A 72,089-nucleotide genomic window follows, 5' to 3' on the forward strand; every position below is an offset into this window, starting at 1 on the left:
CGATTTGCACACCGATATTGCTATCAACTCACTTACACTTAAAAACACACACAATGAATTTAACATAATTAAACTCCCAAATTTCTTCAATGACTCCAAAGTAAGGCATAGACGCGAGACGAAGGTTGTCATCATTTACAATAGCAAAGTGTTGGGATTCTTCTTTTAGACTAACCCCACTATTTTGCACTGTACTTTTGCAATCCTTTGATTTGGTGTAGAACAAATATTTTTTGATATTGTATCTTTTCCAAGTTCTAACATTTCGTATAGGCCCATCTACCAAATTCCTTAACATTTCAGAAGCATTGTCATCACCAAAGATTATATCTTTAAACCAATTTAGGAAAGTCTTGTTATGTTCTTTCAACACCCTATTCTTAGTCATTTTTGGGTTAGTTTTCTTGACTAAGGCTTTGTGACGAACTATGTATAGCATAACTTCATTAGTGTTATTCAATATATACAAATGCACTTGATTCAATTCCTCTAAACCTAAGTTACAACATTCAGTCCTCGTGAACCCTTACCTCCCACTCTCTAGTTATGAAAAGACTCAGGAAGCCCAACAAGTTTCCCTTTTCAATGTACTCTGAACAAAACTCTAGCTTTTTCTGCAATTTACCTTTCAATAATGGGTGCTTTAGGACAATGTAGACTCTTGGTATACCCATTTAAGATCTTCATGAATTTCTCAATTGGGTGCATCCACCATAAATAAACAGGGCCACACAGTTTAATTTCCCTCACTAGATAAAAAATTAAGTGAACCATGATGTTAAAAAATAAAAGAGGAAAATACATCTTCAATTGACATAAGATAATAGCAACCTCATTTTCGAAGTCATCTAACTTTATAGGTTCAATGAATTTGCTACATATAACATTGATGAATAAGCACATGCGAGTTATGACATGCTTGACTTTGTTAGGCAAGATGTCTTGTATCGCCACGACCAAGAGTTGTTACATCAAGACATGACAATCATGAGATTTTAAACCAACTAATTTTATATCTTTCACCTGCATAAGGCTCTTAATATTTGAAGAGTATTCCTATGACACTTTCACATGCTGCAAACATTGACAAAAACTTCTTCTCATTTCTTGACAATGTATGACATGTTGGAGGCAAATATATTTTCTTAACCTTTAGATCTTGGATATAACTGGTCACGTATACCCATCGCACCTAGATCATGACGAGTATTCAAATCATCCTTTGTCTTGACTTTAATGTTAAGAAGTGTGTTAATTACACTATCACACACATTTTTCTCCACATACATAACATCAATACAATGTCTAACATCTAGATCGGACCAATATGGAAGATAAAAGAATATTGACCTCTTCTTCCATATGTTTTTCTCACTAGCCAACTTCTTTTGGGTCTTTCCAAATATAGTATTGATGTTCTCAATCCACTCAAAAACTTTCTTACCAGTTAAGGGTATCGGTAAAATTTCATTTTCCTGATTTCCATTAAAAGCTTTTTTCAATCGTCAATAAGGGTGATAAGGTTTGAGAAAACTTCGATGTCGAGTGTGCTCTATTTTTCTTTCATGTTTGTTTCAGTTGTATGTAGCTTGTGTCTTCTTCATAGATAGGGCATGCATGATACCCCTTAACACTATATTCACTCAAATTTTCATATGTTGGAAAGTCATTAATGGTACAAAATACCATTGCACACAACTTGAAGGTCTCATTTTGATTCCCATTAAACATGTCAACCCCTTCCTCCCACAACTCTTCTTAAGACTTCAACCAAAGGACTTAAATAAACATTGATGTCATTTCCTGACTGTCTTGGCCTTGAAATCATCATTAGACAACATCATGTATTTTTGCTTCATGCACAACCAAGGAGGCAGGTTGTAAATTACTAGCAAAACTGGCCATGACTTATGGTTAGTGCAAGGTCTTTTGCATCATCTTTATTAGCAAACAATCGCTTAAACCTTGAAATAGTAGGAAGATACCATAACACCTTTACTAGAGGGGACCTTTCTTTGTGCTTTCATTACTACTATACTCGTCATCCTTCACTTTGTACTGTACTACCCCACACTTGGGGCATTTATGCATTGCTTCAAACTCATCTCTGTACTATATGCAATCATTAGGGCATGCATGAATTTTTTCATACTCCATACCTATCCGACACAATATCTTCTTCACCTCATAGTAACTTTTTGGCAACGTTTTTTCTTCTGCAAGCATACCCTACACTACCTTAAGTAATGATGTGAAGCTTTTATCACTCTACCTATATATGGCCTACACATTAACCAAACTTAATACTGTTGACAACAATGTTAATGACTTCTTGCACCCCAGATACAAAGGTTTCTTCAAATAACTTCTCAATGTATCATACAAAGGGGCATGTGCTTACTAAAAAGACTTTTGTGCAAGATCCCAAATCATGTTCTCTAATCGATCACCCATTTCTACATCAGCCTGCTCATTTTGGGACCCCCTTTGCATGTCTATCAATTCACCTTGCCATATCCATGTTGTATAATTCTTTTTAATCCCATCATAAAGAAAATGTTTCCATATGTTGTCTACTACTTGTCGTCTCCCATTCAAACACTTAATACAAGGACATAAACATTTCTCATCCTCATCCAGTCGAGTTCTTTCCAAGGCAAATTCCAAGAACTGTTGAATCTCATTATCATACGAAGGGTTCATGCAACTTGTATTCATCTAACTTCGATTCATTTTTCCTCTTCTGTGATACTCACAAAGTTATTCCATGCATGAAGATCTCACTTTCTTTTTATTAAAGGTATGACTCTATTCCATTCAGGAAGACATTTTTTATACTTTATTCATACACATAGGTTAAGTATCTTTTCTTAGATTTGATGAAATTTTAACAGCATTTCGCATTGATCCCCAAGTAAATGACATGAAAGCGGTGACATCAATTCCACCACAGTCAAGTATGCACCCAGAGAACAAAGCAAAATGCACTATACCAAAATTTTATCAAATTTATGAAAATAGACTTAACCTATACGTATGAATCTAGTAAAAAAAATGACTCTTCCCAAACTGTCCAAACAGAAAATTCAAGATTCAATACAATGATTAATCCAAATTGTTTTTACTAATCATTGTATTGAATCTCAAATGGGAACTAAGGTTCACTCATAATGAACATAACTTGTATATAAAATAGCAGTTATTAATAGAATGAATATAAGTTTTGCAATAAAATCAATTTCCAAGATTCATTAAAGAAATTGCTACTATGGCTACCAAGGATATATACATTAAATAGGAACATCTACATTTCCATCTATTAAGTAGCACTAATGAGGAAAGAAAGTTCTCATACAGGAAGTTCATAAATCAAGCATAGTAAGGTCGTGGCAATGGTTGAATAACAACTAGCCATATGCACCCAGTTTTCTTCTTATCTCATGTGTTAGTATTACACCTCCCCTTTCTCCTTCATTCTTTTTTCTTATTTTCTTTAATTTCAGTTTACCAACATATAAAATTCCAATACTTTCTGAGATGCTTTTTAAGACTTTCATTTAAAAAAAACAATCAGTTTAAATAGGGTATAATACTAGTGTGACATAATAACATGGCCTAACAGGAACATCAATTCAAACCAGCATGGAAATTTTGGTTCCATAATGACAACCATATTATCAACTCAATCACACAAAAATGATACTTTTCCCATGATAGATCTAGACAGAGACAGCTGACGAGCCAAAACACCTCAAGATCATGTAAAATCTTTGCTAGGTTACTCTTACCACCACATGTAAAAGACTCAAACATGCAACAAACATCTCAATAGATGGAAATATCAAATGACACAACGATCACGACCCAAACAACAACATCAAGTAATATGAAACAATCAAGTGATAGAGGGTGTGTGTACATGTTAATTTTTTTAAAAGCAACTTTAGTCCACAAAACATGCTCAATCTATATTAGTAAACCAAATCTTCAGCAAGTTGTTAATTTTAAATTAATTTCTACATATACCAAAAGCTACCAAACATGCTATGATTACCATTCACTACTATTAAATCACCTTTGAAAGATGGTTTTATTACCTTTTCGGCAACAATTTTGAACCGTCTTTGAATCCGCCATTGTGGAAAGTATACACTTTCCACGATGGTTTTTAAACCGTCTTAAAATGTTGGTTTTTACATCAGTTGTTTCTAAACCATCTTAGAATGCATTTTTTTCATAAAAAAAAGAAGTTAAAAAGGGACAAATTCAATTTAAAGATGGATTTCTAAAAATCGTCTTTGAAAGTGTACTTTACACACACACACACTTATGCTCAAATAATTATCAATAAATTATTAAGTGATTATAATGTTTACAATAAAAAGGAAATTTAACATTCCTTCTCCATAGAAGGAAAAAGGAAATTTGAAATGACATCTTGGATGATTAGTTTATGTTGTTCATTCTGAAGTGTAGTAGATATTCCTTCACTATCTTTTAGATAAGCATTAATACAATTGTCAATTCATTTACAATATGATCAGACAACTCTATTTTAACTTGAAGAAACTTCTCTTCTTCAACCCTCTGAATGAATAACCATTGGGAATCCAAAAACTTTGAGAGAGGTTTGTCCTACAGCCACTTAACATCAGTAAATTCATGAAAGGAATCTATTGTTGTATTTCCTTTTATTGTAGAGCTAGTTGAAACTAATGCCTTATCCATAAATATGGTACACACATATGTTCTTAAAGGAATCTAACAGCTTAACATCACTACAACTTGAAAAATAAAATTATAGATTTGTAAGCTAAGATTACCAATACACTTTAAAGTGAAAGCAACATATATCAGAGAAAACTACATATCCAGTGTAGTTAATTACCTTTCAAATGACAATTTTTTGGTCTTATTGAGCTTTAGCAAGTGTTCCCTTAAAATTGTTTGAAGAAATTTGAACTTGTCTCTCTCTAACAAAAACTATCCACAAAATCATAGAAAACATAATTGCAACTAAGACTAACACCAAGTCAATGAAGATCTGATTGTTGTATCGCCTAAACATTGAACAATCATCCTTACTGATTTGATCAAAGGTATCTACAACAAAGGAACAGTCTAGTAAATGAGCCAGCAGTGGACCATGTCGACACAGTGTGCCACTCATGTGTTTAAAGATTTGTATAGGAAACAATGAAAAAAAATATTTTTTTCTCCTTTTCTTGTATAAATCTTTGAAAACAAGAATAATACGAAAAGAACATGACGATTTTGTAAGTTAAAAGTCAAATAGAAGTAAACAAGCCCTACAAGGCCCATTTACTTGTGTTTTTATTTTTTTTATACTTTTTAATTACAAAATTATCATATTATTTTTAGTATATTTTTCCTTTTTGAAAATTTGTACAAAAAAAACTTGTTTGTCTTTTTTTTAAGAGAGTCTTCTTTTTTCTTGCACAAATTTTTCAAAATAAAAAATAAATTAAAAATAAGATCATAATTTTATAATTAAAAAATAAAAAACACAATTGAAAAGTAGGCCTAAGATTCCCATGTAGACACACTGTAACCAAAATCCAAAACCAAAAGCCTACAAATTGAAATAAAGCATGGTTGATTTGTGAGTTAAATTAATTGATGGAACTTACTTGTGAACAACTAAAGATATAATATAAAAATGCATGTGATGAGGATCCACCCAAAGAAAAGTAAGCTGCAATGATTTATTTGGAAAAGACTTAAAATAAATCACAAAAGAAAAAGAGAAAATTAAGGAGGAAATTGAGAACTTGGAAAATTAGACAATTAATTTAAGAACAAAATTAAACAATCATTTTCCACCCCAAAATTGAGGTTACTACAACAAATTTTAACAGAATATTGTAAGCCAACCCCATTCTTTGTTCAGAGGAAATAATCATGCATGTGGGACCTTATACACTTACCGAAGCCAACTGCAGTCAAGATAAGTATCATAATTCCAAACTACAAGATGATTATCAGATCACACTGCAAGCTATCGTAGGAAATTTTGAAAACTAATAGAAAGAGGAAATGAAGATGATAAAACCACAAGCAGATACAGATCACCTCTGTCATCGGGAGAGTATTCCATCAGCTCAGAGTCTACACGAGCCTTTCTAAGCCTCTTGAAGATAAAAGAAAGAAGCATGGTAAATGAAGTAATTTTTCACCAGCCATGTGGAAATTTGTCAAATGTTTTATGTTTCCTTGGTGCCTGTGTAATTATACTATGTCACTGTTCGAGAGTGAAGCAGATTTTCAACTGTATGTTATATTACCACATTTAGTTTAGTTATTATCATGATTCTTATTACAATCTATGGACATTGTAGACATCAACAATACTGAGATACATAATTATCAAATAAACTTGGAAGGAAGCGGTTCCTCTATAATAACTCGACTATCTCCAAACACAATTTTTTTTATCGTTATAAAATATTTTAAGCATGAACCAAGATCGAAACTCTAGGCCATATTTTTTGGTTGGAACTAGAAAGTAAACTGAGGAAGTTAAATGTTATTGAATAAAACAATTTAAATTTATTGCTTTAAAATAATATTGGCCTGTGGTATAACAAATGTTTCAATTATTAGAAAGAAATGACAGTTGTAGACAGTTACTAAGGCTATATACATTAGAAATTTGTGTGATCACTACTACAAAAAACACAAACAAAGACGGTGGAAAATAACATACAAAGACGGTGGAGCACCGTCTTTGAATCTAACGTCGTCGAAAGTTTACGACGGGCCTATAAAACGCGTCTTAAAAAAACGTTGCCTTCTAAGACGGTCGTTAGCTAATGACCGTCTTAGAAAGGTAAATTTCTAAGACGGTAGTTAGCTAAGAAATGTCTTAGAAAGGTACTTTCTAAGACGTTTCTTTGCTAACCACCGTCTTAGAAAGTTACATTTCTAAGACATTGCTTAGCTAACCACCGTCTTAGAAAGGTAACTTTCTAAGACGTTTCTTTGCTAACGACCGTCTTAGAATGTTATTTTGACAAAAAAATATTAAATTTAAAAATAATAAAAGCATTATTTGCTATCAGTAGTTTTCATGTTTTGGGACTTAGTAACATAAGAATTTATTTTTTACAACTATCTCAAACAAACTCTAAATTTATTTCTATTAGACCTTTAAGACAAATAACAATAGGAATGATCCAAAAACATAATACTGGGAGCTATGATTAAATAAAGAGAGAGAACTCTCATGATCAAGAAAAATTACTAAAGTACAATAAGGATCCTTCTAGTTTAATTAATTAGTGCTAATAACTTATACGTGTAAGGACTACATAATTATATGTACATACATGAATAAACAATGTTTCTTATGCTGTTTCAACTACGTGAATAAGGATCTTTCAAGATAGTATATCTATAATCAACAATATGTACATACGTGAATAAACAATCAGCATCTTATTTTTAAGAGGTGTATCCACACTATGTAGAATGTCAGAATTTTAATCTATGGTATGTGAATAAAGCAACACGTGGGAGAAGAGAAAATACCTTTTAAAAAAATCTGATGCACGTAGTATAGTCCACACTGCAACCAAGTTAATCTCAAAGAAGATATTTCAGGAGAGCAATTTTGCAAGAAATTAAAACTTTAAAGTACATGGAATTGACAATACAAGTATAATCTTAAAGTTCGGCACAGAATGATGCATAAAAAATTCTCATGATGTCCATAATGCATAATTTTATTAATGGAATTGACAAAGTTGCAAGTAAAAATATTTAACATATTAGAAACATAAAAAATTCTATATTTAACAACTAGAAAAATTAATGATATTATAAAAAAAATAGAATTACCCATTCATTATTTGTTAAGGTAGTATTTGATGGCAGAGTATCATTTAAATAGTAGCATGCTTTTTATTGGTAGAGAACACAGTATCATCCATTATATTAAGCTATATATATCTTTTTACTCTATCTTAGTAACCTCATAAAGAATTCAACTAATTCTCAAAATACAAACTAATGTACCGTGTACAGAGGAGTATAAGAAGGTGTCCTTGTTCCAGTCTATTTATTTATTGAAAAAAAAAACTCACTTATTTTAGTAAATCCTTTTTCTTAAAATAATTAACTATATTTTGTTAATAATATAACTAACATAGATTGCCACTCTCAAAAGAATATATATTCTGTGCAAAGCTCAGGCTAAAATATAACTTTCAAAAGCAATTGAAACCTTTAATTAGATAGGGAAAAAAAGAAATTATACGTAATAAATCAGAGCAATCTAGAATTTAATGATTCCTATGAACGGATTTAAACACCATCTTTTGATTTTGATAACAGAAGATAAAATAAAAACAATATAGAATAGAGGGAAAATGAATGGTCCAATCATGTATCAACTGCCAACAAAACCCATCTGAATCAATTTAAAAAATACATGCAGCCTTTAACTAACTATAGGAAAAAAAAAGTTTGCCAATTGCATGAAAGTAATATTTTAGCCTCAGCTTTGCAACCAGGACTAGCATGCAACCAGGACAAGAAACATTCAACAGTTTCTATCTTTCAACAGAATCATAACAGGCCTTGCATGAAAGCTCATTTAAGATTAGAAAAATACCTAGTGTATGCTGAAATTATTTCATATTTTGTGAAACTATCCTCTTGAGAGCCAATCTCATGAAGATATAGACAATCTGGATTGCTGCAAGGCTGGTCATCAAGAGCTATCCCCAATCAAGCTTTAACTAATGAAAGAACAAATTATATAATTAATAAGGAATTAGTAATTTTCAAACCATGTTTCTGAGCCATGCATGACAATATTTAGTGGTTCCAAAACAAGCCCTGCAAATGCATAAATTAAAACCTCTGCCCTTTGCACAAATTAAAAAAATCCAAAAATTACAATTGAATAAAACCAAGACACACATTGACATAACAATACAGTGAAACACACATTTCAGTTTCAGCATGTGCATCAAGGTCATTAACTAATAAGAACTGCAATCAAATAAGAGAGAAAATTATACCTTGATCTTGGCCAACATTATCTTGAACCTATCAAAATCATTGAGGGATGCCCTTCTCTTTCTGACAATGAGTTTCCTGCCCCATAAACTCTTCTCTCACTTGGTCTTAACATCTGTTCATTAACAAGTAACAGAAACAAATATTTTCAATTATAACCTATTGATAAAAATTAACAATAACAATAATCGATAGAAAAGCAACGAAACAACATCCTCCATGGCTTTGACAAGAGCCTAATATTATTAGGATTATCAACAAAGCAAGAACTAATTCTAAGAAAGCATGCAAATGGATGTGTGTAAATGTGAATAAAGGTAAGAACTTGGGTGGTGGTGGGGGAGTTACTTTGTTCTGGTCAATGACGTCGACAATGACGATGAGCCTGCCATATTCCTTGCCGTAGTTGATTTGGGCAACCCTCCCGATCTTAACATACCTCTTGAAAGGCTGAACAAGAAGCAGAGAAAACGTAGTTAAAATACGACAATATGAAAGAGAAGAAGTAGCATAGAGTGAAAAAGAGAGGGAGAAGAATCCCCATTTTGGCTCTAGATTGCAGAGAGGTAGACACGGTACATGCATCTAGGTGAAGCCACCTTCTCTGAGCTGGCGCACGATGCGGAAGCAGTTCTCGTTGATCCAAACATCACCTCCGCCGTTCACGGAGTCGTAAAGTGCGTTCAACCCAAACTCCGAGCTGACGCGTGAGGGGTGGAGCATCTCAGAGGCGAGGTTGCGGCATAGGGCGTGCGACGTGGTGTCGTAGGGGGCGGATTGGTTGTTGTTGACGATTTTTTTTATTGTTGGTATAGATTTAAGAAGAATGGAGCGTAAATGATTGATTAGGGTGAGTGTTTTAGGGATTTTGAAATTGTGAGTAGTGAAGGAGCGTGTACGAATGAGAAAGCGAAAAGGTTGCACGCTGCCCAATGAAAGAAAGAAAGTGTAAACGTTTAAAGACAGTGTTTTTACAAAACCGCCTTTGTATATAACTCAATTACTATGGTTTTTGAATAACCGTACTTAAACTCATAATATTAATGCGTTTAATTACAATACTGCCATTATCTTATTTTCAAAGACGTTTATGGCCGACCGTAGTTATTAGTGTGTCATAATAAATCATTATTTTAGTAGTGGATTTTGCACTTCTCCACTGGGGTGGTGTCTAAAGCAATTTAGTTTATCAAAATTTTCTATATTGAGAAATCAATAGTGTAAGTGCTCCTAGTTTCTAGATCACCACATCAAGAATAGGAACAATCTACGCTTGACATAAAAAATAAAAGAACATAAACAGAGAAAACATTAACAAGTAAAAATATGAAGGTAGCTTTAATGTGCTTTTTAAATGTGCTAAGTTTGCTACAGTTTTGTTCTTCAATGCATATAAAAATTGAGGCCATATTATTTGAATGATTTTGTTGAAGTTGTACATCAGTCTGTTTATCTACAAAACAATCTTTTGTTTATACTCATGTATCAAAGTTTTTATTCTTTCAATTTAAAACCTTTTTACAAAAAATATTATTTGAATAATACCCAAAGGCAAACATCAATCATTTTATTGCTCAAGTTAGAATACTAAGAACTAAAAACCAATTTATTCAGAAAGCAGAAGCTTATATGGGATGTAATTGCATTTATTTGTAGTTTTATAAGAAAAAATAATATTAAGAGTTAAAGGCTTACCTAGGATCAATATCTCCACAACCATGACCCTAATTAAATCAAATGAGAGTGGGACATAGTATATAATCATGTTTCTGCCCTCCACAAGGATACTGAAAAGCTAGTGAAATGTCATAAAATCATAGTACAAATTTTCAACCATACTAGAAGGATACATGAAAGGGTATCTATCTGCACCAAAATTCTTAACAGTTGAATTCTTGAGTGTAAACACAAAATATCAAGTTTGGATGAAATATATGGCAACGAGTAAACACTAAACAATAAACCAATATGATTAAGCAACAAATAATAGCGTTATTTGCAGGAGCTAGGAGCAACTGTTGGACACAAAAAAGAATGCAACTAACAATGCAAAATTACTTTCCATGGCACTCAATCACTTTCGGGTTAGTGTTTGAGCTCACCAAAGCATCATATAATACGAATTACAAGATTGATTCCATATGCAAAGTTTGGTATTGAGAATATAAGAAATAATGGCTTGAAGTCAAAATCAGCAAGAACCCATAGGTAGCATACAGTAAATTAACAAACCAGGGACTCTTCGCCTTCTCCCTCCATAGGCTATGCTAGAAAAGACACAATGTTAGCCAAGTGCTTTTGCAGATACAACAATTGATGCACCTCTTCATTAGCCTGGGACAACATAAACCATCGACTATTGTTGTGTACGAGCTATAAAACATTCAATATTAGAATCAATGTTTCTAGTTTAGTATCAAATCAACAAAAAAATCACTCAACATGAAATTGTAGTAGTTTAATACGGAAATCAAATAATAATAGAATCATCATGAACAAAAAAGCACCAAACACCAACCAAAAAAATAAAGAATACCAAATCCAAGGGTTCAAATGTGAAAGTAAACACAAGAAATAAATCCAAGATTTAGCAATTAAGCCATGCATTGGTCCAAAACAACACCTCAATGTCTAATAGCGCATGATAACACATCGAATTGCATCACAAAAAAAGCTAGGATGGAAGGAAAATGAAGAATTCACCTAAAGTGATGAGAGAGAGGACAAGTAGCCATCAGAGGTAGAGGTAGAAGGCTAGACATTGGTGACAACTGCGGAGTCCTTATGTGTGCACAAGAGGAGCCACTTGTAGGATCGAATGTAGAGGAACAAAACCAGATCATGGACGTCGACGCTGACATAATTGATTTTGCCAAGCTTGGCGATGACGAGAGCTTTGGAGCCGAAGTGCAAAATTGAGGCGAGGTTGAGGATGAGCCTATCATGATCAATGGAGATCTACAGTGACACGAAGATTGTCGTCGATTGGAGGATAACTCGAGAAGCTTCTGCTTCAACAAAATTAGGGTTTGCGCGGGATTGGCAAGAGGTCATGCTCAAAGGGCTCGTGCCTTGGGTGAACCACAGTGGTTGGGTCCCTCAGGGATGAAGATGACATGGATGGCTCTATTGGTTCGGTCATGGTAATATCAAGGGAAAAATTATGAGAAAATGAGAGAGAGAGAGAGAAAGAAAGAGAAAGAGTTGTAGATATTTGATTCAAGAACAAGTAGATGGAGAAAAAAGAGATGCGGGTGTGTTTTGGTGGAGTTTATTGAGAGAACAATGAGCGAGGTACGACAACAATGAACGAAAGGAGAGAAGAAGCTTAAACGCAAGTGAGAGGAAAGGGTTAGTGTGAGAGAGAGTTGCGTGAGAAACAAGTTCTGTAAGTCATAGGTCTAGTATGACAATTTTTAAAAATCTATCGTTGTAGTTACTCTTCAATGATGGTTTTTCGAATAACCGTCCTTAAACTCACAATTCCATGACGGTTATTTGAATATCGTCTTCGTTGTCAATCCATCTAATTACAAGATTGTCACCACGTTGTCTTTAATGACTGTTTCTGACAACAGTCGTCTATGGCACGTTGTAAGAAACATTTTTTGGAGTAGTGATTCCAATCCCAATAATCATGTAACCAACTCAACTCTTATGCATTCATCTTCCTACCGTCAGTCATATCCCAATTTAACTAGTTTCTTTCTTTAGCATTTTCTCTGAGTACAAATCATCACCCAATTTAACCTGAGACTCTCACTCTAAAATCAAGCTCACACCCTAGAACCCTAACAACGATATAAATAAGAAATAAGAAACTGGAAATAGCAAAAGAAAACAATATTTGAACCTCAAACCAACGATGATGACAATGACAATGAGTGGCGAGGGCCAGCACCGATGACGACTGGCGACATTTCCAGAGTAGTTTCGGCATGAAGAAAGTTAGTAAGTGGTCATGAGAGGCGAGGGCCAGTGAAACTAAGTATGCGATGGCGACATGCACAATGGTGGTGATGACGAGATTTGAGGACTTGACAAAGCTTTGGACACAAAGAGAGGTTTGGGCACGCGTGAAAGCTGAAACGAGAATTAGAACATTTGAGTTTTATTATTAGGCTCAAGCACGACATCCGTTTATATTAAAACCATTGTTAACAAACAAGTCTCAACATTGGTTCTAAATAAAATCGATGTTGAGTTCAATTCTTAACATTAGTTCTCTCAAAACCGATGTTAACCAAGTCCACTTATTAACAAAAATATCACTATATATTTGTTAACATCGATTTTTATATATATCGATGTTAATTAGGTGATGTAATATGTATATTTTCTATTATTATTGCAATGGGTCTCAAACTTTAGTGGATGTATAAAGGAAGGACCAATATAAGGTAGCAGGGACTGCATGTTTTGTCTCCATGCATGTGTAATAATCAATTTTGTGAGAGGCTTGTTTGAGTGGATTTAGTAGGTGTTGATGACCCTAATTGGGTTACTTAATATTTTCATTCATTCTGTAAATATAGTGTAACCTGTGGGTATGGCAGTTTTAATGTTCACCGGTTGATTATAGAAATCTTTAGAATGAGTTGCGGTTGATTTTCTAATTATTTTGAAGATATGTCTTATATCGTTTGTTTATTTAATATAAGTATTTATTTGCTGATAAAAAAAACCATCTCTCTTTGAAATCTAAAAAAAAATTGATGTCTTCGTGAGAAAGAAATCATAGCCAAATATAGCTGGATTTAGCACAACGTACGATTACACGTGCCATGTCCAAACCAATTTGTATTAGTTTTAAAATTGACATCATTTGGGATAAAATGAGTATAATGGTGAATAGGCCAAGAATATGAGGTAGAGGAATGAAGTGTCCGTGAGGCAAACATTTGTCATTACAGGAAGTGTTTCTTATCTTTCAGTCTTGTCCTGATTAGCTTTACAAGTTCAAGTCACGTACAATTTAGAGGCACGTGATTATCTGGTTAACTATGAAAGCATCTTTGACAAAATTGTCCTCACATTTAAGATTCAAGACCCATACCAAGCTTTATGGCCGGCAAACCTGACAAACAATTATCAAATGTAACTAGATAATGATCACAAAATGGTGACAAAGCCTATATTTGAGCTATCTAGTTATATATTTGTTGGATAAGATATTTTTTACAATATTTTGTGCTAATTTAACGCTTTTCCTTTAAATAATTTTTAACCCTCTTTTTAAGAGGGTAATAATTTTATCTTTTCATATAAAATATTTTAGAATAATTATTAAGATGATAAGAGTATAGGATTACTCTTTAATTTAAATAACTAAAATTATTTTGTTGTTTTTAAAATGATGTTATGAAAAAATTATTTTTAAAATATTATATTTCATCTTGGTAATTCCGTAGACAAACTTTATATATATATTAAAAAATATTTTTATGGTAATTACATATTCCCCTAAAATTTAATTTTTTTATTTATATATCTACACATAATTTTCTTAAAATTTAAGTTAAAGTGAAAATGATTGCATTCTGGTAATTCTGACATTTCAAAAGAAAATGAGTAGCCACAGCTAGAAACCAATTCACACATGCTCTTATCATGTAACAAAAAATCAAAATGACAATTCAGTGACAAACATTGCTTTTTTGTCACTGATATATATGGATCACAAAAATTTTAGTGACAATTTTAAGAAACTACTTATATATTATTTTTTCTAATAATATTTAATTTTCGTTGCGTGTTAATATGAATACAGTATTACATATATGATCTTCACTAATTTTTTTTTTAGCTAACGCTTAGGAAAAATATTGTTAAATTTTTTTTACAATATTTAAAAATAACCTTAAATATAAATAAATATTACTAATATTTTTCTGTGATATTTTATCAAAATGTTGTATGTACTTCATGTTGTTAAAATCTGTTGTAACATGAATTATATACAACATTTGATAAAATATTATAAAAATATATTATATTATAAAAAATTTAATAATATTTTTATTAAGTGTTAGATAAAAAATATTATTAAGGATCATAGTACCGGTGCATTCAACTCTAAGGACCATTTCTTCCTTTTTTTCGGGTTCTTTGGTTATTAAGAAAAATCACAGGTTGTGTTTTTAACTATGAAAAATAATAATAATAGAAATCAAATACATCTTCAGAATTTTTATATTGTGTATTAAAGGTAAGAATACTCTTATACTTTCAATTTTGTTTGACTTTGCCTTTCTATGAATGCATCAAAGAATTATATATATATATATATATATATATATATATATATATATATATATATTACTAGTTTTGTATTTTATGTCTTGTATGGATAATAAATTCATATTTTATAATTTATAAGAATAAATTTTTATATACTATTAATTATTTGATTTAAATTTAAATACATGTATATTAGTATATATGTTAATAAATATTTAAATATATTTTTATATGCACACGGGGTGTTATCACAGGTCGGATTATTCCCTTTATTTTGATAATATTTTGCATGTTTTTTTTTATTTTCTAACTTTGTTACCATTAAAAAGTATATAATAACTTTGTTGATGACTAAATTTGGTCAAAAATAACATTTGTTCCTGTGATAAAATATTATTTTATAATAATTTAATTAATTAATTAATTATTTTTAAGTTATCATATATACGAAAATATTATAAATAATAAGATCAATTTATTAGAAATATTGATAAAATTAATAGAATCATTGGGATATATTATAGATATGATCTAGTTTAATTTATTTTTAAAGTATTAATAATATAACATAATTGGTAAATTGGTTAAAATCAATGTTTAATAAAAAAATTTAAATAATAATATATTATTTAGAATACTTAAATTAAAGTTGTTAAAATTTTAAAAATATATTTTTAAAATAAAAAATTATCAAATAAGAAAATTTTGCATATGGGAATAATTATATATCTATGTTAAAAAAATGTATCAGATTAAATTTTTTTGTATATGTACCTGTATTAGAAAAAATGTGGCAACTTTTTTAAATAATAACATAGAACTTTATTACATTAAATACTAATAGAATATTCATATTAAATATTGATAAATAATTATATACTTATGTTAAAAAAATTGATCAAATTTTAAACTTTTGTACACAAGAATAATTATACACCTTTGTTAGAGAAAATATACCAATTTTTTAAAAATAATAATATAGAATTTTATTACATTAAATACTAATAGAATAATTATATAAATAATAAAATGTATACGGAAACCTGTAAAATGTTTGAAAAACATATATAATTGGTAAATTAATTATACATGTAAATTATAGAAAATCATGATAATTAATAAAAAAATTATCATAATTATAATACATTAAATAAATTGAATATCATATAATATAAAAATTTTAGAATCAATTTAAAATATAATGAGTCAATTCAGTCTTGAATTATTTTTAATTATTATTTTTTTAATTTCATACATAATTTAAATTATAATTATTTCCAAATATAAAAAATGTATCACTTAATAGTATCATTAATGAATGAAATAGAAATCATTAAAATGAATTAGTTGAATTGAATAATATTATTTAATAATTTTAGAAAGAATAAATGTAAGATTATCAAGTCAGATCATTCGATAGAATCAATTTTTTTACAGTGAATAGGCAATTTAGTCCCTGAGATTGTAACCAGTTTGCATATTAGTCCTTAACTTAAATTTTAATTCAAAATAGTCCCTATCTTTACATTCGTTATGCAAATAAGTCCTTACCGTTACATTCGAAGTTAACGTCGTTAATGAGATGTATTGTTGGCAATTATAGTGCCACGTAGGCTAACTAACGTGGCACTATTATTGGTAGTATTGCAAAATAGTCCTTCTTCTTCACTGTGCTTCTTCTTCGTCATCCTTCACTCAACCACTGTGCTTCTTCTTCGTCATCCTTCATCTTCTTCTTCTCCCTCTCCCTCTCCCTCTCTCCCCTTCCTAATGTCATCTCTTCATCTTCTTCCCGGTGCCACCACCACCCTCAACTCCGCATTCCTCCTCCACCCCCATTCTCCCCTCTTCCCCTCCAAAACCCTAACCCCCCAAAAACCCAAACCCCCCTCTGCCCTCCTCCAGTGGAATTGCAAACCAAAACCCCAACCCAAACCCTTTTGCAAAACCTATTGGTGTACCTTGGGCATAAAAAAGTCGCAGGAGTTTGCCTTCATAATTTCCCTCAATCTTGAAGCAAGAAATTGTTCCATCCTGTTGTAACCACTTTCAGATTTCTTAATTGACCATCGTCTTGTTTGAGCATCTCTAGATTACAAGCCTCCTAAGTAAAAAATTTCATTGACGTTACAAGCCTCCTGTGTTTCATTCACCGCCGCATTTTGTTCTTGTTGTTGCTCTTTCAACAGGAAACTCCTCCTTCAACAGGTACGCCATAGAACATTAGAATCCATCTTCTTTTTCTTGCTGGTATTAATTTACGGTGGGACCACATTGGAATTCATGCCTAAACTTTTTTCTGAGTGCCCTGTTTAACTTTAAACCGCTTCATTTTTTTTTAATTGGCTTTGACATATTCAATTTTTTTTTAAATATAAGATAGTGCCTAAGTAGTATTGAACAGGTTGATGAAATCCATTATTGACTGATGCAAAATTGATACAGTCCCAGTACATTTGCTTCTCAATAAAAAGATATTTCCCAAGTCAAAACATTTTGGGGGTTTCTCTCACAAATGATAATATCAATTATTTAGTACTTGCTCTTTGCATCTGGTGGGGTGTTTGTTTTCATGAAGTTAGAAACTTCGAATAATATTTGTTCAAATTTCAACATTTCAGATTATGAGTGCGGTTCATTACTCTTGAAGCAAGGTTTGGTGGGGGTAAAAAAGGAATGAGTTTTGTTAATTCAAATCACACCCGTGGTTTCACATTATTCTTAATCGGGAAACTGAATTAAGGGTATTTTTGCATAGGGGAATAAGATCATGCCTGGCATTCTCTCAAGGCTGAATGCAACCATTTACTGTCGCATTCGGGAAGCAATAACAAGGCAACAAGGAGTGCCGACATCCTTGTACAGAAGTTCAGCTTTGCCTCTTTGTTCGCTCACTTCAAGTCACACACTTCACACAAAATCAATGATTACTGCCTCACATTCCAATGCTATGCTGGGAGATGTTTATGCTTATGGCTTAATCTCAGGTCGTGGTAGTGTGCGAGACTTCACAAAGCCTGCTGTAGGTTGCTTGAGGGGTAGTGTGAATCTAAGGAGACTACAACCATTGTATGGTCCTTTGAGTTTTGGGTGTTCTACTTTTGATGCTAATAGGAGGATCCGGGATTCGAGTTTGCTGCATGGATCATGGCTCAAGAATTTCTCAGCCTCTTCTTCTGCTTGCTACTCAGCCGGGGCTGCACATGCTGTCTCATTTGATGGAAGCCCTCCTGATGAACAGCTTGCAAATTCCTCTTTTTCGCCTGACCCGTATGTAATTGTTGTTCTTAATATTTTGAATTCTATTTCTCCATGAATTGCTTCAAATAATATATTTTGGATGCCGATTTTGATGCCATGAAGGAAGCTTACCCTATTTATACCGTGTTTGAAAGAGTGGGGTAATGATTCTGCAGCAATTTGTGTTTCTTTAGATTTTTCAATTTAGTCCTTGCCACATTGGACTCAAACTTGTCACATTGGGTTGCTTACGTGGACTGAGGTGTGCCAAATAGACATTTGACTAACGGAATAAATTAGATTTTAACAGCAAGGACTTATTTGCATAACGGATGTAAATATAGGGACTATTTTGAATTAAAATTTAAGTTAAGGACTAATATGCAAACTGGTTACAATCTCAAGGACTAAATTGCCTATTCACTCATTTTTTTAATCAAAACCTTTTTATATGTATACAATAGATTAAAAATTTCATCATTAGCGAAAGATATTGTGAATCATTACATCACCATCATATCACTCATTTACGCGTTATTTTGACTTTCTAGCTACAACTGCTTCGTCTATTCCTTGATTTTCACATATACAATAAAATAAGGAAATAAAAGAGGAAGCAAAAGGTGACGTAATGCAGAATGTGAATGCACGTGTTATTATTATTATTATTATTATTATTATTATTATTATTATTATTATTATTATTATTATTGTGAGTGAGATGCGATAGACTTTTTGTTTATGCTTTTCTCTTGGGATCGAATTGTGGCCCAAAAATCTCAAAGTTATTTTCTTTTGACAACAGGATTCATGTCTTGTTTAATATTTTACTAATTTGGTTTTTACCTAATCAATATAATAAATTTGTTCTGTCAGAAGTGGATGCATCCGAAGTGAATTACAGCGGTGCATCTAAATTTTTTTATGGCTTGTCTGAATTCCTTAGACACCGGTCACCGGCCAGGATTTGACATGGTCAAGTAGGCAAAAAGTGGAAAATTTATAAAAGGCGGTAATAATTTATCAGAATAACGAGATACTATACATTAAATGTACATTTGTTACAATAACATTAATCGTATATATGGATGTCAAATTTTGATTAAAATTTCTACCTCAGACCTCAAGACTCTTTGTCAGCAATTATACTTTACTCTTACTCTTACTCTTACTCTTATTTGAATGTAAAATAGCTGATTAAGAACTCTGGTATAATCGTGAGCTATAAAGGATTTAAGGTGTAAAAGAGGATGTGGCTGTTCTAATATCAAAATTAACTTTCCATGTAAAGTGCAAAAATGAAAAAATGACTTTAAGAAAGGTATCCTTTCAAAATTAAGATTTTATTTGGGAAATTAGAAATATATTATTTTTATTTCCTTTGTAATTGAATATCATATTTTTAACATATTTATAGCATTAATTATGAATATATTAATTAATGATATTATAAATATATAATCTTTACTTGTTTCCTTTTATTTAGATTATATGGAATTTTATTTCTCGGAAAAACCATAAGTTATAAAAAAAGTGAAAGATTATTATTGAATTAAAAATTAAAATTTTCTTAATTTTCCTATTCTTTGTATTCCTAGGAATCAATGGACTAATTACATCCTTAACTCAACCTCTTAATGTTTGAACAAGTGGTCTCGGAATAATTAAAAAGGAGGGGTTGAATTAATTATTAATGTACATTGACTAATTAAAAACTTATCCTTCTTATTGTTACTAGATTCAATTAGACTTTTACTACAAAATTAAGAAAGTAAAGAACAGAAATAGAAACTTAACCAAAAGTAAAAGCGATAATTAAAGTGCACAGCGGAAATTAAGGAGTGTAGGGAAGAAGAAGACAAACACAAGAATTTTATACTGGTTCGACAACAACCCGTGCTTACATCCAGTCCCCAAGCAACCTGTGATCTTTGAGATTTCTTTCAACCTTGTAAAAACCTTTACAAGCAAAGATCCACAAGGGATGTACCCTCCCTTGTTCTCTTTGAACAACCAAGTGGATGTACCCTCCACTTGAATTGATCCACAAGAGATGAATCCTCTCTTGTTCTCAGTTACAACAACCCAAGTAGATATACCCTCTACTTGTACCACAAAGGATGTACCCTCCAATGTGTTAAGACAAAGTTCTCAGGCGGTTAGTCCTTTGAATCTTTGTAAAGGGGAAACAAAAGATATCTTAGACGGTTAGTTCTTTGAAATCTTTTGTTTAAGGGAAAGGGAAGAATCAAAAGAATTCTCAGACTGTGTCCTTTTGAATTCTTTGAAAAGGGAGAAGAGAGGCATAAAAGAATTCAGGCGGTTAGTCCTTTGTTGTTTTGGAAAAGGGAGAAGAGAGACACAAAAAGAATTCAGATGATTAGTCCTTGTCGAATTCTTTTTGGCAAAGGGAGAAGAGAATGAAAAGATATAGCACACTTTTGTTTTCTGCAGAAGAACAAGGTTTGAAAAACAGAAAACTTAGAAAGCTTTTTGGCAAAAGAAGAAGAAGAAAGATGATAAGCAAAGGTTTCAAGATTTCTCAAAAGATGTTCAAAGAAGTTTAAAAGTTGTAAAAGTTATTTGAATGCAAGTCAAGGTACACAAAGCATTGGAAGAGTTATAACCTTGAGAAAATCTTGAGAAAACCATTGGAAGAGTTACATCTCTTGACTTTTTATTCAAAACTTGTCACAGGTAATCGATTACCAAAACCATGCAATTGATTACACAAAGCATTTTATGAAAAGATGTGACTCTTCACAATTGAATTTGAATTTCAACGTTCAGATACACTGGTAATCGATTACCAATATATTGTAATCGATTACACCATTTAAAAATCATTTGGAACGTTACAAATTCAGTTAAAAGCTTTTGAAATCAAACTTTACCACTGATAATCGATTACCCCTGTAATCGATTACCAGAGAGTAAATACTCTAGTAACTTAGAAAAATTTGAGAAAACTTTTCTTGTAAAACAAAACTGTGCTATGTTTGGTTTTTGAAAAATCTTTTTCAATACTTCCCTTGTGAAGTCTTGACTTGTTACTTCTTGGTTTCTTCTCTTGAATCTTGAATTTATCTTCTCTTGAATCTTGATTCTTCTTGATGTCTTTTCTTTAATCTTGATCTTGAACTTGTTGACTCAATCTTGACATCATTCTTTTGGGCTTTTTGTCATCATCAAAACTACTTGAATCATACTTGATTCATCATCATGAAGCTTACTTCTGCACTTAACATTCTAATCAACTAACAAGTCATTGAAACCCTCCTCACTTCCCATCACATATGTTGCATCAATAACTTTGCTTTCAATGTTGACCTTAATCAAGACCCTTTAGAGTATTTAGGTTTAGTAGACATGGGTTGGGCTTAAGTTGAATTCTTATAAAATTTAAATTGAATTCATAGCTATTTAAATGTTGATAGTGAGCTTGTAGTTTTCTTTGTACAATTTTTTACTTTTTTGGATACAAGAACTTGTAGTTAATTTATTACTACATTAAGAAATGTTCCTTTATATTTAGTGGAGCCTAAATCAAAACAAATGGACAGACACTTAGTGTAGCATGATTTGTTCCCTGATGGGTTAACCAAACAACTAAGTTTCAATAATATAAGCAATTTAAGGAGACAATGTAATACTTGTTGTTATAGGTAGGTGCGAACAAAATCTACAACTTATTCGGACAAAGGAAAAGTTGCAATCAAACACAATATATAACTTCCTTTCCTATGAACATACCATGTTGAAAGTAGTCTCTTGAGGAGTGAAGCAAATGTGGTTCAAGGTTTGTTGAGAACTCCAACCAATTTCATGGTGAATTGCATTTGTAGGTGGCTTCTCATCTGGTTCCAAACCAAAGTAGCACTACTTGAGCCTGTAAAACCTCTTCACGGTGTACCAATCCAGATTAGTGAACTTAGTCTTTTGCTTCAGAGCTTCAAGCTCATGTTTGAAAAAGTTGACAGGACGAGCCTTAACATATCTGGTTGGTAGAGCATCATCATCTTCTTCGATTAGCAATACATTACCTTTGTGCCAATTAGCCTTTGGATATAGAATAGGCTTATCAATTGCTATCTAAAACTAGTTTCTGGAGTAGCTCAGCAAGAAATTACGACCCAAGCATGACAGGCAAATGAGTGTTGAGCCTTTAAATCTGATGAAATGAAGCTTGTCTTAATCTAATCTCCTCTCTAGATGTAGATAGCTTCATTTTGAGCTCAATACCATAGTTTGATAGTTCCTAGTCTTGACTTTCTTTAGTCTGATTTTTAAATCCCAAGGAAGAACAACATTGAGGGCACAAATGAGACCCATTAGTTGTTGAAAATCTGGGGGGGGGAGGGGGTAGAGAAAGGCATTTTAGTAGGATCAACCTCTCTACTTTTCTACACATTGACACCAAGGGGATAAACCTTTGTGTCTATTGGTCGATGCTCAAAAATCAATCTATTTTGATTAGGAGCAACAGTCTTCCTTGAAGGGAACTCCTAGATCATTGGTGATCCCTTTCTCCATATAGGCTAAGTGCATACTCTTCTTCTTCAGGCAAGCTATCCCAAGATAAGTAAGAAAAAGGATTAATACCTACAAAACTTGCCTTCCAGAGCTTTGTGAGATTGAGCTTTTCCAGCTCCACTTTCTGCATCTTTGGGTGAAGAATATGTTTCCCAATGTTGGACTCCTACATTGTATTGTGTTTTGAGTTTTAGAAAGAGTATTTCAAAAGGCAAAGTCCCATATTACCTAGCTCATGTATTTATATATCAACTTGTGATATGGACTATCAAAGTAGCTAGTAAGGGGTGGAATTCTCGCACACATGAGCTTGGGCCTTATGGACTTGACATAGTGCAAATCCACTGATTTGTCCTCCTATGTGTGCATTAATGGGCCGTGAAATCCTTTTATCTTTTATTCAATTAAATTCTTTTGAGAATTATTTTTGAATTCAAAAAGCCTATCGAAAAATCCTTGCTTAAATGTGACAATTTTTTTATTTGATCCAATTACAAAAATCATGGGATTTTCCTTTTTTTGCCTCAATCATTTGACTGTTTGATTAATTACAAGGATTAAGTCCCAATCATCACTAATTCTTTTTATTACCATCTTTGTTATTGAAACAGTCATATGGTTCATTCCTCTCCTATAAATATGAGTCTCTCACATGAGTTTTTCACATTGAGGAAACATCCTTTTTATCTTCTTTAATCATGGGTTCAAATTTGCGCCTTTGCTAGTTTCTATAGCCCAACTTGACCGAGAGGTTCTTATTGTATCCTAGGGGACTTGCATGGGATTCCAAAGATAAGTCCTTTAGGGCAATACTCATACACGCCCCCGAAAGACTTTGTTTACGATCTTTTACATCATTTCCAACAATCTAAAGGGCTTATCCTGGCTGAAAACATGAATGCCAATGTTGTCACTCTATCGTAGACTCCTCTGGTGCCAAATGTTACCTTTGCCAAGCCACTCCCAGACATGTCTAAGATCGAGGTCTTTGTCGGGCAACATTTCCGATGCTAGCAGGAACATGTTGGCACACTGCTTGACATGCATGGGGTAGCTTTTGCCCTTACCACCAAGAAGCCAAAGTCTGTAGCACCTACCAAAGAGCTTGATCATTGGAATCAAGCAAATAAGGTATGTTGTCACACCCTATTGAATACATTGTCTAACGAGTTATTTGATGTCTATTTTTCCTATAAGGAAGCAAAGGAGATATGGGAGTCCCTTGTTTTGAAGTACACTATTGAAAGTGTGTTACGACAATTCTTCATCATCGACAACTATTATCATTGGACAATGATCGAGGACAAGGACATCAAGGTGCTAATCAACAAGTACCACAAGTTGCTAGAAGACCTATAGGCAAAAAACACAACCCTACCTAACAACACCTGAAGGATAGGAACCATTAATGTCCCTGTCAGACTTTATCACTCATATCATCATTAAGGATACCAACATAAAGGAATGTGTTTCTACAAAGGCCAAAGCTTTATCGGTCAAGGCAAATATGGTGCAAGGGAAACCATTTTAGAAAAGGTACAGTCCCAGAACTAATTGCTTCTAACATGGCTGAAAAAGATGAAATAATTGCTGCTTTTATTTCTCAAGTCAATGGTGCGACCAATGTGAGCAAATGGATGGTAAACTCTGGGGCTTCTAGGCATATATGTGCTAATAGAAATGTGTTTACCTCTTACATTGTTGTGGGGTGGAGAATAATAAGTCTATCTTGGTGATTCCAGGACTCCTCCAGTTATAGGAAAAGGAAAGGTTCTTCTTAAGCTCATATATGGGAAGACACTGGCTTTGAGTGATGTGCTACATGTTCCCGCCGTCAGAGTCAACTTGGTCTCTATAGCACTGTTGGGGAAGGTTGGGGGTGAAAGTGTCCTTTGAATTGAATCAAACACAAGTATTATGACTAAGAACATTGTGTTTGTGGGAAAGGGATATTGTGATTCAGGACTTTTTGTATTGAATGTTTATGAAGTTATTAATAAGAATGCATCTACTTCTGTATATATTGTTGATTCTTATGATATATGTTATGCTGAATTAGGTCATGCAAATTTCTCGTATGTTATCAAATTGCAATGACTAGGCTTAATCAACGTGCATGAGAAACAAAGTAGGAAATGTGATACTCAAAATTAACTAAGAAAATATGTCCTATTGTACAATGTGAATCTGAGCCTCTTAGTTTCATTCATTTTGATCTTGGTGATTTGAAACAAACTATGTCTAGATGAGCTAAAAGATTTTTTATTAGTTGTATAGATGTTTTCTCTCAATATACTAAAGTTTCTTTGATTAAATAGAAGAATAAAAAGGATAAGATCTTATAGGGGTGGCGAGTACTCTTTGTTTAACGACTTTTTTTTGAAAAGGAAGGTATAAACCATGAGGTAACCCCAACATATTTACTTGAATCAAATAGAGTAGCTGAAAAAAAATAGAACCCTTAAGGAGATGATGAATGCTTTGTTTATAAGTTCCTCCACATCTAACAAACTTTAGGGAGAAGCTCTTTTGAGGACTTGTTTTTTACAAAATAGGATCCCATATAGAAAAACAAGAAAGACATCTTATGAGCTATGGAAATGATATAGACCCAACCTAAAATATTTGAGAGTGTGGGGTGCTTAGCCAAAGTGATGTTACCTAATCCTAAAAAGAGGAAAATAGGGCCTAAGACCTCTGATAGCATGTTTATTTGTTATGCAGAACATAATGTTGTTATAGATTTCTTATCCTTAAGAGTCACGTGCTTGATTGCAATACCATCATGGAGACTAAGAATGTTGAATTATTTGAGCACATATTCCTTTTAAAATCTAGTGCTAGTTCTAGTGTTAATATTATACTTGAACAACTTGTTGAAACCTATAATGAAACTATGTGTGAGGACTTAAGAAAAAGTAAAAGATAGGATAGAAAAATCTTTTGGAGATGATTTTTATACATATCTTGTTGAGGATGACCGTTTGAGTTTTTCTAAAGCAATTAGTTCTTCTGATGAAAACCTTTGGGAATAACCCATTAAGATTGAAATTAATTATATCAAGAAGAACAATACATAGACTTTAGTTGATTTACCCAAATGAGCAAAGTTTTAAAAGGAAGTATAACCTGATGGATTAATAAACAAGTATAAGGCTAGACTAGTAGCTAAAGGGTTTTCTCAAAAAACCAAACATAGATTACTTTGATACCTTTCCGCCTACTACTAGAATTTCCTCTATCCGAGTTTTGATAGCTTTAAATGCCATCCATAAGTTAGTGATTCATTAGATGGATGTGAAGACAATTTTCCTAAATGGTGATTTAAAGCAAGAGATATATATGACTTAATTTGAAAGGTGTGAGGTTCTCGATCTAGAAAAAAAAAGTGTGCCAACTTTTAAAATCTCTCTATAGTTTAAAGCAAGCACCAACATAATGGCATGAAAATTTTAATAAGCCTTTACTTGTGGTTTTTCCTCTAGTGATGCTGATAGATGTGTGTACACAAAGTCTATGAATGGTGATTATGTCATTATATATTTGTATATGGATGACATACTTATCTTTGGTGCATGCATTGATATACTTTTAAAAACTAAATCTTTCTTGGAATCTAAATTTGATATGAAAGATATAGGTGAAGCAAATGTAATTCTTGGAATTAAAATCATAAGGAAATGGGATGGTATATTGCTATCCCAAGGACATGTTGAGAAACTTCTTAAGAAGTTTGGTTATTATTTCTCTAAGTCAGTGAGTGTCCCGTATGATGTTAATTCTTAATTGAAGAAAAATAAAGCAGAACAAATTGATCAAACTCGATATGCCCAAATCATTGAAAGCTTACTGCATTTAATGAAATTTTCTCGACCTAATATTGCATATGAAGTAGGTACACTGAGTAGATATACTCATAGTCCTAATCAGGACCATTGGGATGCAATTGCAAGACTCTTGAGATATTTGCACTATTAGAAAATGGACTTTCTACATTGGTTATTTATGATTTTCTACATCGATTTTTAATCGATGTTGAAAGTATGAAAAACCGATGTTAACGTAAAATTTACAACATCGGTTACCTAAATAACCGATGTTATATAATAAGAAAATGTATTAATGTTGACAGTTGACATCGGTTTAAATACAAAACCGATGTTAACTTATAGATCAACATCAGTTTTGTATAAAAACCGACGTTAAGTTAAAAACGTTAACATCAGTTTTTATATCTATAAGTTAACATCGGTTTTGCATAAAAACCGATGTTAAATTTTTATAGGTTAACATCGATTTTCAAACAAAAACTGATGTTAATCTATGAGTTAACATCGGTTTTTATAAAAAACCGATGTTAACGTTTTTTGATATTAACATCAGTTTTTTTACAAAAATCAATGTTAATATACACAAACAACATCGGTTTTTTGAGGAACCGATGTTAAGTTGTATGTTAACATCGGTTTTTTTCAAAAATCAATGTTGTTTGTGTATATTAACATCGGTTTTTGTAAAAAATCGATGTTGTTTTTAGGTTTTTTTTTTAAATACACTTTCTGTTTTTACAAAAAAACCCAAAATTTAACCTGTAAAATTGAAATCAAACCATAGATCACAACATATATCATTTGCATTCTGCTATCAAATAATTTTTAGCAGAAAGCTATAGAAAACTATCAATTGATAATTATGAATAAATGATTTATTAATAACTATCAATAAAGAATATTCAATGTTCAAATGACATAGCAATTAACAAAAATGTAAAACAAGGTAGTAACCTAAAATGAAATAGTTCCCTAACATCCTAACTTTGACTTGTAACTTTGAGATAAAATTGTGCCTACTGGATGTGAAGTGCCATCAATCTCTCTACTTCCAATGGTCTAACATCATTAAAATACTGCATGATCAAATAAAACATAAGTTAATAATGTAATACAAATGACAAGAAAATAAATTTTATTTAAAATAAAAAATTACCATTTTCCAATTATTCCTGAAATTTCCTAAGATTATCATGGACATCCAGTGTATGACGTAATAGCCGCACTCAATGCTTACTTTTTGTTTATTACACTAAATACATAATGAAATTTGGATATTAATTAAAACTTAACTACAAGGTAACTCCTCTGGGTCCTCTTCAAGATCCTCTTCAGAGGATGACACCTCTATCAATTGAACAGGCTCAACTAGTCGATATGGAGTAGGCGTAGGTAGTATCCACTCCATAGGCTGCTAAAGTGTGCGTGCGGGTTGCTCCGGATGTACTAGCGAAGTAGCAGTGAGTCGAACTGTGCCATAGAATTGGCACCTCTCATTGTCTTTGAGGGTCTCCCAAACACCCTCTAGGCACTCCATCACGACGCGATCATGGATCAACTGCGCTGTCATCGCGATCTACAAGAGAAAAAAGAAAGGGGGTAGACTCTTTCACAAGAAATCTAACTACACAGGTAACAATACAATGCGTCCCATAACGGCTACATACAGTCAAAATGTCTTTTTCAAGAGATTTCCTCTCTGGTAATCGGTTACCAAAGTATGTAATCGATTACCAGTGCCCAAAAATGAATTACAACAGCCATTGCACATTGGAACTTAAAATTTACACTATGTAATCGATTTCTGCTATTTCATTTATTACTATTAAACCTGTCATTATTTAGGGACGCCACAATTGGTGGTATCAGAGCAAAAGTTGGATTCTAGTGAACCTGTCCATGGTCTTACTGTGTGAATGCTGTGTATCTCTGAAACTTGGAAGTAGGTTTCGGGGAGTGACGTTAAGTCACAAATTGTGTGTAATTCTACCCTCTTGTCTTAAGCAGGAAAGTGCAATTGATTTAGTAGAATTGTTGTGTGTATATATATATAGAGAGAGAGATATTGTTATAACTGTCATAGCCTATATGGTACACTCTCTCAGTAGAATTTCTTGGATACTAATAGCTTCCCTACAGGTTAGGTATGGCAGGACGTGGTAGGGATCATAACCGTGATGTCCTCGACCGCATCACAGCTGTGCTGGAAACTCTAGTGCAGGAATGTGATGTGGAGCCGGCAGAGTATCGGGGACTCATGGCTTTCCGTAAGAACCACCCGCTGAAGTTCAGTGGGGACTATGATCCAAAGGGTGCTAGGTTATGGTTAGCTGAGATTGAGAAGATTTTCGAGGCGATGGGTTGCCTCGAGGGGCATAAGGTCCTTTATGCGACGTTCATGCTCTAGGGAGAAGTTGAAAACTGGTGGAAGTTCGTGAAACCTACATTAGCAACACCTAGAGGCGTTATTCGTTAGAATGCCTTCGAGGACAAATTCCTAGACAACTATTTTCCACGAGATCTCAGAAAGCGAAAGGTGAGGGAATTCCAGGATTTGAAGCAGGGAAACATGTCCATTGGAGAATACACGGCCAAATTTAATGAACTTCTACAGTACTGGCCTCAATACCAAGATGCTCGGAACGAAGAGGACTTATGTGCTCAGTTTGAGAATGGGCTTCGACTGGAGATTCAACAGGCAGTTAGCTACATGCAGATTACAGATTTCAATCAACTGGTGATGAAGTGCCGAATATTTGAGAACAAGATGAAAGAGAGGCAAGCCAGAGGCTTTGGAGGACCACAAAGAAGCCACCCTTTTAGAGAAAACAATAATAAGAGGAGGAAGCCATATTCCAGCAACAAGGGGAAACAACCTATGGCTACGTCCAACATGAGCCAGTCAAAGGGGACTGGGGTACAGTGCTTTCAGTGCGGAGGACCACATCTTAGGAGAAATTGCCCACAACTCCAACAGACACAGGAAGATCGTTGCTATATTTGTGGCAAGGTAGGCCATTATGCTCGGGAGTGTAGAATGGCTGAGAGACCGACGATAACTGCCAATTCTAACACAGTCAACGGTGGATCTACTAATCCCACGAGGAGCAGTAATGTTAGCAACAACAATAACACTAGTGGTGGAAGAAAGAAGGTACCCTCCCGGGTATTTGCTATGAGTGGATCAGAAGCTGCTGCCTCCGACGATTTGATACAGGGTATGTGTTTAATTGCTGATAAACTGCTAGATGTACTCTATGATTTGGGTGCCACGCATTCGTTCATATCTCATGCATGTGTGGATAGGTTGGGGTTATGTACAACGGAGTTACCATATGATATCATGGTGTCTACTCCAACTAACGAGCCTATAACCACCTCTCAGATGTGTTTGAAGTGTCCTATAACTGTTGAGGGTTGATCTTTTATGGCGGATTTGATTTGCCTACCTTTAGCTCATCTAGATGAGATCTTGGGAATGGACTGGTTATCTACTAACCATATCTTTCTAAACTGCAAAGAGAAGATGCTAGTATTTGGTGGAAATGTAATTCCAAATGAACCATTGAAGGAGAATGCTGCCAACGATGGAGTAGGGGACGTTCGAACCTACATGGTGCTGTTCTCCATGAATGTAGAGGAGGTCTCTGAAGTTAACAGTATACTGGTGGTGTCAGAATTCCCAGAGGTCTTTCCTAATGAAATTTGTGAATTACCACCTGAGAGAGAAGTGGAGTTCATTATTGACATGGTGCCTGGGGCGAATCCAGTGTCGATCGCGCCCTATAGGATGTCTCCAGCAGAACTAGCAGAGGTGAAGGCACAAGTGCAGGATCTCTTAAGTAAAAAATTTGTTCACCCAAGCGTATCACCGTGGGGAGCGCCGGTCTTATTGGTTAAAAAGAAGGATGGAAGCATGAGGATGTGTGTAGACTACCGACAGCTGAACAAAGTCACTATCAAGAACAAATATCCCCTACCGAGGATAGATGATTTGATTGATCAATTGAGGGGAGCGACGATATTTTTGAAGATCGATTTGCGATTGGGGTATCATCAAATCCGAGCTAAGAAGGAAGATATTCCAAAGACTGCGTTTCGGACTCGGTATGAACATTATGAGTATTTAGTCATGCCATTTGGAGTGACTAATGCTCCGGCTATCTTCATGGACTATATGAATTGTATATTCCATGATTACTTCGATCAGTTCGTGGTTGTGTTCATTGATGATATCCTAGTGTATTCGAAGAATAAGAAGGAGCATGAAAAGCACTTGAGAATTGTGTTGCATATCCTGAGGGATAGGAAATTGTTCGCCAAACTGTCGAAATGTGAATTTTGGTTAGAGAAAGTGCAGTTCCTGGGGCACGTGATTTCTAAAGATGGGGTTGCGGTGGACCCGGTTAAAGTGGAATCGGTTATGGAGTGGCAACAACCGACAACTCCAACAGAAGTTCAAAGTTTCTTGGGGTTGGCCGACTATTATAGGAAATTCATTGAGGGATTTTCTAAATTAGCACTACCCCTAACTAAACTAACTCGTAAGAATGAGAAGTTTGTTTGGAATGAGAAATGTGAGCAAAGCTTCCAAGAGTTGAAGAGGCGATTGACAACAGCTCCGGTGTTGCGATGCGAGCGGGCAAGGCTTAGGGTGCGTATTGATGCAGGAGGGAAGGGTAGTGGCTTATGCTTCACTCCAATTGCGTCCTCATGAAGTTAACTATCCGACCCATGACTTGGAACTAGCAGCTGTGGTCTTTGCCTTAAAGATTTGGAGGCACTATTTATATGGCACTCGTTTTGAAGTTTTCAACGATCACAAGAGCCTCAAATACTTGTTCGATCAGAAGGAACTCAATATGAGGCAACGAAGATGGATGGAGTTCCTCAAGGATTATGACTTTGGTCTTTCCTACCATCCAGGAAAGGCTAATGTAGTAGCCGACGCGCTGAGCCGGAAGTCCTTATATGTTGCGACCATGATGATTCTAGAATAGAGATTGATAGAGGAATTACGAGATCTAAATCTAGCAATCGAGATGCGACCCAAGAGCTTATTTGTGGGAGCGTTGCAAATCACCAATGAATTCGTAAATCACATACGCAAGGCTCAAAAGGATGACCAGTTTCTGCAAGACAAAGTGTTAGATGCAATGGGAGATAAGGATGTGGAGTTTAAAAAGGATACAAACGGGTTAATTAGATTCAAGGGGAGGATATGTGTACCGCCATTAGATGATTTGAAAGTTAAGATCTTGGAAGGGCACATAAAAGTCGTCTTAGTTTCCATCCAGGGATGACTAAGATGTACTAAGATTTGAAGAAAAGTTTTTGGTGGCATGGCATGAAGAAAGATGTAGCTGAATATGTAGCAAAATGTTTGACATGTCAAAAGGCCAAAGCTGAGCACCAGCGACCATCAGGAGAATTAAAGCCGCTAGAAATTCCGGAATGGAAATGGGAGAGCATATCTATGGATTTTGTATCTAGTTTACCCAAGACGAGTCGTGGACACGATGCTGTGTGGGTCATAGTAGATCGACTCACCAAATCTGCTCATTTTATTCCGGTAAATATGAAATATAAAATGGAGAAGTTAGTAGAGTTGTACATCAAAGAAGTAGTAAGGTTACATGGAATTCCTTCCAGTATCGTATCAGGCAGGGACCCGAGGTTTACCTCGCGATTTTGGACAAGTCTGCATGAAGCATTGGGGACAAAGCTGAAGCTCAGTTCAGCTTATCATCCCCAAACAGATGGTCAGACTGAGCGAACCATTCAGACTCTAGAAGATCTACTTCGGGCGTGTATTATAGAGCAACAAGGCAGTTGGATGGAATGTTTGCCATTGATTGAATTTACTTACAACAACAGCTACCAAGCCAGCATTGGTATGGCTCCTTTTGAAGCTCTATATGGGCGGAAGTGCAAAACTCCTCTTTGTTGGTACGATGATGGGGAAACAGTACTTCTTGGGCCTGAAATGCTACAACAAATTACCGAACAAGTGAAATTGATTCGAGAGAAAATAAAAGCATCCCAGGATAGGCAGAAGAGCTATTATGACAGTAGGAGAAAGCCATTAGATTTTCAAGAAGGAGAACATGTGTTTTTGAAGGTTTCTCCTATAACTGGAGTCGGTAGAGCTCTCAAATCTAGGAAGCTGACGCCCAAGTATCTGGGTCCGTATCAAATTTTAAAGAAGGTTGGGCCTGTAGCCTATCAAATCGCTCTACCTCCGAGCTTATCGAATCTGCACCCTGTGTTTCATGTCTCTCAACTGAGACGATACAACCCGGATCCATCACATGTACTCGCACTGGACGAAGTACAAGTGATGGATAACCTCACCTATAAAGCACAACCTCAGAAGATTACTGATCGAAGAATGAAGTTGCTGAGAGGTAAAGAGATCGCGTTGGTGAAAGTGCAGTGGGGACCCGACGAGGGTGATTCAACCTGGGAGTTAGAGGATAAGGTGAGAGAGTTGTACCCAGGTTTGTTCCTAGAGTAGTTAATTTCAAGGACGAAATTCCTTAAAGGGTGGATGTATTGTGACATCCTGGAATTTCTACCCGGAATTTTGTAAGTATTACATTTAAATATATATATATATATATATATATATATATATATATATATATATATATATATATATTCTTGGTAGAAGTATGTACATTGGGGGATAAATACGCGGGTTAGACTAATTAACGAAGAGTAACCCATAACTGGACAGTTATAGATTAATTCGCAATTAATTAGTCTAAAAATTATTATTTTGCGTGCAACTTATAATTAAACAAAACCAACCTCTGAACCACGCTTAGGGTCTCATTTTGAGCGTTTTGATATATATATTGCCTACCTTTGAAAACGGGCCCCGACGGGTGTAGAGAAACGTGAAGAACTGGAATTAGAGAGGCGACACGCAAACCGAGACAGGATTTCAGCATCCAAAAAGGTCCAGTTTTTTTCTTCTTTTATGGCTGAGTATGTGGTCAAGTCAAAGGTAAAGGTGGGCCCTTTTTGCTCCAATTAAAAAAATGACATGTGGAATTGCTTTTAAAAAGAAAATGAAAAAGAAAAGAAAAACCATTTTAAAAGCCAAATCTTCTCTCTCTTTCTCTAGAAACTTCCAGCACAGCTCTCTCTTTCTTCCTCCATGTTTCTTTTTCATTTTCTTCACCACCATTGTTGTCTCTCTTCAAGCTTCAAATCCCCCTTCATTTCCACACCAAATTGCAAGATAAAGTTGTTTTTGGAGTCTAGGAGCCTACCTCTACCTCATGGGACCTTCAATTTCAGGTAAGGGTGGACTTCTCCTCACTTGAAATCTGTGGGTGTTGGGTTCTTGGGAGCTATAATGGGTAGTTCTACTAGGTTATTGCTTTAGGGTAGTTGTTTGTGAAGGAAATTGTTGTAATTATGCTAAACTTGACATGTTTAATGTAAGCAAAACTGCCTATGTTGATTTAGGGTTCAATAATGATGTTTTGAGATATATGAGTGCTTAAAATGTAGATAGAAAATTGGTAGAGAGGATGGGGAGAGTTAGCTTAGAGTTAAATGTGAGAATGGTAGTGTTGTAGGTGGAAAAGTGTGAGATTTTGAGATTTAGAAAGCCAAATTTGGTGTTAGTGGAAATTTGAGTTTAAAGTGAGTTGATTCTAGTTTAGAATGTCAATTAGGACTTGTAGGAAAGCTTGGTCAGAGCAAATGAGGAAAATTAGTGGCAAATGTGAAAGAAAAGAGCCATTTATAGTGTAAATTGAGTGTTGAGAGGTCAAATTTTGAATAGGTGGAGATTTTACCTTAAAATTAGTTTGAGCAAGTCTAATTCAATATTATAGACTTGATGAAGATGAGAGTTTACCCCCAAAATCACCCAATTTTCATTTTCACCTTTCAAACCTTGAAAATTCACTAAATTTGATGGGTTTTGGATACCTATAATTTCTTTACCTTGGTTTGAAGTTTGTTTTTGGCTTGAACATGATTTATACATTGTTTAGGACTCGTAGGATCCAATTTGAGTGGAATTGGATGCATGTAAGCTAGATTTTGAAAATCTGCAAAATTATGCAAAAAAGCTGCCCAATTATGCAGCAAATCTGCCAATTATGCAGAAAAAAAAAAAACTGGTTGTGCAGTGCTAGTTTCTGCTGTCATGGGAAAGGTAGTATATCTCGTGTTCTAGAAATTCTTTAGCAGATCCCAACGGTTAAAACTTATATTTCTGTATTAGGAATACCCAGTTAAATTTTCAAGGCGATCCAATGGTTAACGAATCAAGGATGAGGACTTTACTGAGGTATGTTGGTTAGAAAAATTCTGTGGAATTCGAATGAATCTTGTGTAAAGATTTTTGCCTCCACTCTGTTTTTTTTCCAAGGTAGTTTCATGTCAAATGGAATTGAATTGATTTGACATTGTGAAAGCTTGGAGGGATTGATGGGGACCCAGTGCTGAGAGGAACGAGGAGAAGGGCTACGTATGTGTACGTGAGCTCAATTTAAAGGTGGGCAACTGGGGATGGTGTGCTTATGCCTGGGCTTGTGGAAATGGGATATTTGTTTTGGGCCATCGCCCGATCGCCACCTAGTACCACATATGACGGGTGCCCCATAACCCAATAAGCCTTGTGTGAGAAAGCGTGGAAGAGTCACCCGTCATATGTGTGAGAAAGCGTGGAAGAGTCACCCAATGGGTAGTTCTGTATTCCACATATGCTGAACTACCCATTGTGAGAAAGCGAGGAAGAGTCACCTAACCTTTGTGATTGGGGATCCCATGAAGAAGGTTCATAAGGGTAAGAGCAAGTCACTTGTTAGTTTTGCTAGCAGTAAAATTGATCTCAATCAATTTTTAGTCCCTTCTTATGGTGCAAGAAAGTGCTAAATATTGCATTAATATGAGGTTAAGTTTTATAGTTAAGCTTTATGTGGTTATGAGAAAGCTTACCAAATTATAAAGCTTTTAATGATTGCCATATCCCTTATGGGTGGTGTATGATTTGCAAAATACAATTGATGAAATCACCTGTATTAGTTTCAAATGGACTCACTTGTATGAGATCCTAGTAAGATCTCTAAAGCACTCATGAATATCACGCAACGTATGGCCTAGTGGCACAACATAGTGACAACAACAAGATTGCGGGGGTGTACTATGATTGGTAGAGCGCTAACATGCATCAATTGTTTTTGGTTCATATATCTTGCTACACCAACTATGTTGTGTGTTAACTCCTATTAGTCTAGGTCTATGCTTTCATTTAACTTTTGAAATATGTGGGGGATTGTTTTGTTTTAAGTTTTTGAAAGATTATTTCAAAAGACAAATTCCAACATTTCCTAGAATATCTTTGGCTCATGTGTTTATATATCAACTTGTGATTTGGACTATCAAAGTGGCTAGTAAGGGGTGGAAGTCTCATGCGCATGAGCTTGGGCCTCGTGGAATTGATGTAATGCAAATCCACCGATTTGCGCCCCTACACGTGCGATAATGGGTTGTGCAATTCTTTTACGAATTACTGCAATTAAATCCTTTTGAGAATTATTTTGAATTCAGAAAGCCTATTCAAAAATCCCTGTTTTAATGTGCCAATTTTTTATTTGATCCAATTACAAAAATCATGGGATTTTCCTTTTTCTGCCTCAATCATTTGATCGCTTGATTAATTACAAAGATAACATTCAAATTATCATTAATTCTTTTTATTATTGTCTTTATTATTCAAACAATCATATGGTCCCTTCCTTTCCTATAAATACGCGTCTCTAACATTAGTTTTTCACACTGAGAAAACATCCCTCTTCTCTTCTTTTTTGCTTCTCTTTTATGTTCTTGGGTTTGAATTTTCTACCATGCTAGTTTCTGTAGCCTTAACTTAACTGAGAAGTTCCTATTGTATCCTGGAAGATTTGCATGGGATACCATTGATAAGTCTTAGGGTAGTGCTTATACACGACTTAGGAAGACATCAGTTGTGATCTTCAACATCGTTTCCAACACATTGACTAAAGATAGTGTCGAGATATACTATATAAGTAAGGAACAATCCTCCCCTTACAAGCCAATTTTCTAAGGTTTTGTTAGGCTTAAAATCCATGTTCTCACATGGTATCAAAGTCTATCATAGACCTATCCTGTGTTTGTCACACTACAAGTGGATAGTCTAGCTAGCTTGAGTGTGAGGGAGGGTGTTGAAAAAGTCACCTAAATTATGGTTACCCCTAGATTGAGGGGTGTGTTGAAAGTCTCACATGTCAAGTAACCATGGACAAAAATGGAGACATGTTGACATTTCACACTGACTAAAGATAGTATCGAGATAGACTATATAAGTGACAAACAATTCTTAATTCACAAGTTGATTTTATAATATTGAGTTAAGTTCAAAAGGTAGGTTCTGATTGATTACATATCCACTAATTGGGTACATCATAGTTGCAATTTTATTGGGTCGGCTCTCATAAACATGAGGTGCATCACATGTTAAATGGGAGAAGGACTTCATTGTTATATTTATGTTTATTTGACAAAGCACCCAACAGAGTTGTGCTTTTTGTTTTTTAAATTAGTTCTAACAATTTTAAAATAATCAAAAGTTATAATTTAAATTTTGAAATAAATAATGGTCTTTTAAAAATCGTCGCAGATTATTGCCTTTTAAAGTTTAAACTGATATGTCATCTTTTAACTTAGAAATTCTAACTTTAGGGACCAAATACAAAATAAAAAAAATATTAGATACCAATTTTTTTAAAAAAATTTTATTAGAGACCAAATTTTTTTGAAAAATATTAGGAAGAAAAAGTAAAATTAAAAAAATCAATCAAAAATAAAAATATATTTAAGTTTATGTTTAAATAAGTTTAAAAAAGAGTTAAATAAAGGAAAAACTTTCAAATGAATTTTCCATTGCACCCACACCATTGGCTACACAAGAGAAACCATCTTGTCAAACACGCTTTCAATTTGAAGGTTGCATTGTGCTCTTTTACCGTTGAATGAAATTCATACGAGGACAAAATAAAAGATTATGTTTTGAATTGTGATAATTTGTGAATTAAAAAAATCATCGTAAATAATTTTCCTACAAATTAAGTAAATTTTTTTATGCTTTATACATCTTAAAAATTGCAAGCATCACATTTGACTATAACAGTCAGAATTACGTACTTTAATTTATTTTGTAAACGAGCGATACAATAATTTATATATCAAAATTAAATATCAGTATTATTCTAAAGAATTACTGCAAATATGTCAATCATACATAATTTTATTATTTAAATTTCTAGTCTCCACATATTTAAAATGATAATTCTTCTATATTTCTCATGTATAGAAGTTACTTTTAAGGTTTAACACTATTTTTTTTTATCGGAGATAATTACACTCAAATCTAATAAGACAACTATATACATTAAAAGTTAAAAGCCTCTAAATATTTATTATAGTTACATATCTGGCATTGAATTCAAGACTAATTTGTTAAACTTGAACAACCTATCAAGTCTCGTAAATAAGTTGAAGATGATGGAAATAGAGATTATGAAAGTAGAAAAAAAAATTAAAGTAAAGTTAATTAAAAGGTGTGTATCTCATATAAAAAACATAAAATTTCTCTCTAATATTATATGCATCTTAAAAAACAAATACAACCTCAGAAAAAACATAATAATTTCTCTTCTGTAACAATTATTTTATTTTATTTGTATTCTTTATTCTCATATTTAATACATTTATGCTAAAAAAATAATACACTGTTTGTCTGTTCTTTTTATATATCGTTAATGGTTATTGTTTAGAAACCAAAAAATAATAAATTCTCTTAATTCTAATAAAATAGTTGAGATTTATTTTTTATTTCTTTTTCTTTTCACTCCATAATAAATATGTAAAATAATTAAATATTAAACTTTGCAAATATCATATAAATAAAAATAATTTAAGAAAAAAATCGGAAAGTTAAATAGAAAGGAAGTATTTATTATTCATTGGGGCCCAGACAAAGACTGTTCACCACACACTAACTGTGAAGCTCTTTCTTCCAAAGGCTTCGGCCTATAATTAAAATCCTAATAAGATTTAGAACCACTTGGTATCATCTATTCCTTGTTTGTGGGTCTGAATCCGGTAACGATGAGTGAAACTCAGGGCCAAAACGGTGAAAGAGAGCCACGATCAGCTGGAGCTTCCAACTCCACTGGGTCTGCAGGTAGGACTGTGATCGTGAGTGGCAACAACAAACCCATGAAGCCTCCAAAAAGGGGTGGTGTGATGAAGCAGATTTGGAATGACATCAGTGACATATGGAAATCTCCCTCCACTGAAACCACCTCGTCATAATTGGGTGCTAATTTCCATTATTGGTTTGGTACTGTGGTTCCAGTGTTGACGAGTACTATCTTTGTCTTTTTGTATGTTTTCTTGGTGTCGGTTAAATCATAGTACACGTACTAGTGGATACTATGTATTGATCCTCTTTTCTTGCCTTTGTTATAGTAAGGAGTAGGGTTAGCTAGTTTAAATGTTGAATCGATGTTCTGGGCTATATGGGGTGTTTGTTGTTTGTATCAAGTTTAATTCTCTGATGGCCAATTGACATGTTTTGTGTAGAATTCCGTGATTAACTGAAGTTGAGATGTTATTATTATGTGTAAACTTGTGTTTCCTTTTGGTTTGTTCTCGTTTTGCTCCTAGAGATTAACTCCTAGGAAGTCATTTTCTAATTGGGAAGCTGGTGATAATAATGGTCTTGTGGAAAAGCTGGATCTTCTCATTGATTCTCTTTCCAAACAAATTATAAATGACTTTTATGTTGTTTTAAGATAGCGAAAACAAGACCATGCATGTAATAATAACTGAATTTTAGCGGAGAGTTGGAGAGGGAGATGGAATAATAATAAAAATAATAAACATAATTTCATTTGATTTATATATTTTACTAGACCATTTTATCCTTTGTCAATTTTTATTATTCCTAGGTTAAATTACTCATTTGGTCCCTATAGTTTCATGATTCTAACTTTTTTAGTCTCTATAGTTTGAAAGTGATATTTTTAGTCCCTATAGTTTACATTTAAATTTTCTTTTAGTCCTTGTAGTTTCGAAAGTGGTATTTTTAGTCCCTATAGTTTCATAATTCTTACTTTTTTAATCCCTATAATTTTCAAATTACAGGGACTGAAAGAGAATTAAAATGTAAACTATAGGGACTAAAAAAAATACTTTTAAACTACAGGGACTAAAAGAAAATTAAAATGTAAACTATAGGGACTAAAAAGACCACTTTCAAATTATAGGGACTAAAAAGGTAAGAATCATGAAACTATAGGGACCAAATGAGTTATTTAACCTTATTCCTATCTTGATAATTAATCATTACTTTTTAACTTCTAATTTTTATTTTATTTTTTATTTTTAGTTAAAATAGGCAAGGAGACTTTGCTCTCTCACTACTACAAAAGTAGGCTTTCACATCGCGCTATCTACATCGGTTATTTAAAAACCGATGTAGTACATGACGCGGTGGCATTTTTGAAATTAATGCCAAGTATATAGAGCTGTTAACGACGGTTTTTATAAAATTGCCTTTGATGTGTATGTTACAAAGGCGGTTTTATAAAAACCGTCTTTGTTCATGTATAGACTACTACGGTTTTGTTAATCACTCGTCTTTGAAGAATTGCCATTTTTATTTGATTATTTTCACTTTCGAATCTCTCTCTCCCTCCCTTAAACCCACCCCTCTCCTCTTGCCATGCCAGCCTCCCCTTCAGGTTTTCATTCATTCATTCATTCCTCTCTAAAAGCCTCACTCCCCCAATGCCAACCCTACGCTTCCAATTCCCGCAATTTCTCCTCTCATCACAACTATTCTCTCAATTTCTCTTTTCGTTGCTTTTTTGTTTTTGGCAGAGAACCGAACCAGATGGAGGAAGCGCAAGAGAGATTCGCAAATCAGCCGACACCACCAGAAGCACGAGGAGGAGGAGGACGACGACAAAAACCCCAATGCGGAGGAAGACCTCGTCAAACGCGACTACGATTCGGAGGACCAAACGCACCAGAACCACCCTAATTCGCAACCTCACGTGGAGGCGGAGGTCCTCTTCGACCACGACGTTTGGATTTCGCAGTTCCCGGTGGTGATAAAGCGCTTCGTGAACTGCCCTCACTCCTCCGTCACCGCAATTGTTGCTCTGGAGCGTGCCCTCGAGTCCGGAGAGAACAAGGCTCCAAGCGCAATAGGATTGGAAGGAGTTAGATTGGTTATCTTTAGGTGTTGTGAATGGTACGTGTGGAACTAGTGATTGAGGTGTCATGTGTTTCATGGTAAGGGGAAAACTTAGATGCACTTACTTGGATGCTTTTGGTGTTGTTCTTTGACCAAAGTTGGAGTTTCACCTTGGTAACCTATTCTGACTTTCAATGCCAGATTTTTTTTATGTTTATTGTCGAGGTAAAACTCTAATTTTGATTCGATAGCAAACACCAAAAGCATATAAGGAATTGCATCCAAGTTTTTTTCTTATGTTAAATTGAAGGAAGAAACTTTCATTGAGTTAATATTCAAGAATGTGTAGAAATCAAGTTAGGCCTATTACTGTTAGGATGAGCCATGTTAGTTAGGCCTTGTAAGTTGAGAGTAGGACTTGTTAGAATAGGTAATTAGTGCATCTCTAATAAATAGAGGCTGAACTGCAGAAGATGAAAGGGGAAGGGAGTTAGTTGGTGAGGATTAGTTTTGGGGGGTGGGGGGGGGGGGAGAAACTCGACTCTCTTTTTCCTGGGGCAGTCATTCTTGTAGATTTTGCCCTCATTCATTCTGAATTTTGATACCACACTGGTGCAGATTAACCATTAGGGATTCATTCAATAAAAAACTCATTTCGTTCTAGTTTTTGATCTAGTTTCTCTCAGAGACAAAGAACAGAGATTTAGGCTTGATTGCATCGCATATCTGGGCAAATGGAAATTTTTTTAGATATCCGAACACTTAATTTTAGGTTTGAACAAAATCATTACATGTCTCCCAGAATTTTGGATTAGAGACATAATCCCATAATGATGGAGACAATCTAATAGTGTAAATAAAATAACACCTAAGTAAGATAAACCCAAGCCCGAATACAGCCATACGCATGGGGACATGTGGACATTACTGCATAGCCTTGGGATGGGACTAAAATATAAAATAATTCCAAAATAAAAATTTCTTATCTTGACTATGATCGATTTTGGAATCAGCCTATAATTGTCAGTAGTGCAGAATGTAGAAAATATTTGCTCTTTAGTTTACACTTTAGATTTCTTTTTGCTATTTGCATAAAGTGTTGTTTGTTGATGCAAGATCCAACTATGAGGATTTACTTCAATCAACTAATAAATAGTGCTCCTCTCTGTTGCTGCATCTTTTATGTTAGCTTCATACGTCAGGGTTAGCATTATTTTGAAAATTTTGACTAAATTTCGGCAGCATTTTGCATTGGTCTCCAAGTACATGACATGACATCGGTGAAATTAATTTCCCGATAATCAAGTATGCAATCAGAGAACAACTTGAAATACATTGTACCAAAATTTCATCAAATTAATCAAAATAATAATAACCTTAACGAATGAATCTAACATAAAAATACCAGTCTCCCTAAACTGTCCAAATAGACAATTCAAGACTAAATACAATGACTAATGCAAACTGTCCGTAAGAATCATTGCATTCAGTCTCAAACGGGAATCTAAGGTTCACTCAGCATGAACAACAGTTGTTTATATAGGAAATTACATTGATGACGTACAAGAACATACAAAATCTAAATTTCAATTACAGACAAATATCGACATCAACAGTTGTTTTTATAGCATATTACATTCATGACATACAACAACATACAAAATGTAAATTTTGATTACAAAAAAATATCAACATCAACAGTTCTTAATGTAACTAATTTGGAATTCTGGGCTTCGGGGGTGCTTATGCTTTATTATTGTAGTTAGGTATATGTTGGACGAGTGGCCTCAGATATCTTAAGAAGGGGGGGGGGGGGGTTGAATTAAAATATTATAAGTTATTTCCCCAATTAAAAATTCTATTTAACTTTCTATTCAAGTTATAAATTCCCTTAATGATGAATTTCTTAAATATTGATTCAAATAGAGCAATTTGAATATGAATATAAAACAATAATAAATAAAGGAGTTTAAGGGAAGAGAAATTGCAAACTCAGATTTATACTGGTTCGGCCACACCCTTGTGCCTACGTCCAGTCCCCAAGCAACCCGCTTGAGAGTTCCACTATCTTGTAAATTCCTTTTACAAGTTCTAAACACACAAGGACAATCCTTCCTTTGTGTTTAGAATTCTTTCACAACAAGAGACCCTCGGTCTCTTAATCCCTTTTCAGAATAAAGAAGAAGAGAAGAAGAAATCTCTCTTGAAAGAGATAGATTGAACAATTTGAACACTCAAATAATTCCTTATTGAATCACAAGTAATTTGGCCAAGGAATTTGTAAGAGAATAAAACGATTTTGCTTTATAAGAGGATAAGACCTTTTTGTTCTGAGAAACTCTTGTTAAATTCGTGTCTCAAGTCACATATATATAACCCCTTGATGGCCATTTAAGAAACAGATAAAAAGATGTGACTGTTGAGAATGTTTTCTGAAAAACTCCTCTGGTAATCGATTACAGTATATGTGTAATCGATTACAAGCTTTAAAATTTGAATTAAAACATTCAGAAACTGCTGGTAATCGATTACCATATATATGTAATCGATTACACAATGCAAATTTTGAATTCAAATTTTAATAGCTTTTGTAAATCAGTTTTGGCCACTGGTAATCGATTACATCCTCTGGTAATCGATTACCAGAGAGTAAATTTGTTGAAAAAAACTTTTTAACTTAAATTTCTTGGCCAAACCTTTTGGTACTTCAATTGGAATTCCCTTCCTATTTAATATACCCTTTCTAAGACTCTAGAGACTGTCTTGATCATCCATCTTGAATATCTTTAATTTCTTTGTCTTGAATAAAGCTTTGAGACGCATGTGAACCTTTGGCATCATCAAAACATTCAGCTTGATCATTTGTCTACAATCTCCCCCTTTTTGATGATGACAATCCCTAAAATCAAGACAAGCTATATACAAGATGATAGCACGTTCACACAACCCTTACTCCCCCTATCTTTTGGCATGTATGCCTAACTTTTCTTAATGATAAATTTCTAATTGATTTCTAACCCAAGTTCTCTCCCCCTTTGGCAACTTCAAAAAGAACTAAGCAACACAAACAAAATCCAAACAGAGCCAAACAATAAATCAAAATAAATCCATACATTGTCATAACCGATCCAAAACAAAGTCGAGAAATATAATAATACTTAATAATAGTGCAATATTACGATAACTAGAGCAACAAAAAGCCAAATACACGGCGATAAACCAAAGTACTAATAATACTTAATCACTAATAATACTTAGTCATAATACTTAAGCTAAGATGATGATGGAGGCGGTGGTGGTGGATCAAAGCAAGTACGGATGAAGGAGAAATCTTCTTCAACTTTGGTGATCCTTGATTCCATGGCATCGAACTGCATGTCGACTTGCAATTCCATGGCATCAAACTTATCACCAACAAAAGTCTGAAGACCATCAAACTTGTCCATAAGCCTTCGAAGAAGAGTGGAATTATCTTCAACTGGTAGGTTGCCTTCTTCATCAGCGGGTTGAGCGCCCTTTTTGACCTAAGAGCCATCATGCGCTTTGCGGTAACCAAAAGAAGCAATCACAGCAGCACCAATTAAAAAGGATCTCTTGATTGGAACGTAAGGTTCAGAATCAAGAGGTATTTGAAAATGGCAAAAAAAGAGAGTAACAAGATGTGGATATGGCAAAGGAGCATTTAATCGCAATGCCTTATGCATGCGATATCTGACTAAGTGTGCCCAGTCAAGTTGACGCCCGGTATGAAAGGCCCACATGATAATAAGATCTTCCTCAGAAACCTGGGCAAGATTGGAAGATTGTGGAAGCAAAATCCGCACAATCAGATAATGAAGGATGCGGCTTTCAAAAGCCAATGAACTGGCAAGAAGGCGTCCGGTCATATCCGCATTGTTGGTGCAAACCAACTGGCGGGCATCATGTGCAGAGAAATCAAATTTCCAATCGTCATTCAGTGTACCTTCAAATGGTACACCGTCACTGGACAATTGGGTTAAGTCATGGAAAAGGGATTGGTCAATGACCATTTTTATCCCAAAAGCCTCAGAAATCAAAGTGATGTCCTGAATTTCAAGATTACAATAAAAAGCTTTAACCAATTCAGGATAAACAGACAATTGTAATGACATGAAAGGTATAAGACCTAGGTTCTGAAAGGCTTGAATGCAATCAAAAGTTTCAGCAGAAAAGAATTCCATATCAATGAACTTAGGATCGATAATGGAACGAGATGAGAAAAGATTTGAGTACCGTTTCTGCTGTTCTTCGGAAGAAAATAGTGTGGACGAAGATAAGGAGGGTGGAATTGGTGTTGTGGATGCGCTGGTGGCTCCGGAACGATGAGCTCTTGAAGCCGAAGCGGAGGCGGATGAACCCTTACGTTTCTTTGACGATTCTACCATTTGAAGGAGTTTTTGCAGATTTTAATCGGTGAAATCAAAAGAAAAATGAAAAAGAAGAAGATTGCAAGTTACGGGAGTTGATTTGATGAAGAAATGAGTAAGATAGGAAGGTTTGGAGGTTTGGGAATGGAGGAACATCGCAAGGGGGAAGGGGCTGCGCAGGGGTTTCTGAAAAACGTGATATTTATAGACCTGGACGCTTTGTAATCGATTACAAGTAATGGTAATCGATTACAGGGTGAGGCTGCCTACTGGTAATCGATTACATGAATACTGTAATCGATTACCAGAACAAAACAATAGCCTTTTCCTAAAAGAAAACTTATTTCTAAGTCTAAAAACTTATCCTATCTTAAGAGTTAATTATACTAACAAGAAAAGTAAACTAAATTAAACAAAACAAGTGTTATACTTAATCAAAACACAATCAATCAATCATAAAACTTTACCTATCCAAATCACTAAGGTCTAAAAGTCCTAATTCTCTTCTTATTGAAAAGAATATATCCTTTGGGAGAGGTTTTGTAAAGATATCAGCAAGCTGATTCTTTGTATCAACAAACTCTAGCAAACAATCTCCCTTTAGAACATGGTCTCTTAGAAAATGGTGTCTTATTTCTATATGTTTCGTTCTAGAATGTTGTACAGGGTTTTTGGATAGATTAATGGCACTAGTGTTATCACACCTAATAGGTATTCGATCAAGAAGGATACCATAATCAGATAATTGTTGCTTCATCCATAAAATCTGTGCACAACAACTGCCGACAGAGATATATTCCGCTTCAGCAGTGGATAAAGCAACACTGTTTTGTTTCTTACTATGCCATGAGACAAGAGCGGATCCAATGAATTGACAAGTTCCACTTGTGCTTTTTCTATCAGTTTTAGATCCGGCAAAGTCAGAATCAGAATATCCTATTAAGTTACATGTTGAGTTCTTAGGATACCATAATCCTAAATTTATTGTACCTAATAGATATCTCATGATTCTCTTAACTGCACTCAAATGTGATTGTTTGGGGTTGGATTGAAACCTAGCACACATGCATACACTAAACATAATATCAAGTCTACTAGCAGATAAATAGAGAAGAGATCCGATCATACCTCGATACTGTTTCATGTCTATAGATTGACCAGATTCATCTTTATCTAAGTAACAGCTAGTGCTCATAGGTGTAACCATGTGTTTTGCAGTTTCCATCCCAAATCTTTTGATTAATTCCTTGCAGTACTTGGATTGATTGATGAATATACCTTCTTGAGTTTGCTTGATTTGTAATCCCAGGAAGTACTTTAGTTCTCCCATCATTGATATTTCAAATTCACTTTGCATATCAAGGGAAAACTCCTTGCACAATGAATCATTAGTGGATCCAAAAACTATATCATCAACATATATTTGAACCAACAAAATATCATTATGCTTTCTCTTTATGAATAATGTGGTATCCACTTGTCCTCTAGAAAATTCCTTTTCTAGGAGAAAATTACTTAAACGTTCATACCACGCCCTAGGGGCTTGTTTCAAACCATAAAGAGCCTTTTGTAATTTATAAACATGATTTGGTTTATTCAGGATTTCAAAACCTGGGGGTTGTTCAACATATACTTCTTCTTGAATTAAACCATTTAGAAAAACACTTTTAACATCCATTTGATAAAGCTTAAAATTCATTATGGATGCATATGCTAAGAGCATTCTAATGGCTTCTAATCTTGCAACTGGAGCATATGTTTCTTCATAGTCTATTCCTTCTTCTTGATTATACCCTTTTGCTACTAACCTAGCCTTATTTCTAATAATTATGCCATGTTCATATAATTTATTTCTAAAAACCCATTTTGTTCCTATGACAGGATAATTTTCAGGTTTTTCTACTAGTTTCCACACATTGTTTCTTTCAAATTGATTCAATTCTTCTTGCATGGCAATGATCCAGTTATCATCTACTATGGCTTCTTTTATATTTTTAGGTTCAATCATAGATACAAAAGCCATATTATTACATAAATCTTTAAGAGAATGTCTAGTTGTTACCCCTTTTGATATATCACCAATAATGTTGTCGAGGGGATGATCTCTTGAGGCTTTCCATTCTTTTGGAAGTTCATTATTTCCTCTAGCCCCATTATCTTGAGAATCCTCATTGCTTCCTTCATCTTTTTCTTTAGAATCATTTCCATGAATATGTGTATCTTCTAAGGAATCTGAAATATCATCTAAAAAATCCTTCCTTGGAAGAATGGCATTAGACTCATCAAAGGAAACATGTATAGACTCTTCAATTGTCATTGTTCTTTTATTATATATTCTATAAGCTTTACTATGCAGAGAATATCCAAGGAAAATACCTCCATCTGACTTAGCATCAAATTTTCCTAAGTTATCTTTTCCATTATTCAATACAAAACATTTACAACCAAAGATATGAAGATGTGAGATGTTTGGTTTTCTGCCATTAAACAATTCATATGGAGTTTTCTTTAAAATGGATCTTATTAAAGCCCTATTTAAAATGTAGCATGCAGTGTTAACGGCTTCAGCCCAAAAGTATTTTGGAAGAGGAGTATCATTTAATAAAGTTTTAGCAATCTCTTCCAAAGATCTATTTTTCCTTTCAACAACACCATTTTGTTGAGGGGTTCTTGGTGCAGAAAAGTTATGCTTAATCCCATGCTTATCACAAAATAATTCAAATTCTTTATTTTCAAACTCACCCCCATGATCACTCCTAATAGATATAATCTTGAGATTTTTCTTATTTTGAATGATTTTTGCAAGTTTTCTAAATGCTTGAAATGCATCATTCTTATGAGTGATAAAAAGAGTCCATGTGTATCTAGAATAATCATCAACTATAACAAGAGCATAGTAACTTCATCCAAAACTCATGATTCTGGAAGGACCAAACAAATCCATATGTAGTAATTGTAAGGGTTGAGTAGTTGAAACAATGTTTTTAGATTTGAAAGAAACTCTAGTTTGTTTTCCCTTTTGACAAGCATCACATAGCCTATCTTTTTCAAATCTTAGTTTTGGCAAACCAACAACTAAATCTTTTGATATTAATCTATTTAAGTGTTCCATGTTTATATGTGCAATACGTTTATGCCATAACCATGGATCATCATCTTTACTAAGAAAACATTGATTATTATCTAGTTTTTGACTTAAGTCTATCATGTAAACATTATTGACTCTAAACCCTATATGCTTTATATTCGTATCATGTTTATGTTCAATGACACACTTTTGAGAATCAAATGATACCAGATAGCCTTTGTCACATAATTGACTCACACTAAGCAGACTATGTTTAAGACCTTCAACAAGTAGAACATTTTCAATGGAGGTTGAAGAATTTGTACCTATTTTTCCAACTCCAAGAATTCTACCTTTGTTGTTGTCACCATAAGTTACATGTCCGCTTTTCTTGGGAGAGATATGTGTGAATTTTGATTCGTCTCCCGTCATATGTTTTGAGCATCTGCTATCTATGTACTACTTTTTCCTCAAGGGTTCCTACAAAATCAAGGTTGTAACTTAGGTACCCAAACTTTATAGGGTCCTTGTGTGTTAGTATGAATAAAGGATCCTTTTGGGACCCAAATCATTTTAATATTGTTACAATTTCTTCTAAAATAGCATGTAGATGTGCCATGCCCTTTTCTTCCACAATAAAAACATGTGATAGAACTAGAATTATATTTTTGTGTGGAAGTAGAGAAGTTTTTATGAAATTTTTGTTGTTTTTCATATTTATATCCTAGTCCAGCCTTATTAGAGACATGTCTTTGTTTTCCTAATATGACATCTAAATTATTTTTACTATAAGAAAATTTTGCAAGTGAGTTTTTCAACTCTTTGATTTCTTTTTCATACTTTTCACAACAACTACAAGAATCTGACATTTTCTTGTCATAAATAGTAGAAATATGAACTTTTTCATTTGGTTTAGAAATTGAGACTTCATTTCTAAGATGATCTAATTCTTTGTTTAATTTTGAAATTTTATTTTCTAAATTTGAAATTGTTTTCTTTGAAGATGAAACTAACTTTGCAAGTTTAATTGACTCTTTATGCAGATCAGCAAATGCATCTTGCAATTCATCGAAAGAAATAGATAAGTTGTTTGAAAATGTTACCTCTTCATCACTTTCATAACTTTTAGCCATAAAGCAGAGGTTTATTTCTTCATTTTCTGAATCTTTAGAAGATTCCATATCATTTTCATCCCATGTAATGTATGCTTTCTTCAATTTCTTTTCATTGATATTTTTCTTTTCAGACTTCTCCATCTTTTTCTTGAAGATGGGACAATCAACCCTCAGATGTCCAGGTTGATTGCACTCAAAGCATTTTAGAGTAGAGGATGAATTTTTTGTCCTTCTTTTAGGTTTAAAATTGGGTCGCTTTTGATTTCCTCTGACTCTCAGGAACTTGTTGAATCTTTTTACAAAAAGACTAATATCTTCATCATTATCCAAGTCAATTGAATCTTCTTTATCACTGTCTTCTTGGATTGCAGATGAGGCTTTAAGAGCGATTCCCTTCTTCTTCTTATCAGTTTCTTCATGCTGATTTAATCTTAGTAATTCCATTTCATGCTCCTGCAATTTTCCAAATAACGTAGCAAGAGACATACTAGACAAATCTTGAGATTCTGTGATGGTTGTTACCTTTGGTTGCCATTTTCTATTAAGACATCTTAAGACTTTATTTACTAGATCTTCATTTTGAAAAGTTTTTCCTAGAGATGCAAGATGATTAACTATGTGTGTGAACCTCTTTTGCATGTCTTGTATACTTTCATTTACATTCATCCTAAAAAGTTCATATTCACGAGTTAAAGTGTTTATCCTAGATCTTTTAACATCTGTTGTGCCTTCATGTGTTACTTGTAGTGTATCCCACATATCCTTAGCACTTTTACAATTTGAAACCCCAAAGTATTCATCTATTCCTAGGGCAGATGTAATAATATTTGTGGCCTTTAAATTATATTGTACTAATCTTCTTTCTTCCTTAGTCCAATCTGCTCTAGGTTTTTCTATTGTTGCACTTCCGGCCATTATAGAGGGAACATAAGGCCCTTGTTCTATGGCTTCCCAAATATTTAAATCTATTGCCTCTATAAAGATTTGCATGCGGGTTTTCCAGTAATGGTAACCCACTCCATTAAAGATGGGAGGTCTATTTATAGAATTTCCCTCGGGAGACAAGTAGTTTGATGAGGCCATAATTCTTGAAGCTTCTAAACTTTATACAAGAATGAAGCTCTGATACCACTTGTTGGACAAGTGGCCTTAGATATCTTAAGAAGGGGGGGTTGAATTAAGATATTACAAGTTATTTCCCCAATTAAAAATTCTATTTAACTTTCTATTCAAGTTATAAATTCCCTTAATGATGAATTTCTTAAATATTGATTCAAATAGAGCAATTTGAATATGAATATAAAACAATAATAAATAAAGGAGTTTAAGGGAAGAGAAATTGCAAACTCAGATTTATACTGGTTTGGCCACACCCTTGTGCCTACGTCTAGTCCCCAAGCAACCCGCTTGAGAGTTCCACTATCTTGTAAATTCCTTTTACAAGTTCTAAACACACAAGGACAATCCTTCCTTTGTGTTTAGAATTCTTTCACAACAAGAGACCCTTGGTCTCTTAATCCCTTTTCAGAATAAAGAAGAAGAGAAGAAGAAATCTCTCTTGAAAGAGATAGATTGAACAATTTGAGCACTCAAATAATTCCTTATTGAATCACAAGTAATTTGGCCAAGGAATTTGTAAGAGAATAAAATGATTTTGCTTTATAAGAGGATAAGACCTTTTTGTTCTGAAAAACTCTTGTTAAATTCGTGTCTCAAGTCACATATATATAACCCCTTGATGGTCATTTAAGAAACAGATAAAAAGATGTGACTGTTGAGAATGTTTTCTGAAAAACTCCTCTGGTAATCGATTACAGTATATGTGTAATCGATTACAAGCTTTAAAATTTGAATTAAAACATTCAGAAACTGCTGGTAATCGATTACCATATATGTGTAATCGATTACACAATGCAAATTTTGAATTCAAATTTTAATAGTTGTTGTAAATCAGTTTTGGCCACTGGTAATCGATTACATCCTCTGGTAATCGATTACCAGAGAGTAAATTTGTTGAAAAAAACTTTTTAACTTAAATTTCTTGGCCAAACCTTTTGGTACTTCAATTGGAATTCCCTTCCTATTTAATATACCCTTTCTAAGACTCTAGAGACTGTCTTGATCATCCATCTTGAATATCTTTAATTTCTTTGTCTTGAATAAAGCTTTGAGACACATGTGAACCTTTGGCATCATCAAAACATTCAGCTTGATCATTTGTCTACAGTATATGTCATCTTTTGTGAATATGTTAGAGGTATGACAGATTCATTTTATCTGTGATTCATTGTTATCTGAGGCTTTTGGATTGGAGAGGGACAGTCTTGAAGCAACAGTCTTGTTTGCCCATTGTTGATTCAATGGAGTATGTTGAGTCGAACCCTCTCTTCCAAAACCCCTATCTTCAATGGTAATACCTAGGTAGTTGAAATCAAAAGTAGAGAAAGCTTTATATATGGATGGTAAGAAAGAAGTACTGAAGGGTGAAGTAGAGACCATTGTTACTTGAAAGTGAGTAGTTAGTTGAAGCTGAAACTAGTGAGTGTGTCTGAGACATTTAGAGATAGGGATTGATCACTTTGTCACTAGTAGCAAGCAAAGCATATGGGGGAGAGAAAATGAATGAGAGAAAGCTAATGGGTGTTGGTTTAATATAGGACAAAGTGAGGTTGACTAGGTCGGAAGTGAGGTTGATTAAGTGTGTGTGTGTGTGTGTGTGTGTGGTGAGGGTGTGTGTGTGTGATTAGGGTTTGTGTGTGTGTGTGTGTGTGTGTGTGTGTGTGTGTGTGTGTGTGTATTTGTGATGAGGGTGATGAGGGTGTGTGTGTGAATAAGGTTTATGTGTGTGTGTGTGTGTGTTTGTGATGAGGGTGTGAGTGTGTGTGTGTGATGAGGGTGTGTGTGTGTGTTTGTGATGAGGGTGTGTGTGTGTGTGTGTGTGTGTGTGTATTTGTTAATTAGCTTTTCATCCTACAAGGGTTTTTCGATCAAATTGATTTCATTAGTGAAGATGGAGTTTAAGTAATTAACAAAGTAGTCAGGGGGGGTTACTTTCTGGATATATGTGGCTTTGCACAACTGTATAAGGTCCCGATTGAGTATGAAATTAATCTCTTTCCAAAAAGCATCCAAATATCTCTCTCTACCTAGTTAGCTGGACGTATAGACTAGAGTATAGAATGACTTGTTTTTATGATGCAAGCTAAGAATTTTCTAGCATGTAATTGACAAAACTCTAGCTACCACACGAGTTATGTTTTTTAGTGGACTTAGATATCTCATAATTGAAAATGACCTGTTGGTACACAATTTAAAATGTTCTAACCAACATAAACAAAACCAATTTTATTAATGATTATCCTAAAAACTAATTAGTGGGGTACTAGAACAAGTTCAGCCTAAGAAGAAAAAAAAATGGAGTACCACCAAAGGTAAACCTTAAGGCAATCCATACTACTAATTAGTTTTGTGTGTGTGTGTGTGTGTGTGTGTATGCGTGCCTGTGTTTGTGTGTGTGTCTCAGTCACCAACTTGACCATCAAGGTATAACATAGTGAAATGAAGGCATGCTAGACACACCACATGATTAATACGCCAACTATAAAAATTGAGTTTTAAGCCTGGGATCCTTGCTTTCAACCAATTCCATGAAGCCAATTTTATTTGATCAATTAAATGGTCCAAGTGAGGCAGCATACTGTTAAAAATTATATCGTTCTTGTTCTAGCACACATAGTTGAGTTTTTTTACTAAGTTGGCATGATGGTGTAAACTTAGTATTGGGGGGTGGGGTGTTATATTTATCTTCTTTCAACAATAATTGATAGCAACAATATGCAGCAACAAACCATTTTGGAAACAACAAAAACATAGCATGCAAAATAACCAATCAAGGCAGAACGAAGAAGGCAGAATAAGCAAGCAAAAACACACCAAAAACACTTTGAAGTAAGGATGTGGTGGCACTAACCTTCTAGAAGCAGTTTGTCTCCTATAGCAATTTGTTTTCAAATTTGTTTCTTTCCTCCAAGGCTAAAATACCACTCTAAGCTTAAAGGAAAAATTTACCACATACCTATAAGACCTGCAATGCTATATGGAATTGAATGCTGAACTTAAAGGGAAAAGAAGACTTAGTTGTTGTTGTCATAATGCATCACAATATAAATATTTAAAAACACCTTTAGCTACTTGATTCTACATCTTTAGGGTAGTGTAATGACCACTACAGCTAATTGCATTATTGTACCTTCCAATAATTAAAAAATGATAAGAAAAACAATCTCCATTTTAATACATCTTTACGTTAAAAAAAAACAAAACAAAAAACTCTTCTTTATTCTCAACCTCTTTCTCTTTTATTCTCAACCTCAACTTAGTGCAATCTACAAGTCTTACTCAACTAGTGTTGTTCATCACTGGGTTGTTTGGCTGTAGTGCTCCTTATCAATTAGTGGGTTGTTTGAATCTTAACCAACTTCTGTAATAACGAGTTAGAACTAACATGCAAGAAACCAGAGAAAGAAAGTGTAGCACACATTGGATACAACTCTTAAAACTTGTGAATTTTTTAGATGGAGATGGCTTAACATACTTAAAATCAAACATTCTAGCAATGCAACAATGTATTTCTTTTAATCCATTAGATACAATTAAGTTCATTGATGAAATAGATGTTATAGGGAGGCTGAGAGGTACAGGTATAGGTGGAGGAAATGATGAAAGAGAGCAAACACTGAATCAGTTGCTCTCTGAAATGAAGAAGCTTGACAAGGATGTCTCTCTTAGTGTCGTTGCCATGAGAACTCCGGGATTCAGTGGTGCAGACCTAGCAAACCTAATGAATCAAGCCGCGATTCTTGTCGGTTGAAAGGGGCAAAGATAAAATCACAATGGAAGAAGTTGATGACTCCGTAGATCGCATTGTGGCAGGCATGGAAAGAACCAAGATGATGATAAAAATAAATTTTTTATCTACTGAAAATTAACTTTAAAAGACTACTAAAAGCTATAAAAGACGGAAGAGAATAAGATAAAACTTGAGATATTTCATTCATTTGATTGATGGCAAAAGCAAAATTCTGGTGGCTTAACATGGTTCATACCAGGTGAAGATCCATCTCTCATCTCTAAGAACCAACTACTTGCTAGAATAGTTGGAGGCTTAGGGGAAAAAGTAGAAGAGGAATTCATATTTCGTGAAACTGAGATAACCACTGGAGCTGCAGTGGACTTGCAACAAATTACACAAATAGCAAGACAGATGGTAACAAAGTTTGGTATGTCAAAGATTGGACCATGGGCATTGATTGATCCTGTAGTGCAAGGTCATCATGTGGTACTAAGGATGCTGGCTAGGAACTAAATGTCAAAGAAACTAACTGAGGACATTGATAACTGTTAATACGCTTTATGTAGTGTAGTAAGTGTGGTGTGACTAGTACTTGTTGAAGTGTGTTATTAGACTTTGTATTTATGATGGGTAGATGTGTTATTAAGTTGTTTGGTAGAAGTAACTATTTGTTGTGTTCTTTACAGTGGATTCTGGATTACAATGAATCATTGAATTGGAAGGAAATTAATCTTTTTTTAATGGGGAACTTAGCTGTACTACAAGCATTATACCAAGCTGATTATCTTTGAGCTTGATAGGTTGAAAGAATCCTATAGTGTTGCAATGAGGATTTAAATGTATAATTTTTTTTGGGTTTAATTTTGTTTTGTTCTGACAGGATTTAAAGGTATAAATCCATAACCAATTTCATCCTCTAGCATTTCCTTTTGTTTGTCTGTCCAGCATTCTTGAAGGCATAAGTTCTTATAGACATCAAATTGGCTGTTAAGATAGAGGAGTGAACATGCTTAAGCATGAATAATAGGTATGATACACATCAATCATATGTCAAAACAATGGCCTTTGTCAAAATTATTTCATCACGGGGAAAAATTACTAAAAAGGAGAAAAAGACTACAAAGCACGAAGAAAGTGAACCCTCTTAAATCATTTAAGCTAGATCCGTTATGCTCTCAGTTTGATAAAAATTAGCTTAACCAAACAATAACAAACACAACAAAATCTATCCTAACAGAACCTAAGAAATCAATAACAAATGTAAGAAAAAGATAAAATAGACCAAACACACATCCAGATAGCAGCAAATCCAAATAGATGATAGGTTGGAGAAGATTCAAATGGCACAGGGAATAGATTAAACAAGAAAAAGGACCAAAGAGTTAGAACATTCTGAAAGTAACACAAAAAGAAGATACATGGTATACCTGATTAAAAACATTTCCATAACCATATAACAAAAAGAAGGTGGAAAAAACAAATTAGAGGCTAGCAATTTTTTTCCTAAATAATAATTAGAGGACCAAATAATCAATGTGGTTCTTTTTCAATTCAGTTTTTTTAAATAAATAACCATACTTTGTGCCTAAGTGATCCTAACTTAATAGATAAATACCTACAACAGGTAGTTGCTCACTCACTTGCTCCCCTAGGGATTAGAACTATTCCTCCAAGTCCCAAATGGCTATCAACTTCTCATGATGTATTGAAGCACATTTAATAGACAGCAGGTATGATTTTTGTATTGACATTGAAGTTTTCAGATTATGGTTTCTGTTGGCTTGTTTTCTGGGGGCTTCTAATCTATATTCTGCTTCCTTTCAGAAGAATGACATAATTGAAATTGAAACGATTGGTTGTAGTGAACCAGTAGGATTCATCATCACAAAAATAGATGAATTCTAGAAACTTAAGTAGGTATATCGTGGTAATGCTTTGGCTGCTTTAATTTCAAGTATTAAGCAGTTTCCCAACAACTTAAAGCCACTGAAGCTACAAATAAAGGCATTGAGCTTGTTGAGAAGTATTTTGCCTTTATATTTCGAAGAGACAGAACAATAGGTATGTGTGTGGAATACACACAAAGATATTTCCTAACTGCAATAACTTACTTTTAGAAGGATTATTTTAGCAAATTATACTTTTTGGTGTGTTTCAAAAAAATAAAGGTTATAATTTGCTAATTGCTATACTATTTCTTAAAAAAAGCAGGTATATATTAACAAATTCACACACACATATAAAAGAATACAAGAGGAACCAAGGTTACTTAGGTCAGCAGTGGTGAACTACATAAAGGAACAATGGAACTACAAGGATGAGCCAATCATGGTAGCTCTAGATTAAAAAGGGAAGGTCACAAATTACAATGCTCTTGATATGATCAACATTTGGGGTCCACAAGCATACCCCTTTTCGGCTTCAAAAAAGGAAGAGCTATGGCAAGACCATAATTTGACAATGCAACTTTTGCTAGATGGCATCAATCCTCTCCTTGCTTACTGGGTATGAGTTTGATTCATATCATATTTTCATGCAGATTTTAACAGTTTAATTTCACATAACATTACTGAATTTTACATTTTACTATGTACCAGGTTGAACAAGGCAAAAATATTTGCCTTTATGGGAGTGAAAACTTGGTTTGGATCCAACAATTCAATGATAAGACAACTGAGATCAAATGAGCAGGTCTGCAGCTGGAAACAATATATGTTGGTAATAGTCAATCAAGTGAAAATGTTAAGCAAATAATGGCAATAGGTGGTGAAAAAAGTCTCAGTGATCCACTTTCCTTCACAAATGTGCAACACTTTTGGGTTCGATTAGAGACCATGAGAATGTCTAAACTCATACTAGGAAATACACCAAGTTCTGATCATGTACTAGCTAAGTTGTCAACTTTGCTTGACATGGATGATAGAGAAGAAGGTTGGGCTGTGATTTGATGTGGGGGCTCAAGCTTAACTGATATTCTTAGGCTTCAAGGGATGCAAGTGATGGAATTCTTAAGGAAATGTTCAGAGTGGAGAGAAAATATAACCAATTTGGGATTGCAGGGTGCTCTAAGAAACTTCCTAGACCCCCATTTTGTTGAAGGGAGTTGCAGTCACTCATACTTTGTTTCCTCTAGAGAAAATGAAAGACCAAGTGAAGGAACTGTAATGTGTCAAGAGTGCAAACGACCCATGAAGAATTTTGTGGTGTACCAACCATGAATAGGACAGACGCAATAGTTGAGTTGAACTGTTTTTGTTACCATTACCACCAAGTTTGTCTTTTATTTTGAGTGTCAATCATTTAAATCCTAGTCCTAACTTAGAAAGCTTGAAGGAATTTCCTATAATCATTTAGTGATATAAAGATATAAAGAAACTTGTGTTTAGTACAGTAAAATAAACTATATTTTACTCACCTGTTTTCCCTTATACAAGTAGAATTTAAAACAGTTTTCATATTTTCATATGGACTCAAACTAAGAAGGTGGGATGACAACATTTTTTTAAAGGAAGAGGTAGAAGCCTCTTGTATAAGCAAGAAAGAAGCAACTCTTAAGAGGGAAAAAGTAAAACAATGCTCAGGCTTATTACAAATCAGAATGAATCAAAACTGCCACAGCTCTTGAACCAAATTGATTCAAAACAAAAAGGCAATATAAATTATGTCACAAGAACTAGAGATTAAGTCCAAAAAACTTGAAGATGTACAAAGGCACAGGGATGAACAGGATCAGGCATTATCGAAGAAAATTCAATTGCTCAGAATTTAAATTAGAAAGCTTATGGCAGAGGAGCATCATTTGTCTAAAATTGACCAAAAATAGAAGATGACTATGATGTTAATGCAACAGAACATCACCATAACCACTCCTTACAAGTACACTACATAGTAAATGAACCTACATCCTTCTCTTTCTATTTATGCTTTTCTTAACTAAACCCTATTAGCTTCTAGAGTTATAGAAAATTACTATCATTGTGAAAGTGTAAGTTTCTAAGTCTGTGTGATAACACATTAATGTATTCAACCAAATACATTATCAAACTCAAGCATCCCACTAAAAATATAGCGGGATTAGACACCCCAATACAAGCCAAAACACAATAACAAGTACAAACAAAACACTAAGGGAAGTTAAAATAATGGCAGCCAGAAGCAAAACTTACCAAGACAATAGACACAGCAGACACGACAAGAGGAGCAAAAAGTGCTTTGGTGCCAATGGCTGCAAGGAAAGCAACATCAGCAGACACAGTAGACACAATAGACATGAGTTTTGTCAAAACCGATGTTGACATCAACTACGTAACATCGGTTTTTTGACCTAGGTAACATCGGTTTTGTCAAAACCGATGTAAACGAGATTATGTTAACATCGGTTTTGACAAATCCGATGTTAATAAACTCGTCTTATTTACAAGTATGCCACCACATTTGTGTTAACATCGGTTTTTGTCCAAAATCGATGTTAACCGAGCGATGTTAAATGTATATTTTTTACTAGTGTCTACCTACTTCCACGCTACTAAAAATCGTAAATTTTCTGCCTTTGTTGTATTGTGAAACAACCGTGGACGCTTAGTTATTATTTAACCATGTATCATGAAACAACTAGGAATAGGAGATTTTAGCACTGTAAATAATTCTTCTATTTCTCCCATTTATCCAAATGGCAGACAACACTTAAGAAAGCTTCATGATAGTAGAAAGCTTCACGATACATTTACTCTCTATTTGTTAATGACATTCATGGATGCTTCCCAGAACAAAGGTGGAGGCAGGAGAAACCAAAAAACATGGAAACCTGATTATCTTTTTATTTTGGTATACAAAATACAATCTGGATTTCAACACTAATTAACTATTTTTTTTAATGGGAACTTAATTATCTTTTTTGTTTGTTGATTAAAATTTGATTTTTTGGCCGACGTGAGATTTATTGTACAATTGTTTTTGAAACTATTCTATACCTAAGGATTGTACTCAGACTCACAGTAGTATATACCTACAAATTTACACACACTCTAAATATCTAATCTCTAATAGTATTATAAACATTATCAAAGTGTGAAAAATCCTAAATTGATATGTTGTATTATTATTAGAGAGTTAAAAATCCTAAACCTTTAATTAAACTTCTTGTTAAGAAATTAGAACAATAACTTTAATAAGATGATTATCTTTATAATTTTATTTATTTTATGACTTGTGTTATGTTTGTTTTTAATATGATGTGTGTATGCTTTCAATGTTATTTTTGGATTATTTAAGAATACTATAATTGTAGTAATTGTTTTAATTATTTTTTTATTGATTTATTATTATTAACTTTATACATAAGTAAAGTGTGGGCCGCAGATGCACATACGGGTGTATAGGTACCCAACGGGTACGAAAATGAGAATTAAAATTACTACTCACATGAGTATGGGATTAAGTACGGTTGTTATTTTTTAAACGCGGGTATGGGGACAGATACGATAGATCCTACCTAACCCTATCCATTGTCATCCCTATGTACGTCTATCATTACTCTTAAATTTTTTTTTAATAATATGTTTTAACTATTTTTAATAACTAAATGAATTAAATGTAATTTTTATGGAATATAGAAAAATATACTTTCTTTTGGTTATTCTATAGAAAATATGCTGAGATTATATAAAAAGTATTGTGTTGGGTATCTACGAAATACCCCGATAGCACATAATACATATGGGCAATTACTTCTTGCACCTACTATGGAATGTAAAATTATATTTTAGAAAGGTATTTTTGGAATATAATTTTTACATTCTAGAAAAAAAATTTTAAATATAATTTTACATTTTAAATTTGGTGTTGTGAAAGCTTAAAAAGGTACAAGAAGCAATATTAGAGGTGGAGAAAACAATTGTCATACATATGTTGATTTGGGTTCAATCTTTAATTGCTCCTAAATCCAGAAAGCCCACGGGCATCTTTGTACATTAAAACTACAAAAAAAAAAAAACAAGCCATAAAAAACTGGAAAAGCAAACAAGCAGTCATGATATCACTACTACAAAATGTAGATTTAACATCGTCAATTTAACATCAGTTTTTACAAAACCGATATTAACATAAATACGGTGGCATAATTGTAAATAATGTGCATTACTTGACATCGGTTTTTTGCAAAACCGATGTCAACTTATCAAACGCTAACATTGGGTTTTTCAATAAAACCGATGTTAACATTCACATCGCTTCGTTAACATTGGTTTTGTATTGAAAACTGATGTGGAAGCTACATATAAAATACAGAAGCAAGCTTCATGATGAATCAAGAGTGATTCAAAGATGTTTTGATGATAACAAAGATGATAACAAAAGATGATGACAAAAAGCTCAAAGGTCAATCAAAGGATGAGTTCAAGATGTTCAAGAAAGGTTGAAGGACACTTCAAGATTCAAGAGGAAAGTTGAATTCAAGAATCAAGATTCAAGGATCAAGCTCAAAGAATCAAGATCAAGATTCAAGATTCAAGGTTCAAGAACTCAAGAGAAGACTTAATCAAGATAAGTATGAAAATGATTTTTCAAAAACTGAGTAGCACATGGATTTTTCACAAAACATGTTTACCAAAGAGTTTTTACTCTCTGGTAATCGATTACCAGATTGCTGTAATCGATTACCAGTAGCAAAATGTTTTTGAAAAAGTTTTCAAATTGAATTTACAACGTTCCAATTAATTTCAAAAAACTGTAATCGATTACAATGTTTTGGTAATCGATTACCAGTATCTTTGAACGTTGAAATTCAAATTCAAATGTGAAGAGTTACATCCTTTCACATAAAAGCCTTGTGTAATCGATTACACTAATTTGGTAATCGATTACCAGTGACTGTTTCTGAATAAATCAAAAGATGTAACTCTTCAAATAGTTTTTTACTTTTTCAAATTGGTTTTTAAGTTTTTCTAAAAGTCATAACTCTTCTAATGGTTGTCTTGACCAGACATGAAGAGTCTATAAAAGCAAGGCTTTGTTTTGCATTTCAAGTATCTTGAACACTTATTCAATCAATCTTTTGCAAGCCCTAAATCTCTTTGAACTTCTTCTTCTTCTTTGTACCAAAAGCTTTCCAAAGTTTTATGGTTTTCTAAACCTTGAAAACTTGTGCTATTCATCTTTTCATTCTCTTCTCCCTTTGCCAAAAATAATTCACCAAGGACTAACCGCCTGAATTCTTTTTGTGTCTCTTTTTTCCCTTTTTCAAAAGAACAAAGGACTAACCGCCTGAATTCTTTTGTGTCTCCCTTCTCCCTTGTCAAAGAATTCAAAACGACGCAGTCTGAGAATTCTTTTGATTCTTCCCTTTCCCTTATACAAAAGTGTTCAAAGGACTAACCGCCTAAGAATTCTTTTCTATCACCATTCACAAAGTATCAAAGGTTTAACAGCCTAAGATCTTTGTCTTAACACATTGGAGGATACATCCTTTGTGGTACAAGTAGAGGGTACATCTACTTGGGTTTGACTGAGAACAAGAGAGGGTACATCTCTTGTGGATCAGTTCTAGTGGAGGGTACATCCACTAGGTTCAAAGAAAACAAGGGAGGGTATATCCCTTGTGGATCTTTGCTTGTAAAAGGATTTTTACAAGGTTGAAAAGAAATCTCAAGGACCGCAGGTCACTTGGGGACTGGATGTAGGCACGGGTTGTTGCCGAACCAGTATAAAAACTCTTGTGTGTTTGTCTCCTTCTTCCCTACTCTTTTACTTTCTGTTGTGCATTTAATTTCCGCTTTTACTTGCTGTTAAGTTTCTCTTCTACTCCTTATTCTCTTAACAACATAAGTAAAAGCCTTAGAAGAGTAAATTTTAATTAGTAAAGGTTTAGGAATAATTAATTCAACCCCCCCTTCTTAATTATTCTGAGGCCACTCGATCCAACATAAAATATTAGAACGTGGACCCTATTTTCCTCGTGCTCTCTCCTTCTCTTCGTCTTCACGAATCCGTGAAAACTCGAGCTCTCTTTCTTTGCAGCCACCATGACATCTCATCTCCAAGGTTGCCTACGCCATCGAAACCTTCACTGGCGCTGTCTTCCAGCGTCCCCCTCGAAATTAAGCTCTTATTCTCTTGTTGTGTTTTCTGTATTTCCTGTGAGGTCCCCCCTAGTTTGCTTCTTTAATATTGTAGATAATTTTTAGCACTTTGTAATGCCCCTCCATTTATGCAGTACCAAGACCAATATCTCCACACACAAGACATAAATGTTACTTTGTTTTTGCAAATTGCAAGTGCAATCACTTAATATTTAAACATACATGATTTTGGACAGAGGTGGGTGTAGGACTTAAATGCTGGCAAGTGTACAATAATGACCACACAGTACAGGAAACCCAATGCATCTCATCTTATCTTTATATCAAATTAATTAGTCCTCACTTCTCATTTCTCTGTGCCAACCTGACTATAGGTTAATGGGGACCATGCATGTTATTCTTACAAATAAAGAAGGATTTCTCCTTCGCGAGACCTAGGGATGGATGGCAGTTAACCGGGTTTGGTATATGATCAAGAGTGCTGGAAATTCTTCTCAATGACCCAAAGTGATTTTTTTTGCTAAAATCAGTAGCTGATGGCGCATTAAGGAGTTACTATTAGTGTAGTTCCTAAAGCAAATTTTCATGCTAAAAGGTGAGTTGTTAAAGAATTGTTGAAGGACTATTTTTGATTTAAGGGTCTAAGGTTTCAAATTTTGGTTAACAAAGTAACAAGAATTTGGTAGGCTGTTGTTGTTTTAATCATTTAGTCACCCACCACCTTTAGCTTTGCATCTTAATTAATGCCACTACACTTTAAAGAGCATGTAGTCAAAATCAATACAATGTTTGTGATAGTTTAAATACTAAAGTTCCCAAACTAGTAAGCCTTTTCTTCAATTATCTTTAAATTTACTAAGCAAAGTGGAGAATAGGGGGTCTATTATGGGAAATCATAGCATATTAGGCATTTTGCTGAGTAGAGAATATCATATGAATGTAGCTCTATGTTCTATGAAGGCTACCTTTTGGATTTCATCCCACTCCCACTTCATCTCTACCTGCTTGGAGGTGTTTAATAACAAGAAACTAAGAAATTTTCTAAACTAGGGGAAGCAAATAAAATTAAAAATAAGAGTGCTTGTTGAAATTAGGACTGATTTACTACATACATTTTAGTGGCCCTGACAAAAATAATCTTTCCACGTGGAACAATACTCAATCTCTATAGCCTAATTTTGTAGGTACACTTTAGAGGATATCCAAGTAATGTATAGCTTCCTTGTGAAGGTGAAGATAGTGTAAGGTGGAGCTTTATTAACTCACTGAAAGAGGTCAGTTATATGATTTCTTCTATGTATGCCCATGTTTATGATGGTACTTGTCTAATTTATGATATGATGTATAATGGTTGTTCAACTTTTCAAAGAAGATGCTTATGCACTAAATTATATGCATTTACTGGTATTTGCTTATATGAATCTTTATACACATCTCACCTGAGTCTGTTACATGGTTTATTGGTATAGGATAGTAATGAAACTATCATGTCAAGAGCTAGGGTTATGGTTTTGGATGGATAACAGTTATGGAACTTGGTTAAATTCAAGACTTATTGAGGATGTGTTAAGGTAATGGCGGTTTGCTGGACAGAAGTGAAGCTTATGGACCAAGTTAACGTGATGTTTGGCTGCTATAAAATGTGCTTTAATAGTAAAAAGTTAATGGATTAATGTGTTTTGTGGAATATCCTAGCTAGAACCTACTACTTCTTTCATATAAGAAGTTCTCAAATGGAATCTATGATGCTTTCAGGTCTTCCATATCTTGGAGCAACTGATATTATTTACTACTGCATCTGTTATAAAATTAGTAATGATATGGTAAGGGAAGACATCTTTGAGCTTAATGGTAGGTAAGAGTAAAATTACTAATTTGGTAATAATATGTTTAGGTGATGGGAATCCAGAAAACAAAAATCTGAATAAGATGAATTTTATTGAATTGAAACGAGCTCAAGAACTATTATAGATGCATAAGAACTATTATATTCTCTGCTCAGCAAAATGCCTAATAAACTATGATTTCCCATAACAAACCCCCTATTCTTCAATACAATTATGTGTGTCTCTTATGTATATGACATGTGACTTTGTACAATGTTTTTCTTTTGGTGTTTGGTATCTGTTGTAACTTTTTTTTTCTGGTTTAATCTAGAAAATATAAAAGAAAAATACTTAGTTTTTGTGTAGTACTCCTGAGTCTAACAAAGAACGTTTGCATTATTTAGAAAATCCATGCAAAGAAAATCAAGATACTCTTGGATAGAATTTTAACTTCAATTTAGGTGGATTTTGTGCTTTGAATTCATAGTTATATATATATGATCGAATTTTACTTGATATATCCAAGTTTGTGTTATATCTCACTTAGCATTGAAATATTTAATTTGTAGGTACTATTTGTCTTCTTCTTTGCATCGTGATCACGACATTCATTGTTGGACACTATACTGATCATCATCATCATAGGTACGGAAGTTTTTCATAAATTTTTTAGTCTCATTTTTGTTACCAATGTTTTTGTACGTTGTTGTCTATCATTAATTTACTTTGCATTGTATACAACTTTTGTTCATCATGAGTGAATCTAGATTCCCGTTTGAGATTGAATACAATGATTCTTGCGAAGAATTTGCATTAATCATTGTATTGAATCATGAATTGTTCATTTGGACAATTTGGGAAGAGTCATATTTTTATGGCAGATTCATGTTGTCATACCCTAATTTCGTCCGGGGATTATTACTTGATGACATGCAATAAATGAAGTCCCGAGACGTCTCAGAAATCGAAAGGAAACAAGCTTGCGTGATTCGTGAAATTCCGTAATGTGGCGGAAATCGAAAAGAGGTGTTTTTGCGCAATCCGTGAGTTTCCGTAACTTCTTCGAAAGCTAAAAAAGAGTAAATACATAATCCGTAAGGATTCGTAACCTTGCGGAAGGAAAATAAGTATCGTTACGAAATTCGTAAAGTTTCATAACGTTACGGAAAAAGAATTACAAAAAAATAGAAAAGGGGGGTGCAAATAGCAACCAGGCCCACTTGGGCCCTCCAGAAGATTCCTCCAGAAGGCTGTTGCTTATGGAGGAAGCAACCTGGCTCGCCTGGGCGAGCTGAGCTCGCCTGGGCGAGCTGGGCGGCAAGCTTCTCCCCTATTTTGCTATAAATAGGGGAAGAAGTGAAGAAGAAAAGGGTTCAGCCCCTTAGGCACTTCTCTCTCTTTCGAATTTGCTGAGGAAAATTATTTCCGTGAAGAAAATCCAAGCCGAGGCGCTTCCGTAACGTTTCCGTGAGTAATTACGCGAAGATTCTCGACCGTTCTTCAAAGATTCATCGTTCGTTCTTCGTTTTCTTCAGTCTTCAACGGGTAAGTACCTCAAACCAAGCTTTTCAATTCACTCTATGTACCCGTGGTGGTCCACATTTTGTTTCATGTATTTTTATTCTCGTTTTCATTTACTTTTTATACCCCTTTTGACGTGCTTAAGCCATTTATTTAAGTCATTTCTCGCTTAATCTAAAAATAAAATAAATTTCCACCGATCGTTTGAATTGTATCATCCGTTAATTTTGGTTAAAATGAATTTCTACCATTCGGTCGTGCCGTAACCACGTTGGAAATAAAAAAAAAGGTAAAATAATAATATAATAATCAAAAAATGCCCTTTTAGTAAAATAAAAGCGAAAGATCAATCGGACGTTTTCTCTTTGGGATTTCTCATTCTTAATTGAATTGACTAAATAACTAAGGTGAAACTAAGGCTAAAATCAACTCGCCTAGTCAAGCTCATCCACAAAAATAGGATTTTGAAAATTTATCATTTTTGTTTCTTACCAAGTAAAATGGATCATTTTTAAGGTCCAACGCCTTAAAATGATCACCTTTCAAAGTAAAAAGAATCATTTGATTCACGCATAAGAAAGAACTACGTAGGTCTGATTTCCTCTCCAAAGGAGGGTACGTAGGAGCAAAAGCCCCGCTTTTGTCGACCTCAAAAAATAAAAAGAAATAAAAGTTAAGATAACACAATTCCACAATTCTAAAAAAAATAGGTTGTTGTCCTTTGAGACAAACGTGAGAGGTGCTAATACCTTCCTCAAGCGTAAATACAACTCCCGAACTTAGAATTTTCATTTTGACCGGTTTCCTTCGGTTTTTCCGACGTTTTCTACAAATAAACGTTGGTGGCGACTCCGCGCATCTTTTCTCCTTTGGGAAGCGCACCCGTGAGCCTCGCCCTCGCTCACCCGCAAAGGGCACGTTGCGACAGTTGGCGACTCCACTGGGGACTATTTTTGTGAGTTAGGCCTATTTTGTGTGTGCATTTGTTGAACTGTGTAAAATGTAAATAACTGTTGTCTATTTCGCATTCTTTACACTGCATTCTAAGCACCCACGGGTTTGAGTAAAAAAGGGGCCCTACACCCGGGTTCATGGGAATTTAAGGAGTGGAGGTGAATCTATCATCATGCTAGGTCTCCGACTTGCTTGATAATAGTGAAACCTCGTCTAGAGCTTTCTCTCTTTATAATGTGTTGTCGCTGGTATTCCATACCGCCACAATATTATTATCTTGAGTGATGATACCTCTAGAGAACGGCCGTGTGAGTTATAAATGATTGGGGAGTAGTTATTAGAGATCCCTAGATATTGTCCTATAGGTTCCCAAATAGGGGCAAAGAGCAAACACGCTCCGTGCCATTCATTCTCATGCATTTTTTTTGTAAATAGCACTAGTTTATAGTTTTGCTAGTAATGTTTGGTTTCTTTAGAGTAATACGTAACCTTTTTGATACTACGTTGAGGCGCCATCATGCCCAAAACGTAGCATTAAAGTTGGATCTCTGCAATCTCGTATGTGTGAATTACCCCTTTGTGTTGTTTTCTTTCCGTTTCATGCATGCGCATCTGCATCATACCGTCACACATGCGTTGTATGTGGGTCTCGTCTTTTGTCATGGGAAGCCGGAAGATCCATATCGTCTTCTTAACTGCACACATGGGGCACTGCGCCCCCCAAATGCGCAATAAGGAGAGATAATTTTCCGGGCTCTCGTGTCCGTAAATGCATTCATATCATGCACCGCATAAACATCTCTTCAGCATCATAATGAACATATCGTTCCTGCGTTTGTCCGTTATCACATTCCCATTTTGCATGAGTCATTGCATCATCATGCATATGCGTTCAACATACTTTTTGTTCTACATGTTTGCTCATACATGATCCTTGTATTTTCCTCTACAAAACAAAAACAAAAAAAGGGAAGCATGAAAATTCATGATGCATTCTTAGTTGCATGTGTTAGGTACCATGAGCCAACTATGTTGGGATCATAAACCCATTTCTAAAATTAAAAAAAAAAACAACACAACAAAACCAAATGATTGAGCATGGTACCTAATGTGTGGTTAATTAAGAAAGGATGTCTCTTCGGGCATCTCAATCTCATAATTATATTTTCCATGCATAGCATGCGTATTCTCGAGTCTTTCATCCCTATGAAATGTTGTTGAAGTATTGGCGATCAAAATTGGCATTCTCTGGGTTATGGGGTTGAACCAAGCTCGTGCTTTTACGAAAAGGTTCATCAAGTCAAGTTGAAGTATGGAAGTAACCATCTTGCAAAAAATTGGGGCAAAAGATGGATCGTGTTACATCGCTCCTTCGTCTACTACCAAACACATTTAGCGCTGTCGATGTCCCTGTACTTCCAGTTTCACCTTGACGGAGATGTCATGGACCATGTTGAAAATCTAAATTGATTCAACCCCATATCCTGTGTAAAAATTCGCAATACTTCAACCGTGCATCATTCGCATACATCCATGTTGTTCATTGGTTGCATTGCTCATTACATTCTTTCCTTGAAAAAAAAAAAGAAGAAAAACTTAATCATTGTTATAAAAAAGAAAAGAACACGCTTTACGGTGCCCTTACCGAACCCGTGCTAGAACTAGAGTAATGGGTAAAGAGGAGGAGGTACAAGAGTAGACGAAGACCGACATGGAGGCCATGAAAAAGCAAATGGCCGCAATGATGGAGGCCATGATGAGCATGAAGAAGATAATGGAAGCCAATGCGGTTGCAGTTGCCGCTACCAGCATTGTTGCTAAGGTGAACCCGAAGTTCCCATCGGGCCTCAACCAAATGAATCATCCAACCTCAGCTATGGTAGGCCAAGATTTGGGAAGTACGGGCGACCCCCATGATGGGCAAATTCAAAACGAGCACGCCTTCCTGCCATATGGCTTGCCTCTCAACTATACGCCACCCAATGTGGCGTACACTCCGAATAAGAATGTCAATAACTCCACTCCTATACCCATTGAGAGCCAACAACCCCAAACTGATCATGCACATGTCTCTTAAACCGTGGGGGAGACACATGAAATTCCCCATCACAATCTAGCCGACTTCGAGCCTTGGCTCGGATGTGCCACTGAAGGGCAAGCAGCTGGTGGTATACCCCTACAAAACCCTTTGGAAGGCCCTCAGTATCACCCACAACTACACCTCTTGCATTCCACAACAAGTAAAAACCCTCATGCTATGGCAGAAATGGGAAAGTTGGATCATCTAGAGGAAAGGCTCAGGGCCATTGAAGGAGGTGAAGATCATGCCTTTGCTAACCTAGAAGAATTGTTCCTAGTACCCGATATCATCACCCCTCCCAAGTTCAAGGTGCTGGACTTTGACGAGTACAAGGGGACTACTTGCCCCAAGAACCATCTAAAGATGTATTGTCGGAAGATGGGGGCATACACAAAATGAGGAATTGCTGATACATTCCTTCCAAGAAAGTCTTACTGGGGTAGCTGTTACCTGGTACACCAACCTGGAACCTTCTCGAGTCCACTCTTGGAAGGACCTAATGTTTGCCTTCGTTAGGCAGTATCAGTACAATTTTGATATGGTCGAGTCCACTCTTGGAAGGACCTAATGTTTGCCTTCATTAGGCAGTATCAGTACAATTTTGATATGGTTCCGGATAGGATGCAACAACAGAACATGTGCAAAAAGGGGCACATATCTTTCAAAGAATACGCCCAAAGGTGGAGAGACCTGGAAGCTCAAGTGGCACCTCAATGACAGAAAAAAATGATGACAATAATAGTAGACACATTACCAGTATTCTACTATGAAAAAATGGTGGGCTACGCACCTTCAGAGCTTTGCGGATTTGGTCTTTGCCAGTGAAAGGATCGATGTGGGTCTGAAAAGAGGCAAATTTTGTCATCCTGCTTGGACGAATGAGAAAACTGGGGCAAATGAAGAGGGTGAGGATGAAGTAGAAGCCCATGCTGTGACTGCCATTCTTATACGACCAAGTTTCCCACCAACCCAACAATGTCATTACTCAGCCAATAACAAACCTTCTCCTTACCCACCGCCCAGTTATCCACAAAGGCCATCCCTAAAATCAACCACAAAGCCTACCTACCGCACTTCCAATGACAAACACCACATTTAGCGTAAACCAAAACACCAACCAAGAAATGAATTTTTGCAGCAAGAAAGCCTTAGAATTCACCCCAATTCCAGTGTCCTATGCTGACGTGCTCCCATATCTACTTGATAATTCAATGGTAGCCATAACCCTAGCCAAGGTTCGTCAACCTCCATTTCTTCGAGAATACGACTCGAACGCAACGTGTGCTTGTCACGGAGAAGCCCCGGGGCGTTCCATTGAGCATTGTAGGGCTTTGAAGCGTAAGGTGCAAGGTCTAATTGATATGGGCTGGTTGAAATTTGAGGAGAATCGCGTGTAAATCCTGACATTGACAAGAGATGCCACACATGGGGCAATTTTGAAAGCTGTTGTTAGATGTCTCTAATGACTCCTCAGGATTTTTAACTTTCACCGAAATGTGGGTGCAAGCCATTGGTCTGTTTGCTCAAGCAACCTGTGCTCTTGAGTTTGGACTTCCAAGACCGTTCAATCAGAGATTACTCGTCTTGCACGTTGGTGGGGCTGCCGTAAAACAACATGTAAAGTTAAAAACAAATAAGTTTCAAAAGAAAAAAAAAACATTTGATTGACTGTGTTTTCAAGACGTTCATATGACCTCATTCCGAAAAGTTTGTCTTTTTAGAGAGAAGTAAGTTATCAAGAATAGGAGGTTGGACAAATGGCCTCAGTTACCTTAAGAAAAAGAGGGGATTGAATTAAGATACAAAGACTATGCCCCAATTAAACTTTCACTCTCTCTTTTCGAATTAACAATGCACACAGGGACAAACCTTCCCTTGTGTTCAAAAATCCTCTACAACAAGAGACCCACGGTCTCTTAATCCCTTTTCAGAAATAAGAAGAAGAGAAGAAGAGATCTCTCTTAAAAGAGATAGATTGTAAAATGAAGATCAATCAAAATTCCTTATTGAATATGCAAGTGGTTGACCAAGGAATCTTTTTGAGAGGATAAAGACATTTCAGTTTAGAAAAACTCTTAATCTTTTGAGAGGATTAAACTTTTTGGGCAATGAAAACTCTCTTTAAATTCGTGTTTCCAAGTCATATATAAATAGACCTTTGATGGCCATTCATAAACAATTACAATAGATGTGACTCTTGGGAATTATATTTTGAAAATCCCCTCTGGTAATCAATTACAAGATTGGTGTAATCGATTACAGGTTTTAAAAATTTGAATTAAAACATTTTCAGCTGCTGGTAATCGATTACCAGAGAGCAAATCTCAATTTGAAATGATAGAATTCTTTGGTCAAACCTTTTGTTTTTCAATTTGGAAACTTCTTCCTAAAGATTCTAGAGATCAACTTGACCATACATTTTGTTGGATTCTTGTCTTGAATAAAACTTAGAAGCACTTGATCCTTTAGCATCATCAAGACATCAAAACATCTTGCTTCTACATAGGAGTCATTTGACTTAATCCATCAACTGAAAAATGCTTCAACTATTTCTCGTCCTTGGAAAATTCTTTTTGCAATAATCAACTGCTTCTTTCATTCTTCCTCACAACGAGGTTGTGAAAACAAGACAACAATTGGTACCTCTAAGCCCTACACTGGGGCAATGAAAGGCCCCATGCATAAACCTCAAACGAACCTAGGGGCAGATTAGAAGTTCTCACCCAATAAGTTCCTTGCTACAAGGTCATGAAGAAAGACAACGATTGTACCTCAAAGCCTTACACTGGGGCAATGAAAGGCACCACGCAAAAACCTCAAGCGAACCCAGGGGCAGATTAGAAGTTCTCACCCAATAGGTTCCTTGCTACAAGGTCATGACGAACGACAACGATTGGTACCTCAAAGCCTTACACTGGGGCAATGAGGGGCATCGTGCATGAGTCTCAAGTGAACATAGGGGCAGATCAAAAGTCCTCACCCGTCGATGTTCTTAAACAAGAAAAAAAAAAGAGGGGGGGAGACAAACCCTGGAATTTCAATAATTTGATTAAACGTCAAACGGCTCTA

At 34.6% G+C, this 72,089-nt stretch overlaps 2 protein-coding genes and 1 pseudogene across 2 annotated transcripts; all 3 read left to right on the top strand.

Annotated features, from left to right (window-relative positions):
* The first annotated feature begins 17,412 nt into the window (after window positions 1–17,412).
* LOC102668131 (uncharacterized) lies at window positions 17,413–18,601 on the top strand. Its single transcript, XM_041009043.1, has 2 exons — window positions 17,413–17,493; window positions 18,044–18,601. The coding sequence occupies exon 2, from the start codon at window positions 18,056–18,058 to the stop codon at window positions 18,599–18,601; it is 546 nt and encodes a 181-aa protein (XP_040864977.1). The 5' UTR covers window positions 17,413–17,493; window positions 18,044–18,055.
* A 10,544-nt stretch (window positions 18,602–29,145) lies between these two features.
* LOC112999348 (uncharacterized) lies at window positions 29,146–31,605 on the top strand. The gene is made up of 4 exons (XM_026125401.1): window positions 29,146–29,268; window positions 29,365–30,106; window positions 30,344–30,702; window positions 31,141–31,605. The coding sequence occupies exons 1-4, from the start codon at window positions 29,146–29,148 to the stop codon at window positions 31,603–31,605; spliced, it is 1,689 nt and encodes a 562-aa protein (XP_025981186.1).
* Window positions 31,606–54,604: 22,999 nt separating this feature from the next.
* LOC100816857 (protein SIEVE ELEMENT OCCLUSION C-like) lies at window positions 54,605–57,782 on the top strand (annotated as a pseudogene).
* The last annotated feature ends 14,307 nt before the right edge of the window (window positions 57,783–72,089 follow it).

Source organism: Glycine max, chromosome 14 (genome assembly GCF_000004515.6).
Source record: "Glycine max cultivar Williams 82 chromosome 14, Glycine_max_v4.0, whole genome shotgun sequence".
Classification (NCBI taxonomy): Eukaryota; Viridiplantae; Streptophyta; class Magnoliopsida; order Fabales; family Fabaceae; genus Glycine; species Glycine max.

Excerpts from the sequence above, each read along its gene's own strand:
- LOC102668131 (XM_041009043.1), top strand. The coding sequence starts at position 18,056 with ATGCCTGGCATTCTCTCAAGGCTGAATGCAACCATTTACTGTCGCATT.
- LOC112999348 (XM_026125401.1), top strand. The coding sequence starts at position 29,146 with ATGGCTTTCCGTAAGAACCACCCGCTGAAGTTCAGTGGGGACTATGAT. Across the intron at positions 29,269-29,364 it reads GTTGCCTCGAGGGGCATAAG|AATGCCTTCGAGGACAAATT; the intron begins GTCCTTTATGCG and ends GTTATTCGTTAG. Across the intron at positions 30,107-30,343 it reads CTCCGACGATTTGATACAGG|CTCATCTAGATGAGATCTTG; the intron begins GTATGTGTTTAA and ends GCCTACCTTTAG.